General features: G+C 38.4%; 3 protein-coding genes and 1 pseudogene across 4 annotated transcripts; 2 read left to right on the top strand and 2 right to left on the bottom strand.

Moving 5' to 3' along the window:
• Positions 1–23,700: 23,700 nt before the first annotated feature.
• On the bottom strand, positions 23,701–31,928 carry LOC122053454 (atherin-like). The gene is made up of 2 exons (XM_042615506.1): positions 31,861–31,928; positions 23,701–24,394 (listed from the first exon to the last, which is right to left on the bottom strand). The coding sequence occupies exons 1-2, from the start codon at positions 31,926–31,928 to the stop codon at positions 23,701–23,703; spliced, it is 762 nt and encodes a 253-aa protein (XP_042471440.1).
• A 21,458-nt stretch (positions 31,929–53,386) lies between these two features.
• On the top strand, positions 53,387–53,545 carry LOC122054287 (annotated as a pseudogene).
• Positions 53,546–56,879: 3,334 nt separating this feature from the next.
• On the top strand, positions 56,880–64,002 carry LOC122050999 (ubiquitin-like modifier-activating enzyme 5). The gene is made up of 14 exons (XM_042611893.1): positions 56,880–57,052; positions 57,217–57,285; positions 57,394–57,507; positions 58,232–58,360; positions 58,571–58,639; positions 59,215–59,367; positions 59,498–59,534; positions 60,620–60,702; positions 61,764–61,838; positions 62,545–62,619; positions 62,978–63,064; positions 63,168–63,280; positions 63,559–63,608; positions 63,697–64,002. Exons 1-14 carry the CDS (start codon positions 56,957–56,959, stop codon positions 63,822–63,824), a joined length of 1,278 nt encoding a protein of 425 aa, XP_042467827.1. The 5' UTR covers positions 56,880–56,956; the 3' UTR covers positions 63,825–64,002.
• A 2,007-nt stretch (positions 64,003–66,009) lies between these two features.
• Positions 66,010–71,127, bottom strand: LOC122050997 (membrane-anchored ubiquitin-fold protein 4-like). 2 transcript variants are annotated; one of them, XR_006131295.1, is made up of 4 exons: positions 70,740–71,127; positions 70,194–70,364; positions 69,679–69,795; positions 66,010–68,355 (listed from the first exon to the last, which is right to left on the bottom strand). XR_006131295.1 is itself a non-coding variant. In XM_042611891.1 (3 exons), exons 1-3 carry the CDS (start codon positions 70,870–70,872, stop codon positions 69,740–69,742), a joined length of 360 nt encoding a protein of 119 aa, XP_042467825.1. In that variant the 5' UTR covers positions 70,873–71,126; the 3' UTR covers positions 68,392–69,739. The 2 variants fall into 2 exon arrangements, 1 of the variants encoding a protein (XP_042467825.1); XM_042611891.1 differs by lacking the exon at positions 66,010–68,355 and having other exon boundaries at positions 68,392–69,795; positions 70,740–71,126.
• Between the last annotated feature and the right edge of the window lie 962 nt (positions 71,128–72,089).

Genomic DNA, 72,089 nt, shown 5'->3' with positions numbered 1-72,089 from the left:
ATAGCACTGGTCGGGGCGCCCCGAAGGGGTTCCGGGCGCCCTGGGGGGATAAATTTTATCCCCCAACGGTCGGATCGAGTCAAATCTTGATCCTGGTCAAAAAGTCATCTCCGGGCGCCCGGAAGGGTTCTAGGCGCCCCGGGCTGCTCAGGGCGCCCTGGACTGCTCAGGGCGCCCTGGACTGCTCAGGGCGCCCTGAGCCCTGAAGTCAACACAGTTGACTTTTTTGCTCCGGCTCAGCTCGTCTCGGTCCGGGTCTTGTTCGCTCCGACTCCTCTAGCTTAGGTGATCTCCGCCATCCGGAATAGGGCTCACCCGAACCCAAGTTCCGGCCTTCTCCTCGAGCAGCCTTCCTTCCCGGTTTCTCGTCCCTCGAACGCCGCGCACATTCTTCTCGTCCACCGGTGTACTCTTCCGCGGTCACCTCGTCCCTCGGACGCACCGAGCCCGTCGGCTCTCTCCCGTGCCGTCCTTCTCACTAGCCGCGTCTTCCGCTTGACTTCCTGTGTTCCTAAGCTCTTGCACACTTAGACACAAGGGTTAGACAACGCAGGACCTAACTTAGCTTGTTTGATCACATCAAAACACCTTGGGGTTCCAACAATCTCCTCCTTTTTGATGTGAGCAACCCAAGTTAAGTTAGGGAAAACATATGCAATAAAAATAATTTATTTGCAAATAAGTCTAAAGATTTTTCAATTAAAGAATATATTACCTCCCCCTAGACTTAACATACTTCTCCCCCTTTGATCACATAAAAATTGGGGTTATAAACAAGTCTAAGGTCAATTCAAACAAGAACTTTTAAGTGTAAAATATTTAATAATGTCTAAGTAAAGACACTCTTCAGAATTTTTCGTTCGAAAAAAATATTTTTCAGATAAGAATAGTCATAAGTGTTAAAAAAAATTTAAGTTTTAAAACTTATCTCAGCATTCCCAAAAAAAAATTTTCTAAAAAAAAAAAAAATCTAAGTGAATATTCATAAGAAACAATTCTAAGTCAATTTTTAAAAAATGATAAGGCAATAAAAAAAACTCTAAGTTAACTTTTATAAAAAAATCTAAGTCAATTTTCATAAAAATTTCTAAGATAATAAAAAAATTCTAAGTTAAGTTAAAAAAATTTTTTTAATATTTTCTAACACAAAATGAATAACTATTTTAAAGCATTAAGTAATTTAAATGCTTTTTCAGTTAGTCAATTAAACTTTTCATTTCGATACTTGGCTTCCAGGTCGTGGCGAGACACTAGGTCTTCTTGGTTATTGGAGCAACAACCACTTCCTTAGACAAAGCCTCATAATGAAATTAGTTGTTTAATTTCCTTGCTGAAAATGCTAAGTCTAATTTTAATTTTAAGTTAAACAGGTTTTTGAAACCCAGTAGAGGCTCCTACCTACAGGATTAACCAAGTATTTCCTAGGTACATAGATTTTTGATATATTTCTAATTTGACTTTGATGAAATCTATAATACCAATTAAACATTTATAATTTCTAAAAGTAGAAATATTTGAACCATTAGATTTTTTCAATCTTTCTATTTCTTCTTTTAGTTTTTTATTTTCAATTTTTCAAAATCCTCTATAAGACATGATTTTGCCAAAATTCTCTTTGTTTCTAAAATTTCATTTTCTAATTTGGCATTTTTATTTTCTAATTTATACATGGATTTAGTCATAGCTTTGATACCAAAGTAAAGTTCATCAGGGGGTAAGAGGCATACCTCACTTACCATATCAGACTTGAAGCCTCAATCTCCCCTTGCTTTGCTACTTCCATCTGAGGTCGCTCCCCCTTCATCGATGCTGGGTTCTGATGTACTTTGTCCTTCGTGGCTTGCCATCAGTGCACTCCCCACATATTCTTGAGCTTCTGATTCAGATGAAGAAGTGTCATCCCAAGTTGCTTTTAGGTTGTGTTTCTTGGGTGTCTTCATTTTGACCTTCTTGAGTTTTGGGCAGTCTTCCCTTAGGTGTCCCTCCTTCTGACACTGGTAGCACCGTACCTTTCTTCTACCTTTTTGATTCTTTTTATTCTGCATTTTAAATTTATTAGATCTAAAAAACTTTTTAAAGTTTCTTACCATGTACGCTTCTTGATCGTCTTCGGAGTCTGACTCGGGTTCATCCTTGTTGGTTGCGTTTAGCGCCATAGTCTGGGTTGTGTCCTTTGATATCTCTGCATATCTAGTTTCGTGTAATTCAAGGGTAAAAAACAACTCTTCTAAAGTACTTACCTCCAGGTCTTTTGAGATGTAGTAAGCATCGACGATTGATGTCCACTCCGAAGTTTTTGGAAACGCGTTGAGCGCGTAGCGTATAGTGTCCCGGTTTGTTACCGTTTCACCAAGGTTTTCGAGACCAGTAACTAGTTCTTTTACCTTTGCATGTAGACCGGCTACTTTCTCACCTTTCTCCAGACGAATATTCATCAGTTTGTTGCAGAGGATGTCCCTTCTAGCGAGCTTTGCTTCGGACGTGCCTTCGTGGAGTTCCAAGAACTTCTCCCAAAGTTCTTTAGCTTTCCGATGCGGTTGACCTCTTGAGGCGGTAACACGCTCAGCAGGTGATGTTCCGCACGGCTGTTTGCTACCGACTCATTCTGCTCCTTCTTTGTCCAATCGCTCTCTTCTTTTTCTTTTCCATCTTTATCTATTGAAGCTACAAAACCATATTTCATAATAAACTGAATTTCAAAATCTATTTTTAGGAATACCTCCATACGACGCTTCCAGTCTGCGAAGTTCCCCTCGAATTTTGGTGGGACGATACTTGGTCCGGTCATCTTGTTGCTTCGATCGGCGGTTAGTCCTCCTGAAGCGCCTTGCTCTGATACCACTTGTTGGTCCCTTTGGAGGCCGGCAAGAGGAGAGGGGTGAATTGCCCTACAAAATAAAACTCGAACTTTTCTCGGATTTCAACTATATAATGAACACTTGTAATAAATAAAAGAGACTAAGTAAAGAAAAGCATACACCAGAGTTTTACTTGGTTTGCAATCAGGGGATTGCTAATCCAAGGAAAGTAAGCGCACTATCTGATTCTCCTCTGGGCGGAGTAGCCTCTTTACAACGTTGACAGCACAAATGAAAAGAACAGAATTGAAAACACAGAGAAAACTGATTACAAGTGAGTTGAATAAGCTGTGCAGATCAGTGTTATATTTATAGCATTGGTCGGGGCGCCCTGGGGGATAAATTTTATCCCCCAACGGTCAGATCGAGTCAAATCTCGATCCTGGTCAAAAAGTCATCTCCGGGCGCCCGGAAGGGTTCCGGGCGCCCCGGGCTGCTCAGGCCGCCCTGGACTGCTCCGGGCGCCCTGAGCCCTGAAGTCAACACAGTTGACTTTTTTGCTCCAGCTCAGCTTGTCTCGGTCCGGGTCTTGTTCGCTCCGACTCTGCTAGCTTAGGTGATCTCCGCCATCCGGAATAAGGCTCACCCGAACCCAAGTTCCGGCCTTCTCCTCGAGCAGCCTTCCTTCTCGGTTTCTCGTCCCTCGAATGCCGCGCACGTTCTTCTCGTCCACCGGTGTACTCTTCCGCGGTCACCTCGTCCCTCGGACGCACCGAGCCTGTCGGCTCTCTCCCGTGCCGTCCTTCTCGCTAGCCGCGTCTTCCGCTCGACTTCCTGTGTTCCTAAGCTCCTACACACTTAGACATAAAGGTTAGACAACGCAGGACCTAACTTATCTTGTTTGATCACATCAAAACACCTTGGGGTTCCAACATCAAGGTCCCATCACTTTCAATACCAACACTGAGGAAGCTTCACCCATAACTCCTACTAGTAGCTCAACTAAATCTGGTACTTTGGTTCCCGAGATATCTGCTCTACATGTTTCTCATTCTGCCACTACCTAATCATCTCCTGATATTGCGGATGATCCTTCTCTCCACAGTCGTCAATTCACTCGTGTTCCTAAGTCTACTAAACTATAAGATTTTACTTACTCTTGTTATTTTCATTCTTTTGCTTCATTTATTGCATCTGTTCATAGTCTTTATGAGTCTATATCCTATAGAAAAACTATTTGTAACTAACTTTGGCAGAGTGTTTTGGCTGAGGAACTAACTGCTTTGCATCAGACTCATACATAAGATTTGGTATAGTTACAACCGGGAAAACACACTATTGGTTCTCATTGGGTATATAAGATTAAAACTCAATTTGATGGATCTATCAAAAAATAAAAAGCTCATCTTTTTGCTAAAGGTTATTCTGAGTATGACATGGATTATGAGGAAACATTTGCTTCCGTTGCAAAAATGATGACTGTTTGTACTCTGATTGTTGTTGCTTCTATTTGCCGATAGAGAATATCTCCGATGGATGTCAAGAATGCATTTCTAAATGGTAATCTTCATGAAGAAATGTATATGACACTTCCTCCTGGTATTTTACACCAACCTGGAAATGTTTACAACTTCATAAAACACTTTATGATCTCAAACAAGCACCTCGTGCTTGGTTTCAGATGTTTTCTATAGCGATTATTTTGCTTGATTTTCATTCTAGTAATCATGATTTAGCAATGTTTGTTAGATGTACGAGTGCATGTCATATTCTTTTATCATTATATATTAATGACATGATTACTACTGCTGATAATTCTGATAGAATTGTTTCCTTGAAGTCTGAGTTGGTTTGTTATTTTGCTATGAAAGACTTGGATATACTATGCTACTTTCTGAGCATTGAGGTTGCTTATTCCCCAAAAGGTTATCTTTTATCTCAATCAAAATATATATCTGAACTAATTGAGAGTGCTCGTCTTACTGATAATATTATCGTTGACACTCCTATTGAGACTAATGCTCGATATTCTCCATCTAATAGCTCACCTTTAGTGGATCCTAGTTTATACAGAACTATTGTTGGAAGCTTGGTTTATCACACCATGACTCGTCCAGATATTGCATATGTTGTTCATGTGGTTAGTCAATTTATCGTTGCTCCAGCTACAATTCATTGGGTTGTTGTTATTCTTATTCTTAGATATCTTTAGGGCACTCAATTTCAAAGTCTTTTATTTTCTTCTACTTTATCTCTAGAGTTGCGTGCATACTTTTATGCTGATTAGGCTCGTGATCCAATGGATCACAAATCTACCACTGATTTCTATATTTTTCTTGGTGATTCCCTCATTTCTTGGAAGAGGAAGAAACAAGATGATATTTTTGTTGGAGGCAATCTTGAGGTCCAGTGTGACTATGAGTTTTGATGTTTGGGCAAAGAGTTTATATTAGGTTTACCCTTGTATTTTATATGTGTATTTGAGTTGCGCAATTTTGCAGGATACACATATGACTCAGCATTAGGTTTTGGGTTCGGTAAATAATAGAGCATCCGAGGGGTCATAGACAAGGCAGTAAGGATAAGAGCCGAAGGAAGCACACTTCGAGACATGCAAGAAAGATGACATTGGAACAAGTCATGGGCTTGAATGCATCCGAGGGATAAGAGCCAAAGGAAGTAGGCTTGAAAGTGAGAGGTAAAGGCTGTAAGGAAGAGTTAAGTGAGTCGTGAGGGTCCGAGTGCTGAGAGATTATACTCGGGATAAATACCTAGGTTTATGGTTTACTAGTTGACTAGTGACTTTGCCAATCGACTGGTGCAGTCTGTTGGACCCCGTGGTAGTTTTGATGTGATCAACCAAGTTGGTTAGGTCCTGCTGTGTTTGATCCCTGTGTCTGAGTGTGCAGGAGCTTAGGAACATAGGAAGTCGAGCGGAAGACGCAGCTAGCGAGAAGGACGGCACGGGAAGGGAGCCGACGGGCTCGGTGCGTCCGAAGGACGAGAGAGCTGCGGAAGAGTACTCCGGTGGGCGTGAAGAGCGTGCGCGGCGTTCGAGGGACGTTAAGCCTGGACGGAAGGCTGCTTGAGGAGAAGGCCGGGAATTGGGTTCGGGTGAGCCCTATTCCGGTTGGTCGCAATCACCCAAAAGAACGGAGCTTCGGAAGCTAAAGAGGAGAAGAAAAGAAGACAAAAGAGGCTGAAATTACTGTAGTTTGACCAGACTCAAGGCGCCTTAAACACATGAAGGCGCCTTAAACATTGAAGGCGCCTTGAATGATTGTTTAAGGCACCTTGAGCAGTCCAGTTTTATGCTGCGGATAAAGTTTTATCCGCAGATCGAGTTGAGGCGCCTTAAACCTTGTTGGAGGCCCTTGGACCCTCGAGATAGACTTTCCAGGAGCTATAGAAAGGCCCTCGAGCTAGGAATTCAACAACAACTCAAGCAATCATTGTGTAGCCATTCCTAGCAATAGTTCTAAGCTTCCAAAGTATAAAAGGCTTCTCCGCCTTCAGTAAAGGAGATTTTTTCATGAGCTTTTCATTGCCTGGATTAACAACCTCCTTGGTTGTAACCAGGTTAAATCCTGTTTTCTACTTAATTTCTATTTCCTTGCTTGGTTTAATTTTATTTCCGCCTTTACTTTATTTACTATTGCATTAATTGAGTTGAAATCCGAGGAGGGTATTTTTATTTTGTGTTTTCAACAATCTTGCCGGCCTCCATTGCACCAACAAGTGGTATCGAGCCGATCGCCTCGGAAGGACTAACCGCCAACCAAGCAAAAGATGGCGGACGATAGCATCCATCCCCCGAAGTTCGACGGAGACTTCGCCACATGGAAGCGTAAAATGGAGGTATTTTTAAAACAGACTTTGATATTTTAATTACTATGAAATATGGTTTTGCGCTCCTAAAGACAAAGAAGAAAACACGTGGAGCAAAAAGGAGCAAGCGGATTTCGTCGCCAACGGAAAGGCTGCCGCCGCAGGAGGTAAACCGGATCGGAAGCTACGACTCAGCGAAAGATCTCTGGGAAAAATTCCTGGAACTTCACGAAGGTACCTCCGAAGCGAAGCGCGACATCCTCCGGAACCAGTTGACGAACCTCCGGATGAACCAAGGCGAGAAGGTAGCGCAACTCCAAGCGAGAATCAAGGAGCTGATAATGCAACTAACGAACCTTGGAGAAGAGGTAACCAATCAGGACTCTATCCGGTATGCGCTCAATGCCTTCCCGAGAACTCCAGAGTGGGCCTCCTTAGTAGATGCATACTACATCTCTAAGGACCTCGAGGTAAGTACGTTAGAACAGTTATTTTCGACTTTTGAACTTCACGAATCTCGAGTTTCAGAGCCAAATGGAGTAGAGAAGACCGGTCAGAACATAGCTCTAAAGGCAAAAGTAATCGGTTCTGACTCCGAAGCCTCGGGCGATGAATCCGAAGCAGCACTACTGGTAAAACGGTTCAATAAGTTTTTTAATTCTAATAAATTTAGACCGCAGAAAAAGAGGCATCAACAAAGAAAAAGGACGGTTCGCTGCTACAACTGCAACGAAGAAGGGCACATCAAGGATGACTGCCCGAAATTAAAGAGAAAGGAGAAAGAAAGGGAAAAATCAAAAACAAGAAACCATAATCCTCCAAGCACAAGAACCTGAAGGCTACTTGGTCGATTCATCATCCTCCGAGTCGGACATCAAAGAATTCTCGGGACTAGCACCGATGGCCAACCATCAGCTAGAAGAAACGTCTAGCTCGAAATGAGTATAGATGAAGGGGGAGGAACATCGAAGGAGAAAGCAATGATGAAGGGGGAGCATCTCAAGATGAGGTAAGTAAGGTACGTGCCCTAAACTCTAAACAGTCTTTTGAGTTTATTAAAGCTTTGTCTAAAGAATTAGATCAATTAGAAAAAGAAAATAAAAATTTGAAATCTGAAAATAAAAATCTAAAATTAGAAATTGAGAAATTAAGAAATAGTACATGTTTAAATAGATTTCCAAATTCAAAAATTAAAGTTTATGGAAAATTGAATGGTATATTAGAAACCATCAGGGCCGACTTAGAAGGATACCCAAAAATTATGTACCCCTAAGTATCTGAATAACCCTGTAGGTAGGAACCTCTATTGGGTTCCAAAATCTGTGCTTAATTAATTTTTCAAAATTAAAAGCTTAAAGTGAGAAAATTAAATATTGAAATTCTTTATGAAAGCTTTGTCTAAGGAAGTGGTTGTTGCTCCAATAACCAAGAAGGTCTAGTGCCTCGCCACGACCTGGAAGCTAAAATATTGAAAAAAAATGTTTAATTAACTTTCTGAAAAAGCATTAAACTAGAATTAAATAATGCTTTAAAAGTTCTTAAATCTTTTTAAAATTCTAAAAAGTCAGATTGTGAAAATTCAAAAATTTAAATTTGACTTAGAAATTTTTATTGAACTTAGAAAATTTTTTCTGAAAATTCAATTTGACTTAGAAATTTTTTTTGAAAAATTCATATTGACTTAGAAAATTTTTTTTTCTGAAAATTCAAAAATTTGACTTAGAATTTTTGTTTAGAAAAATTCGTTTTCACTTAATTTTGAATTAGAATTTTTTAAATTCTATACATTTCACTTTAACTTAGGTTTTTTTTAACCCATTTTTACTTAGTACAAGTTTAGGGGAGTTAGAAAATTTTGAAATTTCTGTTATTATAAAAAGTGTTGTAATTTTACTAATTGCAAAAATTATACTTAACTTGTTAGTTTAGTAATTTTTCTTCAAAATTACTTTTTATGTCTATTTTAACCCTAACTTGAACTTGGGTTGATGCACATCAAAAAGGGAGAGATTGTTGGACCCCGTGGTAGTTTTGATGTGATCAACCAAGTTGGTTAGGTCCTGCTGTGTTTGATCCCTGTGTCTGAGTGTGCAGGAGCTTAGGAACATAGGAAGTCGAGCGGAAGACGCAGCTAGCGAGAAGGACGGCACGGGAAGGGAGCCGACGGGCTCGGTGCGTCCGAAGGACGAGAGAGCTACGGAAGAGTACTCCGGTGGGCGTGAAGAGCGTGCGCGGCGTTCGAGGGACGTTAAGCCGGGACGGAAGGCTGCTCGAGGAGAAGGCCGGGAATTGGGTTCGGGTGAGCCCTATTCCGGTTGGTCGCAATCACCCAAAAGAACGGAGGCTGAAATTACTGTAGCAGAAATTACTGTAGCAGTAACCTTGAAGGCGCCTTGAACACATTGAAGGCGCCTTAAACACATTGAAGGCGCCTTGAATGATTGTTTAAGGTGCCTTGAGCAGTCCAGTTTGACCGTTTGCACTGCAGATAAAGTTTTATCCGCAGATCGAGTTGGAGGCGCCTTAAACCTTGTTGGAGGCGCCTTGGACCCTCGAGATAGACTTTCCAGGAGCTATAAAAAGGCCCCTGGAGCTAGGAATTCAACAACAACTCAAGCAATCATTGTGTAGCCATTCCTAGCAATAGTTCTAAGCTTCCAAAGTGTAAAAGGCTTCTCCGCCTTCAGCAAAGGAGATTTTTCTACTGAGCTTTTTCTTACTGCCCTGGATTAACAACCTCCTTGGTTGTAACCAGGTTAAATCCTATTTTCTACTTAATTTCTATTTCCTTGCTTGGTTTAATTTTATTTCTGCCTTTACTTTATTTACTATTGCATTAATTGAGTTGAAATCCGAGGAGGGTATTTTTATTTTGTGTTTTCAGCAATTCACCCCCCTCTTGCCGGCCTCCGCTGCACCAACACAGTCGACTTTATAGTCGGTTGGAAGTGAACAGAATGTTTCTGTTCACTCAGCCAATGTGGAGCTGTCGAGTGGTAAAGTCACCAGTCAACTGGTATCGAGCCGTTGGATTATAACGATTAAATTTTCATAGAGAGAAGTCGACTGGTTTACTTACCAGTCGACTAGTAGGCGGAGTTTTCCAATCCATGGCCTATATATATAACCAATACTTTGGAGCTTGGTTACGTTAGGATTGACAAAATAGAGGTGGTTAACTCCTATTAGTAGTATTCTAAGTGTCCTAGCATCTCAAGTGTTCTTGTGACAATTGTGGTGAGGTTTCTCCACCCACAAGAAGCTACATGAGCTAGTCGAAGGTTTTCCAGTGAGTCATGCACCGACAGATCGAGATCATTCACCTTACAAATAACCGTGGAGTAGGAACTTTATATCCGAACCACGTAAATGAACATGTAATGGTTTGCCTTCTTGTTCTTGTCTTTATATTAACTTTCTATTGTCTTATTTCTATTTCTGCTACACACTAACATTGTAGGAATTTAATGATTTAGGGTGCACGACTATTCAACCCCTTTCTAGCCGGCCCAAGATCCCCAATAAATGATATCAGAGCGAGGTCGCATGCACTTCACCGAACTAACCACCGAGAAGAGCAACTTTCAAGGATGTCCGGCTTGATTGAACCTCCAGAGTATGAAGGAGGAAATCTATGGGACATCACATTTTGGATGATGAAGATGAAGAACTTCTTTGAGACGGATTAGGATACCATGGTAGTTGTCGAGAAGCCATTCGAACTTATTTGCCGCACTTGCGACTCGAACCATTACCTATTAATGTAAGTCTTCCACTTAAGTTCTGACTCAGGTAAGACCCCGAGGACTATGAAATTTTGTATCTTTTGGAATAAAAGGTAAAATTATCACCTTAGTGACTCATCTAGGGCGGTCTTACACTCTATAGAAGGGAATAAATCATGGGGGCATTTACCCTAATACAACAATCCTTTGCATGGGGAAGTCAAGCACCAAATGAGACATTTCGCACCCATTAGGAAATGAAAATTGATTCCAAGATTTATTTGAGCAGCCATTGATACATGTATCAACTACGCCAACCCGTGGGAGCATGAAATTTTGTATCTTTTGTAGCAAAAAAAAGTGATTATGCTCACTTCAGGTGCCCCTCACAACCCGTTCTCAGGTTACGTTAAGGGAGTTAAATCACGGGATTATATAAAATTTTATATCATTTGTAGCAAAAGGCGATTATACGTACCTCAGCCATCCCTCATAACCCGTCCTCAGATTATGTGAAAAAAAATCAGTAAATCACGGAGTCAACTATTAGCCTACCACCAAATAACTAGAGGGTTTGAGTAGTTATTTTCATGAAAATTTGCATCCTGTGTGGCAAAAAGACGATTCGCTCGTCCCAGCACCCCCGCTAATTGGTCCCTATATTAACACGGAGAAAGTAAATCACGGGTGGCTACTAACCATTAATGTAGATGGCTAAGATTACCTCATATGGTAATACTCATGTCTCAACCACCGCATAGTCCCAAGGAGACGATCATCAAAGAAGACCAATCACAATAACAAGGATGATGATCATCGAATAAGACCCAGCTTTATTAAAATGCTCAGTTATTTTAAAACATATTGAACATCATCGAAGCACACAAATTAGTTCAAGTTCAGGGACACTTGGGCCCTCCTTCCTTGGTCTTCCAGTTGTTGTAGCAAGGGCACTCCTCCTTGTGGCCATAAGTACCAGAAGGAACACACAAGCACTTAGCACAACACATGTTGCAGTACATCAAGCAAGCACTTTTGTGAGAGGTCGCAGAGCACCTGTAGTCGCACGCTGGACCACACTCTGCATGCCAACAATATAATCGATCCACATTTTAGTCGTAAAAAAAACACATAAAGAATAATTAATCTTGCGAAATTGAATTAGCTAAAGGAGTTGCGTACGATCTGGGCGTAGGGAGCCTTCTCCTCCCGTCTGAATTATCATGAACATCACAGTCAATATTTCATCAGAAAAGATGGCGAAAGAAAAATAATATCAATCTAAAATTTCCTTACCACTTGATAACGGGAAGCATTTCCAACAACTACCACGACCTGAAATTTAAAAATATCTTCTTTTTAAAAAAGAAAGTTTAGGAAATTACTGAAATTAGTTAATCAAATGCAATTTAAAATTACCAAGAAACAGACTGCAAAGAGGAGAAAAAGAGGAGAACGAGCCATCTTTGTTTTCAAGAGAAGGAGAAGAAGAAGAAACACTAGCCTGTGAAGTGAAAGAAAGTTGACAGAATTGTGTACTTATTTATACATTGAGAGTTATGAGCAAATTATGTTAAGTGATAAAAACATAATTCTGCCATTTGAGTTCTTGACTAATAAATCGATTTTTATTAGGGAGGATCTGAATTCATGCGTTTTTTATTGCGTCGATTTCTATCAAATAATATATATATATATATTTTGAAGTTTACTTTGGAGAATAATTAGTGAGTTAACATCTTTCTCTTTTTCTGTTTTCCTTTTTGTTCGTGAGGCTTCCAAATAAGGTCCCAAAACCGCTTCACCGTAAATATAATTTTCGATGTTTCTATGGGCGGACAGTTGTTTTTAAATCATTACAAATGCGTTATTAAACCTTGGTTTAAAGATTTGAGATAACACAAATGCGTTATTAAACCTTGTTTTAAAGATTTGAGATTTGTTATATTATCTAAGTTGAATTAAATAATATTTGATTATATTTTATTCTTTATAATTTTAATTATATGATTATTTATATATGATAACTTGAATCAAACGCACTCTAAAGATTTGAGATTTATTTAATTAATATATTAGAGCTTCCATAATCCACTCCTATTATAACATCCACCACATCATCAAAAAGTATGAGGTTCACTGTCATACACTTTTTATAACAACACATCTTTTTTACCTACATTTTTTTAAACAGTAACATTCATTATTTATAAGTTGCATTATATCATATTAAATAAATATATTTTTAAATATTAAAATTATTTTTTTTAATTTGAATTAAATAAAAAAAAATTGTAAATAAATAAAATAATATAAAATACAAGCCCAAACTGTTGAAAAAAAAATAAATATAAAAATCAAATTATTACTGTTTAAAAAAATAAATAATATTATTATTAAAAAATACACTCATGTTTTATGATACGGGTTATGATGAGTGGATTCGAAAAATGACGTAATAGTATGAGTCAAGATGATGGGATGGCCAAAGTTAAGATAATATGACAGTCCTACTCGGAAAAGAGTAATATCCCCTCATCTAACCTGGATTAGTCGTCCAGTGTTAATGTTCCTCAAGCTGAGCGAGTCAAGAAATTTGGTGTCTCAGGGCCAGCTAGGTTTTAAGGTGACCATGAGCGAGGTTGGTCGACCTTAAGGGCTAACCAGAATGATTGACTCATTACACAACAGACCAACTACTAGGGACAGTAGGTAGGTAAACTCGTCCGGACATAAAGTTAGATAGACTTGTATGTCCCAATCGTATAAAAACTCGGGCAGGACAAATATAGCCCAACCTAATATATTGATCAAGTCTCTCAGAACGAAGCGGGTCTTCTCTAGGTAACTTATCATATACTCGGTTATGTAAAGGGACGACTGGACATACGATGCTTATACTTATATTATTATCGCCTGAACGGACTTCTAGCACAACATATATTATTATCAAAAGGATTTCTCGAGAGCATGATGCACTCTACCATTCTCTAGTGAGTATCTTAATGCTGCATAGAGTGTGGTTGAGAAGCTTAATATGATGCATAGCAGTGGAATATACAGAATGCAACTGAACAACTCAATAAAAGTGACCGGCTTAAGGACTGGTCGGATTATATTCAACCAATAATATCATCTTAATAAGGCAACCGGCTTAAGGACCGACCGGATTATATTCAGCCAACAATATCATCTTAACAAAGCGACCGACTTAAACAGTGACCAAATTATATTCAACCAGTAATATCATCTTAACAAAGCAACCAACTTAAGGACCATTCGGATTGTATTCAGTTGACAACATCATCTCAATAGGGTTGCAGACTTAAGGAGCGACCAAATTATGCTCAGTAGACAATATCCTGACAATTTGTTATAATAACAACTTTATGTCAAATAAAATTCTTCTAAAAACCTCTTCAGGGACCATCACGTCTCACATCAGCAGACCAATAATAATAGTATATTCTTTCGGTAACCTCGGCAATGACAGAAGCGATAAATGACAAAAGGGATATAAATGTTGGTAAAATAAAGATTCCTCAGACGATTATGGTGAACTGCTTAAGAAACTCTGACACATTTTGCCACCTCATAATTGTGGAGGTTACTTAAGGTGGCATATAAAAGGGGAGTTCTCTCCGGGATGAAGGTACACTCATTGGCATCTGCAACTCTACTTTCACACATACGTTCTAATGGTTCTTCATGTTGGATCGTAGAGTTCGCTAGAGGAGGGTGAATAGTGATTGAAAAATTTGTAACAAAGTCAAGTCGAGTACACAACGGAAATACGAAAAACATAATGCTAACACAAACCAATTTTACTTTGTTCAGAGCCTTCGTTGACTCCTACTCCAAGGCCCGCACTCGTCGAGTGCTTTCGTTGGGCAATTCACTAGGAGTTCGCAAAAAGAATTACAAAGATAAGTACAAGAACTCTTAAAAGAAATACCGACAGCAATTGAAAAGAACTTGAGCTGCAAGTTGTTGGAAAAGATTTGCAGCGTCATAGGAGCAAGGCGCAATAGAGCAATCGTGGAAAGAAGTTGTTGTGAGTAACTTTGGATGAAGGCTCCTTTTATAGGAGTGCTCCAGGCACCCGGATCCCTTCCGGGCGCCCAGAACGTGACGTCGGCCTATCCAATCATTGCACTCCATGTTTGCGATGAGATAGACTTTTGCCTTCCAGGCGTCTGGATCAGTTCCAGGTGCCCATACCACCATTTTCTAGAAACTCATTTTCCTGCAAAAAAATGTTAGTCCAAGGTAAAATAAAAGTTATACTACCCTGCAAAATAAAGTGTTAGTACAATTATATTCAAATAGAGTAGTAATTAGATTTTGTCTCACTGAGACCATAATCTTGTCACGATCTCAACTTAGATTCACAAAATGGTTCTAAGTTGGATCGACGCCTACTGTTCCCTCGAACGGGGAATGCATCCTCATCAAGTCACTCCCCTTCTAGTGACTTACCTTAACTTACCTGTCAGACATCCAGTCAGTTCGTCGACCTATCTGGACTTCGTGCCAACTATCTAGTCAGTCTGTCGACCTAGCTGAACTTCCCTGCAACACTGAGTTAGAACAATAGATAAAATAGTAAGGTAAAATAGTGTTAACAGAATTCAAGTATAACATAGGGTTATCTCCCCCTAGGGTTGTCTAGCTTCACTCACTAGGACTTCCATTATCTGGCTTCACTCACCAGGACTTCCTCCTCCTAGCTTCACTCGTTAGGGCCCGACTTCACTTACCAGGACTTCCTCCACCTAGCTTCACTCACTAGAGTATGACTTCACCCACCATGACTTCCACTACCTAGCTTCACTCACTAGGGCTTGGCTTCACTTACCAGGACTTCCACTACCTAGCTTCACTCATTAGGGTTTGGCTTCACTCACCAGGACTTCACGGGTGGCTACTAAATCACGGGTGGCTACTAACCACGGGTGGCTACTAACCATTAATGTAGATGGCTAAGATTACCTCATATGGTAATACTCATGTCTCAACCACCGCATAGTCCCAAGGAGATGATCATCAAAGAAGACCAAACCAATCACAATAACAAGGATGATGATCATCGAATAAGACCAAGCTTTATTAAAATGCTCAGTTATTTTAAAACATATTGAACATCATCGAAGCACACAAATTAGTTCAAGTTCAGGGACACTTGGGCCCCCCTTCCTTGGTCTTCCAGTTGTTGTAGCAAGGGCACTCCTCCTTGTGGCCATAAGTACCAGAAGGAACACACAAGCACTTAGCACAACACATGTTGCAGTACATCAAGCAAGCACTTTTGTGAGAGGTCGCAGAGCACCTGTAGTCGCACGCTGGACCACATTCTGCATGCCAACAATATAATCGATCCACATTTTAGTCGTAAAAAAAACACACATAAATGATAATCTTGCGAAATTGAATGAGCTAAAGGAGTTGCGTACGATCTGGGCGTAGGGAGCCTTCTCCACCCGTCTGAATTATCATGAACATCACAGTCAATATTTCATCAGAAAAGATGGTCAAAGAAAAATAATATCAATCTAAAATTTCCTTACCACTTGATAACGGGAAGCATTTCCAACAACTACCACGGCCTGAAATTTAAAAATATCTTCTTTTTTTAAAAATAAAGTTTAGGAAATTACTGAAATTAATTAATCAAATGCAATTTAAAATTACCAAGAAACAGACTGCAAAGAGGAGAAAAAGAGGAGAACGAGCCATCTTTGTTTTCAAGAGAAAGAAGAAGAAGCAGAACAAGAAGAAGAAGCCTGTGAAGTGAAAAAAAGTTACTAGAATTGTGTGCTTATTTATACATTGAGAGTTATGAGCAAATTATGTTAAGTGATAAAAACATAATTCTGCCATTTGAGTTCTTGACTAATAAATCAATTTTTATTAGGGAGGATCTGAATTCATGCGTTTTTTTATTGCGTCGATTTCTATCAAATAATATAATGCTTTTTTTTTACATATACGATTGATGTTTACTTTGGAGAATAATTAGTGAGTTAACATCTTTTCTCATTTTCTCTTTTCCTTTTTATTCGTGAGGCTTCCAAATAAGGTCCCAAAATCGCTTCACCTTAAATATAATTTTCGATGTTTCTATGGGCGGACAGTTGTTTTAAAATCATTACAAATGCGTAATTAAAGCTTAACTTAAACCTTGGTTTAAAGATTTGAGATTTGTTAGATTATCTAGTTCTACTAAATAATATTTGATTATATTTTATTCCTCATAATTTTGATTATGTGATTATCTATATATTATAACTTGAATCAAACACACTCTAAAGATTTAAGATATATTTAATTAATATATTAGAGCATCCATAATCCACTCCTATTAAAACATGAGCGAGGATTATATTATTCACTCATGATAGAATAGGATTATATTTTCAAAAAGTTTTTAATCAAGCGTTTGGTAAGATTGATTAAAGGTAGAATTACGGATGATTAAAGATAGGATTCATAATATTTTAGTCTCAGGAATTATTTATCCTACCTTTAGTCCTATTTTAATCAATTCAATCCTATTCTATTATACATATCAAACGGAAAGTGTATTATAACATCCCAGTAATAAGAGCATTTGGATGCCCTTATGGAATCCATAATTTATTTAACAAAGTGTAATACTATTAATAATTTAATCAACAACACTTATTAAACCCTATATATATATATATATATATATATATATTTTACCTCTGAACAAAACTAATCTATGTATTATGCCTAAATGTTATAATAAAAATTTTAAAATAAAAGAAAATATTATTTACAATTATGCACTCGAATGCCAAATTTAGTTATTTAAAGACTCCTAATTAACAATAAATTCAGGCGATAGCGGAATGACAATTTAAAAAAAAAAATAGTTTTGTTCTATGATACGGGTTATGATGAGTGGATTCAAAAAATGACGTAATAGTATGAGTCAAGATGATGGGACGGTCAAAGTTAAGATGATGTGGCAGTCCTACTCGGAAAAGAGTAATATCCCCTCATCTAACCTGGATTAGTTGTCCAGTGTTAAGATTCCTCAAGCTGAGCGAGTCAAGAAATTTGGTATCTTAGGGCCAGCTAGATTTTAAGGTGACCATGAGCGAGGTTGGCCGACCTTAAGGGTTGGCCAGAATGATTGACTCACTACACAACAGACCAACTACTAGGGACAGTAGGTCGGTAAACTCGTCCGGACATAAAGTCAGACAGACTTGTATGTTCCAATCGTATAAAAACTCGGGCAGGACAAATATAGCCCAACCTGATATATTGATCAAGTCTCTCAGAACGAAGCGGGTCTTCTCTAGGTAACTTATCATACACTCGGTTAGGTAAAGGGGTGATTGGACATACGATGCTTATACTTATATTATTATCGCCTGAACGGACTTCTAGCACAACATATATTATTATCAAAAGGATTTCTCGAGAGCATGATGTACTCTACCATTCTCTAGTGAGTATCTTAATGCTGCATAGAGCATGGTTGAGAAGCTTAATACGATGCATAGCAGTGGAATATACAGAATGCAACTGAACAGCTCAATAAAAGTGACCGGCTTAAGGACCGACCGGATTATATTCAACCAATAATATCATCTTAACAAGGCAACTGGCTTAAAGTCCGGTCGGATTATATTCAGCCAACAATATTATCTTAACAAAGCAACCGACTTAAACACTGACCAAATTATATTCAACCAGTAATATCATCTTAACAAAGCAACCGACTTAAGGACCATCCGGATTGTATTCAGTTGACAACATCATCTCAACAGGGCTGCAAACTTAAGGAGCGACCAAATTATGCTCAGCAGACAATATCCTGACAACTTGTCATAATAACAATTTTATGTCAGATAATATTCTTCTAAAAACTTCTTCAAGGACCATCACGTCTCACATCAGCAGACCAATAATAACAGTATATTCTTTCAGTAACCTCGGCAATGACAGAAGCGATAAACGACAAAAGGGGTATACATGTTGGTAAAATAAAGATTCCTCAGACGATTATGGTGAACTGCTTAACAAAATCTGACACATTTTGCTACCTCATAATTGTGGAGATTACTTAAGGTGGCATATAAAAGGGGAGTTCTCTCTGGGATGAAGGTACGCTCATTGACATCTGCAACTCTACTTTAACGCATATGTTCTGACGGTTCTTCATTTGTTTGTTTGGACTGAGACTAACTTGATCGTCAGAGAGCCTTCGGCAGGGACTCCTCCTGATTTTTAGGTGCTGATGTTTTGTTGGATTGTCTCTTGGTGCGCAGGATCGAAGGAGAATCTTCTTGTAGAGAGAAAGGTCTTCTAATGATCAATCATTCGTCCACCGTGCCCAGCGTGTCATCTTCATAGATCTCAGATAGGATCAAATTTAGCGTCGTCTATGGGAATCTTCGCCTGAATCTGAGAATCAGAGATGAAGAAGGCTGGAAAACTCACCACCAACACTTTGACACAAGAGGTCCTAGATCTACTCATCAACGCAAAAGCTCAAAAATTAATGCAACAACAACAACAACGGCAAGGAGCTCCCGGCGGTGTTTTGCTACCATCAATCTTGTCACTTCAACGACGGCTCACCAGAGGGAGCGAGGAGTACAGGAAGAGGGTCCGGCTCATTTGCCTAGGGCATCTCATTCACCAGCTCCACGCCACTGAGCTCTTTTTCTCATGCCACCTGAGCATGTTGACCAAGAAGAGCCCCACCGGGAGTTTTCCGGAGAAGATCCTATTTGTGAAAGGTGAAGGGGAAAAGCTCTGGCATGCAATAGTTCGCTTGAAGAATTAGCACGTTGTTTACTCAGAAGGTGTTAGAGGATAAGCTGCTGAAGCATTATCAGAATCTGGCAATAGGAGAATACTCAGGGTCAACTGACCCTGAGGTCATCTCGTCAAATTTGAGCATGCCGCCCTCCTTCACGAATTTACTGATGGGGTGAAGTGCCAAGTGTTCCTCACCACCTTCAGTGGTTCTGCTTAAAGGCGGTTTAGGCGACTACCTGCGGGATCTATTTGCTATTTCAAATATTTCTGCAAGGTTTTCCTTCGCCACTTTCCAAGAAATCGACGATACCAAAAGACTCCCCTGAATCTTTTGTCACTAAAGCAAGGGCCTAAGAAATCACTGAGGTACTATATTAAAAATTTAACCAAGTAGTTATGAACGTTCCTTCAGCCACCATTGAGATCCTGATGAGCGCCTTCTCCTAAGGACTGGTCAATAATGATTTCTTCAACTCCTTGGTCAGGAGACCCCTAAGGAATTTTGATCATCTGTTGGACCGAGCGACTGAATTCATCAATGTTAAAGAGGTGCAGGTCACCCGAAGGAAAGACGCCTCTGCACCAACACTGGCTCTGGCGCCTGAGCGTCGAGCATTGCCCGCTCCTCCACGTAGAGGACCCTGAGTAGCTCCTCAGCCTCATCATCAAGAATCATGACCTCAGGCCATACAACATGTGAGGATCGAGTCAGAAAGATATCTAGAACCTCCTCAAGAAGCTCCAAGACAATGGTGCACTTTTCACCAGTCGACCACCCATGACACGTAGGATTATTACACACTAGCTAATCGCTAGGGTGGCATTCGGAGATTTCGTCGACACACTCCGTCGTCCAACCGCTGACCCTATCGAAGAACGAATGGGCCATGGCTAGCCCAGAAGAAATCAGTGCGAGGCCGAGTGACGGCATAGGACACCACCACCATTTGTGGACCAGACGCCAACTCTCACTTGGAACCAACCTGAGCTCTCAACCCGGCGGGAGGAGAACCGCAATAACGCTACGCGAGGCAACATCAACATGATAGCAGAAGGTCTGACTGATGGAGATTCCAACCGATCAAGAAAGTCACATGCTCGACGATTAAAAATTCACGTAATCGGTTGTAGCACAAAATGGGCAGCCGGACCTGAAATTAGTTTCGGGCCCACAGATCTAAAGGGAGTGGAGATACCCCATGATGATACATTAATAATCAAGAAAGTTATTGTTGAAACCCCAAGGTTGTTTTGGTGTGAACAACAAGTTAAGTTAGGTCCTGTGTGTTTCTAACCTTGTGTCTAAGTGTGCAGAAACTTAGGAACACAGGTAGTCGAGCGGAAGACGCAGCTAGCGAGAAGGATGGCAGGCCGAGGGATGAGGTGCTGCAGAAGAGTACACCGGCGGACGAGAAGGAAGCACGCGGTGGTTCCGAGGGACGAGAAGCCGGAGCGGAAGACTGTTCGAGGAGCAAGAGACGCAGCTAGCGAGAAGGTCGGCACCCGGACCAGCCCGGGGCGCTCGGAGATTGAATTTTGACCAGATCGAGTCAAATCTCGATCTGAACATTGGGGAATAAAATTTATCCCCCCAGGGTACCCAGAACCCTTCCAGGCATCCCGACCAAGGCTATAAATAGAGCCTTGGTCTAGAAGTTTCAAATTCATTCAGAACAACTCACTGTAATAATACTTGTACGCTCTCCCTAATTTAGCTTCTCTAGTTGTGCACTTCACTGCTGTAAAAAGGCTTCTCCGCCAGAAGGAGATAATAGTACGACATCTTCCTTGGATTAACAACCTCCCCGGTTGTAACCAAGTCAACTCTCTGTGAGCCTTTTACTTTCTATTTTATGTTTACTTTATTTGATGCAAGTGTTCTGTTGAAAGTTCGAGAATGGTGTTTTTGTTTTTATTTTACAGGGATATTCAACCCCCCTTCTAGCCGACCGCAACGGTCCTATAGTTATAGCCAATTATAATATTTCTCATACTTTTATTGCCATAGATAGTTTTGTCAACATCATTTTCAAGCAAGCATTCGAGCAATTGTAGATAGACTCGAGCGAGCTCCAACCCATGGTGACTCCTTTATATGGATTCATGGGTAACAAGGTCCAACTGCTTGACCAAATAAAATTGACTATATCCTGAGGGAATGAGCCCCTAATAAGGACACATCGATCGAATTTCATTGTGGTTGACGCACCCTTAACTTATAATGTCATTTTGGGTCGTCCGACCCTAAATGAGTTTTGAGCGATAGTTTCCACCTTCTACCAAAAAATAAAATTCTTCGTGGATGACCAAGTTGGAAAAGTTCGAGAAGATCAACTAATGGCGCGTAAGTGCTACATTGATATAATAAAGACTAAGGCTCACTCCACACGAAAGATACATCGGATGAAGTCAATTCTATCCAGGAGGTTCCACCTACCCTGGTCTATGAAGAAAAGGAAGAAATCCATATTTGGCCAAGCTGACTAGAGGCTATCACTCAAGTGGCGGCCGACCTACCCAAAGAACTTAAAAAGGAGTTGGTTGCGTGTCTTACATGCAACAACGATGTCTTTGCATGGTCACCTGTAGAAGTAACCAGGGTGTCACCAACAGTCATGAAGCATGTGCTTCATGTCTATCCAGAAGCATGGCTAGTTAAGCAAAGAAAGCTGGATTTTAGAGCCGAGCAGAACAAGATCATCAAAGATGAGGTGGGAAAATTACTGGAGGCGGGCTACATTCACGAAGTATTGTTCTATGATACAGGTTATGATGAGTGGACTCAAAAGGTGACGTGGTAGTAGGAGTCAAGATGACGGGGCGATCAAAGTCAAGATGATATGGCAGTCCTACTCGAAAAAGAGTAATATCGCCTCATCTGGCCTAGATTAGTCGCTCAATTTTAAGATTCTTAGGTTTAACCAGACCAGGTTTTAATCAGGCCAGGTGGGAGATGTTTAGTCCTCAAGCCGAGCGAATCAAGGAATTTGGTGTCTCAGTGCCAACTAGATTTTAAGGTGACCATGAGCGAGGCCGGCCAACCTTAAGCATCGATCGGAACGATTGAATCACTCCACAACAGACCAATTACTCGGGGACAGTACATAGGTAAACTCGTCCGGTCATAAAGTCAGACAGACTTATATGTCTCGACCGTATAAAAACTCAGGTAGGACAAATATAGCCCAACCTGATATATTGATCAAATCTCTCATAATGAAGTGGGTCTTCTCTAGGTAACTTATCATACGCTCGGTCAAGTAAAGGGACGACCGGGCATACGGCGCTTATACTTATATTATTATCGCCTAAACAAAATTCTAGCACCACATATATTATTATCAAAGGAATTTACCGGGAGCATGATGCACTCTACCATTCTCTAACGAGTATCTTAACGTTGTGCAAAGCGTGGTTGAGCAGCTTAATATAATTCATAGCAGTGGAGTATATAGAATGCAACTGAACAACTCAATAAAAGTGACCAGCTTAAAGATTGGTTGGATTATATTCAGCCAATAATATCATCTTAACAAAGTGACTGACTTAAAGACCGGCCAGATTATATTCAACCAACAATATCATCTTAACAAATGGACCAGCTTAAGGACTGACCGGATTGTATTCAGTTGACAACATCATCTCAATAAGGCGGCAGGCTTAAGGACCGGTTGGATTATGCTCAGCAGATAATATCCCAACAACTTATCATAATAACGGCTTTGTGTCAGAGGTTACGGTGAATTGCTTAACAAACTCTGACACATTTTGTCACCTCATGATTGCTGAGGTCACATAAGGTGGTATATAAAAGGGGAGTTTTCTCAGGGATGAAGGTACACTCATTGGCATTTGCAACTCTACTTTCACGCATATGTTCAGATGGTTCTTCATTCATTCGTTTGGACTACGATTGACTTGAATATCAGAGGGCTTTCGACAGGGACTCCCCCTAATTTTTAGGCGCTAATGTTTTGTTGGATCATCTCTTAAAGCGCAAGATCGAAAGAGAAGCTTCTTTTGGAGAGAAAGATCTTCTGACGATCAATCATTCGTCTACCGTACCCAATGTATCATCTCCACATATATTAGACAGGATCATTCTAGTAATGGAAGAGTAGCCAATAACTTAACTTGGTTCAACCCACAAGTGCCATCGAGTTGGTAGTGACATTAATTAAACACGAATGAATATGGAATTTTAAAAAATTAAAATAATAATAATATATATTTTGAGTCGGTATTTGTAGTGTCCAAATACCCATCCATGGCTAACTAGAGTAGGTTAAAAATGTAGAATTTTATTAGGTTGTTATCATTTGGTTATTTGGTAGTTAAGGTTAATTATACTGGGTATAAGATTGGAATGTGTGAGTAATTTAAATAATTAACGCTATGGGTAATGAATAGATTTGTTATGCTACGGACTCTATCCTACAAATTACTGCGGACTTTGCCATGTCATTTTAATTTTAATTTTAATTTTTTAAATGCAATATTTTCTCTTTCTTAATTGTTTTCTTCTTCTTCTCGCTGTAACGAAACGCTCACCGCGCCGACTGGACACGATCGTGCCGGATTTCGGATTGGACGCTGCCGACTGGACGCTCGCGACTGGACACTGCCGACTGGACGCTGCCGACTGGACGCGATCGTGCTGACTGGATGCGATCGTGCCGACTGGACGCTGCCGACTGGACGAGATCGCGGCCAGATTCCAGCGCGATCGTGGCCGGATTCCGGACGCGATCACGACTGGACGTGATCGCGCCAGATTCCGTCCGCGATCGCGCCGGAATCCGGCCGCGATCACGCCGGAATCTGGCGCGATCACGTCCAGTCGCGAGAGTCCAGTACGTCGCGATAGAGGTCGGATTCCGGACGCTATCCCCGACGGGTTCACCTTCTGGTCTATAGTATGGGTGTCTCCAGGCGGCCGGAGGCCGCCGGCGGTGGGCAGATGGCCGGTGGTAGGGCGTGTGGCGGGCGCGCGAGGAGGCGCGGTGGAACGCGACCGTGCCGGCGGTGGGCGGGTGGGCGGCGGTGGGCGATGGGCGGGTGGCCAGCGGCGAGGCTGGCACGATGGCCGCCTGGCATCTGGATTGATCCTGGCTGGAATCCGACGTGATCGCGGCTGGAATCCGATCACGGTCAGACCCCGCCCGGCGGTGGGCGGGTGGGTGGGTGGGCGGCGGTGGGCGATGGGCGGGTGGCCGGGGGCGAGGCTGGCACGATGGCCGCCTGGCACGATGGTCGTCTGGCTTGGCACACGAACGGTGTTCGTGGTTTCGGCAACGAGAGAAAAAAAAGGAAAAGTTGCATTTAAAAAATTAAAATTAAAATTAAAATGACATGGCAAAGTCCGTAGCAATCCGTAGGATAGAGTCCGTAGCGTAACAAAACTCGGGTAATAAATATATCATATCAACTATGGAAATTACACTTCGAACCAATAATTTTGAATAATAATTGAAATTATTAAGTTAATCACTTGAGAAATATTCCGTAGATAATAGTATTGTTGAAGGTATCATATTCAATTAATATAATTAATAATGAAATCAACCATATTAATTGCTTTGTTAGTATTATAAATAATAATACCTTTCAAATATCAAATATTATTAGCTTTACCATTATTATGAAAAACATGTACGTATCCCGTGATAGTTTTGATGTGGTCAATCAAGTTAAGTTAGGTCTTGTGTATTTGATCCTTGTGTCTAAGTTGTTGGTACCCCAAGGTAGTTTTAATATGATCAAACAAGTTAAGTTAGGTCATGTTGTGCTTAACTGTGTATTTAAGTATATAGGAACGTAGGAGCACAAGACGTCGAGACGCAGCTAGCGAGAAGGACGACACAGGAGAGAGCCGACGGGCTTGGTGTGTCTGAGGGACGAGGTGCCGAGGAAGAGTACACCGCCGAACGAGAAGGGAGCGCGCGGTGTTTCCGAGGGACGAGAAGCTAGAGCGGAAGATTGCTCAAGGAGCAAAAGACGTAGCTGTCCGAGGGACGAAAAGCTGTGGAAGAGTACACTGGCGGACGAAAATGAAGCAAGCAACGATTTCGAGGGATGAGAAGCTAGAGCAGAAGTTTGCTCGAGAAGGCCAGAAGTTAGGTTCGGGTGAGTCCTATTCCGAATGGCTGAAATCACCCAAACGAGCGGAGCTGGAGCGGAAGACCCAGACCGAAGTGAGCGGACCTGAAAGAGGCCCAGACCAAAAGTCAGCAAAAGACTGACTTCTGATGCCCAGGGTGCCCGGATCAGTCCGGGGCGCCCGGAGTAGGTCGGGGCGCCTGGACTAGTCTGGGCCGCCCGGAACCCATCTTTTATCCAGATTGACGTGGCTTTTAATCATTGCATTGGGGATAGATTTCTATCCCATTCTAGGCGCCTGGAACCCTTCCAAGTGCCCCGAGCAGGGTTATATAAATGGCTCTGCTCCCAAAAGTTAAGAAGAATAAGAAACTGTGAAACAACACTTGTAAGCTTTTAGTTTTCTGTTTAGCTCTTTGATTCTTTGATGTCATTGTTATAAAGAGACTTCTCCGCCTGAAGGAGAAATTAATGCGCTTTACTTCCTTGGATTAACAACCTCCCCGGTTATAACCAAAAAAATTCTTGGTGCCTCTGTCTTTTAGCTCCTTTATTATACTTATACAAGTGTTAGATTTATAAAACTGTAAATCCGAGAAAGGTATTTTTGTTTTGTTTTTATGTAGGGGCTATCACCCCCAATCTAGCCGGCCGCCAAGGGTCTTAACAAGTGGTATCAGAGCCAAAATGCTTTAGGAGGACTAACCGTCGAACGAAGCACACGAGATGGCCGGACCAAGTATCTACCCACCAGTATTTTTTGAGGGGGAGTTCGCTTTTTGGAAATGTCAGATGGAGGTATATTTTAAAACCGATTTTAATATTTCACTAACAATTAAGTATGGTTTTGATATGCCCAAAATCAAAGAAGGAAAAGAAATTGAGAAGCATCGATGGATTGAAAAGCAACGCAACGACTTCATGGCTAACGGTAAGGCTGAGTTCCACCTTCTGAGCATTCTTCCTGCCCAGGATGTGGATAGAATCGGCAATTATGAGAATGTAAAAGAACTTTAGGAAAAGTTCTTAAAGCTCTATAAAGAACAAAAAGTAGTCAGATCCAACTTCTCGATGAACTCCGAGTCATTATCGGAAGCAGAAAATGAGGAAATTGTCGAAACTGCTCTCATAGTCGAGTACCTACCTGAAGATAAAGAAAGTTCTTCAGAAATGAGCATTGAGAGCATCAATGAAAGGGGAGCAACGTCGGAGGAATGCAGCTCTATAGGGGGAGCATCAAAAGTCAACAATGTAAGTTAGGTACGGTCTCTACCTCCTGACCAATTGTTTTAATTTGATAAAAATATTGTCGAAAGATTCTTATAAATCAGAAAAAGAAAATAAAAAATTATTAATAGAGAATAATGAGTTAAAAGGAACTCTAGCAACAGGTTATCGATTAGAGGATTTTGACAAACTAAAAACAGAAAATGAAATGTTAAAGGAACATACACAAACTTTAAAAATTTCTACGCGTTTAAAATTCTCTGCTTCGAATTTTAGAAATTATTATAGACTAAAATAGAAATTTAAATATCATAATAGGCCAATTATAAAATTGTCAAAAATCTAAAAAAAATTCTTATTAATCCGGTAGAAAGGAATCTATTTTGGATTCCAAGATCATGCTTGTATTTTTTACAATTATTTTTTTTTTAAACTACAAAATTCCTTTTGAGTTTAATTATTATTTGAAATTAATTTGATCCCAAATTTTTTAAGAAAGATGAATTCAATATTTATCTATAGAAAAATCTTAATATTTGAATTTTATTATTCAAAATTTTCAAGAGTTATCCCTGCTAACTAGGAAAACTTTTCTGAAAATTTTTGGGTTATTTATCTAAATAAAATTTTTTTAAAGAATTTTTAAATTATAAATCTTGAAAATGTATTTTCTTTTGTCAAAATGTCTGCTCTATATATTTTTAAGCAAATATTTCAAGATTTCCAAAATTGTTTTAAGGCTTTCAATTTCAATTTTTTTTCTCTTACACTTGTGTTTTAGATTCACCAAATTTTTTAAGTCATTTTAACCTTAATAATTCAGAATTTTGTTTGTTAAAATTCTTGACAAGTTAGCCTTGAACTTTTGAAGTACCCCACTTTTTTATGTGATTAAAGGGGGAGAAGGGAAGATTAAGTCTAGTGGGAGGTAGTTTAAACTTTTTCAATTTTTACACTTTATTACAAAATTTATTGCTTTTACTTTATATTGGTTTACCCTAACTTAACTTGGGTTGCTCACATCAAAAGGGGGGAGATTGTTGGTACCCCAAGATAGTTTTGATGTGATCAAACAAGTTAAGTTATGTCCTGTTGTATTTAATCTTGTGTCTTAGTGTACAGGAACTTAGGAGCACAGGGCGTCGAGTGAAAGACGTAGCTAGCGAGAAGGACGGCACGGGAGAGAGCCGAAGGGCTTGGTGCGTCTAAGGGACGAGGTGCTACGGAAGAGTACATCGGCAGATGAGAAGGGAGCGAGCGATGTCTCCGAGGGACGAGAAGTCAGAATGGAATATTGGTCGAGGAGCAAAAGACGCAGCTATCCGAGGGACGAAAAGCTGTGGAAGAGTATGCTGGCGGACGAGAAGGAAGCAAGCAGCGATTTCGAGGGACAAGAAGTCGGAGTGAAAGTTTGCTTGAGAAGGTCGGAAGTTGGGTTCGGGTGAGCCCTATTTCGGATGGCCGAAATCACCCAAGCAAGCGGAGCCAGAGCGGAAGACCCGGACTGAGGCGAGCGGAACCGAAGAAGGAGGCCTGGACCAAAAGTCAACAAAAGGCTGACTTCTGATGCCCGGGGTGCCCAGACCAATCCGGGGCGCTCGGACCAGGTTGGGGCGTCTAGATTAGTCCGTGGCTACCGGAGGAGGTCGGGGCGCCCGGACCAGTCTGAGGCACCCGGTACCATTCTGGACACCCGGAACTCAACTTTTATTCAGATCGATGTGGCTTTTGACCGTTGCATCGGGGATAAATTTCTATCCCATTCTAGGTGTCTGGAATGCTTCCAGGTGCCTAGAATGCTTCCAGGCACTTGGAACGCTTCCAAGCGTTCCGAGCAGGGTTATATAAGCAGCTCTGCTCCCAAAAGCTAAAAAGAATAAGAAACTATGAAACAACACTTGTACGCTTTTAGTTTTCTGTTTAGCTCTCTGATATTGTGCTGTCATTGTTGTAAAGAGGCTTCTTCGCCTGAAGAAAAAATTAGTGCACTTTATTTTTTTTGGATTAACAACCTCCCCGGTTGTAACCAAGTAAATTCTTGATGCCTCTGTCTTTTAGTTTCTTTATTATACTTATGAAAGTGTTAGATTTATAAACATATAAATCTGAGAAAGGTCTTTTTGTTTTGTTTTTGTGCATGTGCTATTCACCCCCCTCCAACCGGCCGCCAAGGGTCTTAACATAAGTGTGCAGGAGTTTAGGAACACAAGAAGTCAAGCGGAAGATATAGTTAGAGAGAATGATGGCATGGAAGATTACACCGGTAGACGAGAAGGACGTGCGCAACGATCGAGGGATGAGAAGCCTGGGAGGAAGTCTGCTTGAAGAGAAGGCCGAAAGATGGGTCTAGGTGAACCCAATTCCGAATGGACAAAATCACCTAGGCCATCGGAGCAGCTGAAGAGCAAACGGGGAGTTGCAGAACTGTTGGAGGCGCCTCCATTGATGTTGGAGGCACCCCCATGCCTTTCTGTGGGAGGCGCCTCCAATAGTATTAGAGGCGCCCTCGCACCTTTTTGGTGGAAGACGCCTTCAACCCCTTGGAGGGGCCTTAGACTGGGCGAATAGCAATCGTTAGCGAAGATAGAGTTTTATCTTCGCACGGATAAAACTTATCTGATGGAAGGCGCCTTGGACCATCTTGGAGACGCCTACCAGTTTCGGATAGAATTTTCCAAAGGCTATAAAAAGACCCATGGACCTAGGAAATATTCAACTTCTATGTTAACTTTCCTAGTCATTTCTGAGCTGTCGACGTGTGTAAAAGTCTTCTCTTCCTTTAACGAAGCAGATCTTTTAGTGCTTTTTGACGCCTTGGATTAACAATCACCTAGGTTGTAACTAAGTAAATCGTTGGCATTTTACCTACGCTTTTTAAGTTATTGTTTCTCTTATTATTGTTATTTTAATTGTCGTACTAATCAAATCAAAAGAACGAGAAGGGGTTATTTGTTTTGTAGGCCATTCACTCCCCCCCCCCTCTTGTCGGACCCGTTATACCAATAATTTGTGTCAGAGCCAGAACGTCTCAAAAGGACTAACCGCCAACTGAAGCACTGAGACAATAGTCGGATTGATCATCTACCTGCTAAAGTTCGAGGGGGATTTCGCGGCATGGAAAAAACACATGGAGATATTTTTCAAAATAGATTTTGAATTACTCTTAATTATTAAATATGATTTTGTAGCTTCCAAGGACTAACAAAGAGTCGAAAAAGAAGAGTATCGGTGGACCAAAAAGGATCAAGCTGACTTCGTAGCGAACGGACCAGCTAAGTTCCACCTGCTATGCATTCTTCCACACCAGGAAGTCAATCCGATCAGAGATTACGAATTAGCAAAGGAACTTTAGGAGAAGTTTTTGGAGCTACACGAAGGAATGTCATAAGCAAAGATCGCAAGACGGGACCTGCTCCAGAACCAACTGACAAACCTCTGAATGGAAGAAGGCAAAACAGTTGTACATATACACCCAAGAATCAAAGAACTCATTGTTGGGACCGTTGGCCAGCTAGAATGGGGGTTAAATAGTCTTACGAAAATAAAACACAACCCTTCTCGAACTTTCAACAGAACACTTGCATAAATAAATTAACTAAATAGAAAGTAAAAGAAGAGGCAAAGGGTTTTTACTTGGTTACAACCGGGGAGGTTATTAATCCAAGGAAAGTATCGCACTAGTATCTCCTTCAGGCGGAGAAGCCTCTTATAGCAGTGAAAGCGCAAAAAACAGAAGTTAAACTAACAAGGAAGCGCACAAGTGTTGGAATATAAAATTTTTGAGATGATGAAAGCTTCCAGACCAAGACTGTATTTATAGCCTTGGTCGGGGCGCCTGGAGGCACCTGGGAGGGGATAAACTTTTATCCCCTTCACAACAGATCGCGTTTGACGTGATCTTGGTCAAAAGTCAATCCTGGACACCCGGAATGGTTCCGGGCGCCCAGACCAAAAAAGTCAACAAAGTTGACTTTTGGTTCGGGCCTCTCTGCTCCGGTGTTGCTCGCCTCGGTCCGGGTCTTCCTCTCCGGCTCCGCTCACTTGAGTGATTTTAACCAATCAAAATAAGCCTCACCCGAACCCAATTTCGGCCTTCTCAAGCAATCTTCCGCTCCGGCTTCTCGTCCCTCGGAAACACCGCGCGTCACCTTCTCGTCCGCCCACGTACTCTTCCGCAACGCCTCGTACAGACGCACTGAACCCGTCGGCTCCCTCCTGTGTCGTCCTTCTCGCTAACTGCGTCTTTTGCTCGACTCCCTGTGCTCCTAAGCTCCTGCACACTTAGACACAAGGTTAAAACACCACAGGACCTAACTAAACTTGTTGATCACACCAAAACAACCTTGGGGTTCCAACAATCTCTCCCTTTTTAATGTGAGCAACTCAAGTTAAGTTAGGGTAAATAGACATAAAAATAAAATAACTAATATTGCAATAAAGTACAAAAGGATAGAAAAATTGTAAAAATAAATTGGTCTACCTCCCCCTAGACTTATATTTTTTTCTTCTCCCCCTTTGATCACATAAAAAAATGAGGTTCCAAGAAAAATCTAAGGGTTAAAACTTAGAAAATTTTGAAAATTATTTCAATGATTTTTAGAAAATATTTCTAAGTGAAAGAAGATCTCAAAAAAATTTTCTAAGTTAGAAGATCTCAAAAAAAATTCTAAGTTAAAAAAAAATCTAAGTTAAAAAGTCTTGCATGAAAATATATTTTGAAAATTTTCTAAGTTTTTGCAAGAAAAATTATTTTTAAAAATTTTTCTAAGCAAAATAATTTTTTTTTAATTTCCAAAAGATATTTTAAAGACTTTCTAAAGTATTATTTAATTTTAACTTTAAAGCTTTATCAGAAAGTTAATTGAACATTTCATTTCAATATTTTGACTTCCAGACAATGGCGAGCCACTAGACCTTCTTGGTTATTGGAGCAATAACCACTTTCTTAGACAAAGCCTCATAAAGAAATTAACTGTTTAATTTTCTCACTGAAAGCGCTAAATTTAATTAATAGTTCAAGTTAAACAAGACTTTGGAACTCAATATAAGTTTCAACCTACTGAATTAACTAAAAATTTCTTAGGGGCATACCTTTTTAAAATATTTCTAATTTGTCCCTCGTGATATCTAAAATACCAATTTAAACTGTTGTATTTTCTAAAATTTGTATTATGGAAACATGCATGAATTTTTAAAGAATCTATTTGTCTTTTAAAATTTTCATTTTCTAACTTTAATTTGTCTAATTCTTCTAATGGGTAAGACTTATCTAGAATTACTTTTAAATTTTTAATTTCCTTTTCTAACTTACAGCAGTCTTTAGTTAACAATTTAACAAACTTAAAGAGTTTATCGGGAGGAAGAGATCGTACCTGACTTACCTTGTCAATCTCGTTATCCGTGCCTCCTCCTGAGCTATTGCTTTCTTCCAAAGTATCTCCCCTTTCATCGATGCTCTCGATGCTCATTTCAGAAGAGCTTGAATCACAGTCGTCGTCTTGATGACTTGCCATTAATGCAAGTCCGGACAAAACCTCGACTTCCGATTCGGACGACGTATCGTCCCACATCGCCTTTAAGACCTTGCACTTTTGGACAGGCTTCTTACCTTTGTCTTTATCCTTGTTCCTTAGCTTGGGGCAGTTGTCCTTGACATGGCTTTCTTTGTTGCAATGGTAGCAGCGGATCGTCCTTTTCTTTCTACCCTGCGGATGGTTAGTATTTCTAGACTTACATAGTTTCTTAAAACGTCTTACCATCATAACCATTTCCTCGTCGTCAAGAGAAGACTCTGACTCAGGTTCGTCTCTCGATGCTTTGAGGGCAACGTTGTGCTTGGACTCCTTCGTACCTGCACATCTTGATTCATGCACTTCAAATGTTGAGAATAATTATTTCAAAGTAATTTTTTCTAAGTCTTTAGAAATATAAAAGGCATCTACTAGTGATGCCCATTTTGTATTTCTAGGAAAAGAATTTAGTACGTACCTTAGCGAATCTCGGTTACTTACCTTTTCTCCGAGATTTGAAAGTTCGGTGATAAGCTCTTTAACTTTTGAGTGCAGATGCGCAGTTGGTTTGTCTTCTCCAAGTCACAGGTTAGTGAGCTGGTTGCGAAGTAGATCCCATCTTGCGAGCTTGGCTTCAGACGTCCCTTCATGTAGCTCAAGGAACTTCTTCCAAAGTTCCTTCGCGGAGTCGTAGTTGCCGATTCGGTTGACTTCTTGTGGCAGACGAACGCTCAACAGATGGTACTTTGCTTTACCATTTGTCACGTAGTCGGCCTGCTCTTTTTTTATCCATTGATATTTCTCTTTACCTTCTGGTGCTGTAAAATCGAATTTCATAATTAACAATAACTCAAAATCCGTTTTAAAGAATACTTGCATTCGCTTTTTCCAAATAGCGAATTCCCCTTCGAACTTCGACGGGTATATGCTTAGTCCGGCCATCGTCTTTGCTTCGATCGACGGTTAGTCCTCCTGAAGCGTCCTCGCTCTGATACCACTTATTGGGACCGCTGGCCGACTAGAAGGGGGGGTCGAATAGCTCTACGAAAATTAAACACAACCCTTCTCGAACTTTCAACAGAACATTTGCATAAATAAATTAACTAAACAGAAAGTAAAAGAAGAGGCAAAGGGTTTTTACTTGGTTACAACCAGGGAGGTTGTTAATCCAAGGAAAGTGTCGCACTAGTATCTCCTTCAGGCAGAGAAGCCTCTTACAACAGTGAAAGCGTAAAAAACAGAAGCTAAACTAACAAGGAAGCGCACAAGTGTTGGAATACAGAATTCTTGAGAAGATGAAAAGCTTTTAGACCAAGGCTGTATTTATAGTCTTAGTCGGGGTGACTGGAAGGGTTCCAGGCACCTGGGAGGGGATAAACTTTTATCCCCTTCGCAACGGATCACGTTTGACGCGATCCCGGTCAAAAGTCAATCCCGAGCGCCCGTAAAGGTTCCGGACGCCCAGACTAGTAAAGTCAACAAAGTTGACTTTTGGTCCGGGCCCCTCAACACCGGTGCTGCTCGCCTCGGTCCGGGTCTTCCGCTCTAGTTTCGCTCGCTTGGGTGATTTCAGCCAACCGAAATAAGGCTCACCCGAACCCAATTTCGGCCTTCTTGAGCAACCTTCCGCTTCGGCTTCTCGTCCTTCGAAAACGTTGCGCGCCTCCTTCTCGTCCGCCAGCGTACTCTTCCGCAGCGCCTCGTACCTCAGACGCACCGAACCCGTCAGCTCCCTCCCGTGTCGTCCTTCTCTCTAGCTGCGTCTTTTGCTCGACTCCCTGTACTCCTAAGCTCCTGCACACTTAGACACAAGGTTAAAACACGACAGGACTTAACTTAACTTGTTGATCACACTAAAACAACCTTGGGATTCTAACACTCATCACTAGACTCACGAATCTAGGAGAAAAGGTAACTAATCCAGATTTATTAAAGTACACTTTCAATGCATTTCCTTGGACACCCGAGTGGACATCTATAATTGACTCATTTTATATATCTAAAGACCTCGAAGTTTGTTCATTAGAAAATCGGTTTTCCACTTTTGAACTTCACAAATCAAAATGTGTAGGCCTACGAACCAAAGAAGAAAAGACAACCCACACCATAACACTAAATGCTAACATAAAAGGCGAACTAGATCCAGACTCTGAAGAATCAATCGACGAAGATAAAGCAAATTATTGGTAAGAAAATTTAATAAGTTTATTAAATCTAATAAAGTTAATAAGTCGTAGGCTAAAAAACACTTTTGGAATAAAAGGAAGGTTCGATGTTATAACTGTCAAGAAGAAGGGCACATCAAGGATGACTTCCCTAAACTAAAGAAGAAGGAGAAAGACAAGAGCAACAGATCAACAAAAACAAAGCACAAGAACTTGAAAGTTATGTGGGATAAATTTTCATCCTCCGAGTCCGAGAACAAAGTTTACGCTGAACTAGCCCTAATGGCCGACCACTAGAGAGACGTCGAAAGTTCCTAGAGATGAGCATCGACGAAGGGGGAGGATCTTTAGAGGAAAGCTACGATAAAGGGGGAGTTTCAAAACACGAGGTAAGTGAGGTACGTGCACTTTCTCCTAAACAATATTTTCAATTTATTAAAATGCTTTCAAAAAATATAATACAACTACAAAAAGATAATGCTAGGTCAAAATTGAACTTAGCAAATTTATGCCTATCAGATATATTTGATAACTTAAAATTAGTAAATGAAAAATTGAAAGTGCAAATAGAAAAATTAAAAAATGACCATGCATGTTCAAACAATTTATAAAAATCAATATTTAGAAATGTTAATCCCGGGTAGCTTCTTGAGTATGCAAACTGATCGTCGAGGCTAGTGTTCGACACTATCTCCGTAAACGATATTGCTCCACTACGGTGCTTAACAGATTGTTGCAATTCGTTCCCAAGATACAACGACGACGAACGTCTCGGAATCGTAGCACTCCGACTTCCGAGACCAGCGAACCTTCTAGTAGACTTCTTGGACTCTTGAATGCACAAGATGAGATGAATGCTTGAGGAAGAGAAGAGAGGATTGAGTGGAAATTCCATCATCTGGAGGGTTCTATTTATACTGAAAGAAGAGGTTGAGTGTCCTTTGGGTGAGTGGATGTGTTCCTTGGGCTGGATCGATCTAGATCATCCATTCTGAAGGGTTGTAACCCTTCACCAAGCCCACTTCAATCTCATCCATCAGATCTGAGGAGTTGTGACCCTCAGATCCCGCCTATTGTCATCGGCCATCAGATCTGGATCCATTGATTCGATGCTTCAGATCAAGTCTCATCCCAAGCCGTCAGATCGTTACTCTTTGCGATCCAACGCTCTAGATCGCATCACAAGCGATCCATTATACCTATTTGATCAACGTTGATCAACGGTAGCCATCCATTCCCTAAGTCAACTGTCCAGTCATCTCCCTTTGCCCACGAGGATGCCGCATAGGTACTGCCACGTCAGGTACGAGCCTGGCACGTCACCCGAGTGCCACGTAGGCACTGCAATGTCACTTGGAGCATAAATTTAAGCTCCTCAATGCGTACGTGCGAAGTGCAAAGTGCGCATACAAAGCGCCCATTGCGCACGTGCGCACGTGGCGGGTGGCGGGCTTACAGGTGCGAGCACCTGCTCGCCCTGGGCTAAGGGAGCACCTGTCCTTTTATTTTTGTGTTAACTCCATTAACACATCTTCATTAATAAGTAGAGAACACACATCGAGAATTTCCGATGTGGGACTATTCTCCCATGCACTTTATTAATGAATAATAAATGTTATTTTGGGCCGATTTTAAACATTAATTTCTCATTCACCCTTAATCGGTTTTGAGCAAATTAATAGTCTAAATCTATCTACGCGAATCGTAGATTTCAATTTTGAAGTCAATTACGACTTTCAACAATTGATGGCTTCCTTCCTCAAAATCGTTTTGGTCCATTTAAGGCCCCAATATCCAACAATCCCCCACATGAATGGAAATTAATGCAATGCGTGTATGCATGCTGACACTTTACAAGAGTCCAATCACTGCATCGGGAGAGGTAGCTTGTGGCTTTGAACCTTCCGTAGTGAAATGCTATCGAGTATACTAGGTTGCGCAGTGAACGTGATGTCTTGAACTGCTCAGCTGTTGGTGTATACTTAGACAATAACACCCACACAGAGATCTATCTCACCTACTTTAGGTTCTCATGGTTGGTTCCGTTTCGGCCATGGATACCATCTTGGATTCATGAGTGTTTCATTGAAGCGGCCTGTCTTCACACTCACATAGGTGACACTTCTATCAAGAGTATCCTACCATACTCCACCTTATCAGGTATAGAAGTCACTAAAAGCATAAGCTTAACCTCACTACATGAGGTAGGACAGCACAAATTCATCCTAGGATTGGGATAGAGATAAACTATCTAATGTGCTGGACCACAACTTCTGTAACTTCGTTGTCCCATTGAACCAAGATCTTGGGAACTCCAGTCAACAAGGTTGGGTTACCGCTACAATCGTTTTCAGTTGTAGATTTTTAATCTCATTCCTCTTGATGAGCAATATACTTGATCTCGACTCAACCCCTTCGTTAGAGGATCTGTCAAATTATCTTTGGACTTAACATAGTCGATTGCAATCACTCCATTCGGGATCAACTACCTAATGGTATTATGTCTACGACGTATATGTCGTGACTTCCCATTATACATATTACTCTGTGCCCTTCCAATCGCCGATTGACTATCACAGTGGATTAGTACGGTAGACACAGGTTTCATCCAGCTCAGAATATCTTCCAAGAAATTCTACAGTCATTCAGCTTCCTCAGCTGCTTTGTCTAGTGCTATAAACTCAGATTCCATAGTTGACCGAGCAATTCAAGTCTGCTTAGTGGATTTCCAAGATACTGCTCCCCCACTGATCGTGAATACATATCCACTAGTGGATTTGGAGTCTTTTGTATCTGATATCCAATTAGCATCACAATATCCTTCCAACACAGCGGGATATTTTCCATAATGTAATCCATAGTTCATAGTATATTTCAAAGATCTGAGAACTCGCATCAATGTTTTCCAATGGGTGTCGTTTGGATTACTCGTAAAACGACTCAGTTTGTTGACCGTACAGGCAATATCTGAACGTGTGCAGTTTGTGAGATACATCAAACTGCCTATTATCCGAGAATATTCCAACTGCGATATGGTCTCACCATGGTTTTTCGCTAGGTGTTGACTTAGATCCATAGGTGTTTTCACTGTAGAGAGATCGTACGCATTGAATTTTTTCAATACAGATTCTACATAATGGGATTGTGTTAAAACTATCCCTTCTGATGTCCTGAGAATTTTAATTCCCAATATAACATCTGCTTGACCCATATCTTTCATATCAAAATTTCTGGTCAACATTTTCTTTGTAGTCATGATTACATCATGATTACTGTCCATTATTAGCATGTCGTCTACGTATAGACAGACAATTACATAGCCTTCAGGTGTGTTTTTGACATAAATGCATTTGTCACATTCATTTATTCTGAATTCGTTTGACAACATTACTTTGTCAATTTTTTCGTGCCATTGTTTAGGCGCTTGCTTAAATCCGTACAACGACTTAACAAGTCGACACACCTTTTTCTCATTTCCAGGAGCCATGAACCCTTCGGGTTGCTCCATATAAATTTCTTCTTCCAACTCACCATTTAAGAACGCAGTCTTAACATCCATTTGATGTATTTCAAGGTCATACAGTGCTGCAATGGCTATTAGCACTCGTATGGACGTAATCCTTGTCACCGGTGAGTATGTATCGAAGTAATTAAGGCCTTCCTCTTGCTTGTACCCTTGGCTACAAGTCTGGCCTTATACTTGTCAATTGATCCATCAGCTTTATACTTACGTTTTAGTATTCACTTATAACCTAATGGTTTATTATCAGAAGGAAGGTCTACTAATTCCCAAGTATGATTATTCATGATACACTCAATTTCACTATTGACAGCTTCTTTCCACATTGGAGCATCGGGTCTAGAGAGAGCTTCACTTAATGTTCTTGGTTCCATTTCTGACATGAAAGTCATGAAATCTGGCCCGAACGATTTCTCAACTCTAGCCCGTTTGCTACTACGTGGCTCTTCACTTTGATCGTCAATAGTCCTTTTATAACAGCTAAGTTCGGTAACGTCATTTTTGTTTGAACTTCCGTTGTTATCACTTTCAACGTTTCCCTTTTATTTGGGAATACGGTTTCAAAGAATATCGCATTCCGAGATTCTATGGTTGTTCCCACATGTATATCAGGAATGTCTGATTTGTGAACTAGGAAACGATATGCACTACTATTATGGGCATATCCGACAAATACCGCATCGAACGTTTTAGGTCCGATCTTTACTTGCTTTGGTTTAGGTACTTCGACCTTTGCCAAGCACCCCCACACTTTCAAGTATTTGTACGATGGCTCGCGGCCTTTCCATAGTTCATATAGAGTTTTATCATTTTTCTTATGAGGGATTCTATTGAGAATGTGATTTGCCGATAATATTGCTTCCCCCCCACAAGTTTTGAGGTAAGCCTGAATTTATCAACAAGGCATTCATCATTTCTTTTAGTGTCCGATTTTTACGTTCGGCAACACCGTTTGATTGAGGTGAGTAAGGCGCCGTTGTTTGATGGATAATGCCAGATTCTGTACAAAATTCATCAAACGGTGCACTATATTCTCCACCTCTATCGCTTCGAATTATTTTAATTCGTTTGTCAAGTTGGTTTTCAACTTCTATTTTATAGGTTCTGAACGCCTCTAGGGCTTCATCTTTACTTCTTAAAAGAAAGACATAACAGAACTTTGTGTAGTCATCGATAAAAGTAATAAAATATTTTTTACCTCCTCTAGTTTGCATAAATTTCAAGTCACATAGATCACTATGTATTAACTCTAGAGGAGTTGTTGTCCTTTCCACCGAATGAAAAGGTAGTTCGTCATTTTCGCTTCCACGCACACTTCACATTTGTGTGTTCCGTCAACATTGACGTTTGGTAATAAATTTAATTTGACGAGACGTTTGAGAGTATTATTATGCACATGTCCGAGTCGATCATGTCATAAATTAAAACACTCAACAACATAGCTGGAAGCATTTATTTTATTACCATCAAAATTTCGGAGTACAGGCATTACAACCATTTTGAATAGACCCTTTTCTAGGTACCCCTTTCCTACGAAGACACCATTCTTCGTAAGTACAAAGTTGTCTGACTGGAACACTAGCCTAAATCCGTCCTTGACCAATGCCGCTCCAGAAACTAGGTTCTTACTGATGTCGGGAATATGGAGTACATCAATGAGTGTTAGCTCCTTTTCGGACGTCATCTTCAGAACAACCTTTCCGAGTCCAACAATTGGCGACGTCGTGGAATTACCCATATAGAGCTTCCTGCCATTTATCGGAGTATACTTGGAGAACATCGCCTTATCGGAACAGATATGACGAGTTGCTCCAGTATCAATGAACCACTGCTTCGGGTTGGTATCCACCAAGTTGGCTTCAAATACAACCGCAGTGAGATCCAAGTCCTCAAGAGAGGTTGCGACATGATTCGCAGCATCCTTTGGCCCCTTGGTTGGCTTCTTTGGGCGTCTGCAGTCCTTGGACAGGTGTCCTGCCTTTCCACAGTTGTAGCAGGAGCTTTTGAACTTCTTTGCTTGAGCCTTCTTTTTGAACTGCTTCGGCTTTTTAGCATTCGGCTCGACCAGGTTGGACATTTCGTCTATAGTCCGCTTGGTTCCTCTGGAGTCGGATAACTTTCGATTATCCTCCTCTATTCATAGCCTCAGGATCAGGTCTTGCAGCCCTATCTTCTTTTGCTTGTGCTTTAGGTAATTCTTGAAATCCTTCCATGATGGAGGGAGCTTCTCAATTACCGCAGCAACTGCGAATGTCTCGTTCAGCTTCATGCCTTCGGCATCCAGATCATGCAGTATTAATTGCATATCTTGGACTTGAGATGAGACGCTTTTTGAGTCCACCATCTTGAAATCCAGAAACCGACCGACGATGAATTTCTTCAATCCAGCATTTTCGGTCTTGTATTTCTTCTCAAGGGATTCCCACAAAGATTTCGCCGTCTCCAGAGAACAATATACGTTATAAAACGTGTTGTCCAAGGCGTTGAGTATATAATTGCGGCACAGAAAATTTCCGTGAGACCACGCATCGCTAGCAGCCTTACTACCTTCCGTAGCGGCTGGCGTGTCTTCGTGCAAAAACCGTACAAGGTTTAGCGTTGTTAGATAAAACAGCATCTTCTGCTGCCATCTTTTGAAGTCGATTCCGGTGAATTTCTCCGGCTTTTCTCCGTGAGACCACGGCGTTGAGTATATAATTGCGGCACAGAAAATCTCCGTGAGACCACGCATCGCTAGCAGCCTTACTACCTTCCGTAGCGGCTAGCGTGTCTTCGTGCAAAAACCGTACAAGGTTTAGCGTTGTTAGATAAAACAGCATCTTCTGCTGCCATCTTTTGAAGTCGGTTCCGGTGAATTTCTCCGGCTTTTCTCCGTGCGGAATGGCGGTCGGAACGACGGTCGGTACGGCCGTCGGAATGTCGTTGGTAGCCATATCAGTTTGCACGAAATATCATTTACGACTGTTAATCCCGGGTAGCTTCTGGAGTATGCAAACTGATCGTCGAAGCTAGTGTTCGACACTATCTCCGTAAACGATATTGCTCCGCTACGGTGCTTAACAGATTGTTGTAATTTGTTCCCAAGATACTGTAGGACCGTGATCGTTCGATAGAGGGGGGGTGAATATCGATTCGAAAAATACCGAGTAAAAACGCAGTGGAAAAGTAAATGAACACAGTAAATTTTACTTCGTTCGGAGCCTGTGACGACTCCTACTCGAAGGCCCGTGGTCCTTGACCACTTTCGTTGGGCAAACACTAGCAATTCGAATATGATTACAGAAAAAGTACAAGAAATGCTAATGAAATAAAGTAATACCGACAAGGAAATTAACCAAAGAAGAAAGAGCACTTTGTCGGAGCTTTGTTAGCGTCGCAGGAGCGTAGAGTAGCAGGGCAAGCAGTCGAAGAGTTCTCAGTTGTCTTTGAAGCTCCATCCCTGGGGCTTCTTTTATATGCTGCTCCGGGCGCCTGGATCCCTTCCGGGCGCCCTGGTGCGACGTGGCAGGTCTAATCAGTGAACTCCACGTGGCGACGACTCGGCCTGGATAAAATTCACCTCCGGGCGCCCGGACCTCCTATTTCCAGAAACTTCCTTTCCTGTAAAATAGTGTTAGTCCGAGGTAAATATATATTCTGCAAAATAGATTGTTAGCACAACTAAAGTAATATGATTTAACAAGAAAAGAGTATGACTTAGATTCCGTCTTTCCGAGACCGGAATCTAGTCACGATCTCGACTTAGACATCCGAAATGGATTTAAGCCTGATCGACGCCTAATGTTCCCTTCCTGGGAACGCGTCCTCGCAGTCACTCCCCTCCAGTGACTTACCTTACTTACCTGCCAGACGTCCGGTCAGCCCTTCGACCCGTCTGGACCTTTCGCCAGCTATCCGGTCAGCCCGTCGACCTACCTGGACTTCTTGCCAAGCGTCCGGTCAGCCCGTCGACCCGCTTGGACTTCTCGCCAGCTATCCGGTCAGCCCGTCGACCTAGCTGGACTTCGTGCCAGACATCCGGTCAGCCCGTCGACCTGTCTGGACTTCTCCTGCACACTCGATCAAAGTGTCAGACAACAACAAAACTAACTTGACCTATTTGTCATTCATCAAAACCTAGGTTAGACCGTTAGTGCTACCCGCACCAACAGATACAACGACGACGAACATCTCGGAATCGTAGCACTCCGACTTCCGAGACCAGGGAACCTTCTAGTAGACTTCTTGGACTCTTGAATGCACAAAAAAAAAATGTGGAACCGCCACATCAGCGGCCCCCCAGAGCCGGTCCCACGGATATGGAGGGAAGTAAATGCAAGTACACAGGTGGAAAGTGCATGGCGGAGACGTTAACCCCAGGCAGTGACACCCCGGGGATCGACCCCTGGACCTTTCAGTCACAGAACCATGCACTCCCCATCTGTGCTACGCCCTGGGGACTCTCTCTTGAATGCACAAGATGAGATGAATGCTTGAGGAAGAGAAGAGAGGATTAAGTGAAAATTCCATCATCTGGAGGGTTCTATTTATACTGAAAGAAGAGGTTGAGTGTCCTTTGGGTGAGTGGATGTGTTCCTTGGGCTGGATCGATCTAGATCATCCATTCTGAAGGGTTGTAACCCTTCACCAAGCCCACTTCAATCTCATACATCAGATCTGAGGAATTGTGACTCTCAGATCCCACCTATTGTCATCGGCCATCGGATCTGGATCCATTGATTCGATGCCTCAGATCAAGTCTCATCCCAAGCCGTCAGATCGTTACTCTTTGCGATCCAACGCTCTAGATCGCATCACAAGCGATCCATCATACCTATTTGATCAACGGTAGCCATCCATTCCCTAAGTCAACTGTCCAGTCATCTCCCTTTGCCGGATGCCGCATAGGTACTGCCACGTCAGGTACGAGCCTGACACGTCACCCGAGTGCCACGTAGGCACTGCAATGTCACCTGGAGCATAAATTTAAACTCTTTAATGCTCCTCGCGAAGTGCAAAGTGCAAAGTGCGCCTACAAAGCGCCCATTGCGCACGTGGCGGGCTTACAGGTGCGAGCACCTGCTCGCCCTGGGCTAAGGGAGCACCTGTCCTTTTATTTTTGTGTTAACTCTATTAACACATCTTCATTAATAAGTAGAGAACACACATCGACAATTTCCGATGTGGGACTATTCTCCCATGCACTTTATTAATGAATAATAAATGTTATTTTGGGCCGATTTTAAACATTAATTTCTCATTCACCCTTAATCGGTTTTGAGCAAATTAATAGTCTAAATCTACCTACGCGAATCGTAGATTTCAATTTTGAAGTCAATTACGACTTTCAACAATTGATGGCTTTCTTCCTCAAAATTATTTTGGTTCATTTAAGGCCCCAATATCCAACAAGAAATTGTGGTAGAGTCAATTGGTATATAAGAAATCATCATCGATAAATTAAAAAAATCCTTAAACATTATGTTTCATCAAATTTTTTTATTAACCTAGTAGAAAATAATTTATATTAGATTCTCAAATCATGCCTATTATAATTTTAATCTTATGTATGCTTTAAATTTTAATTTATTTTCTCTTCCACATTGTTTAACCAAATTATTTAAATGCCTACTGTTAGTATTTTGGAAATTTTTTCTATATTATATTTAATCTAAAAGATAAAATTTTTGAAATATTCTTTTTTATTAAAATATTTTCTATGATTTTTTACGAGAATGGTATTTTAAAAATTAAAAATACTCTATAAACATAGTTTTGAAACTTTTATTTTTCTGTAATAAAATATAATATTTTTTATTATAATAAAAAAATTTTGACATTTTTTTAATTTTATCTGAATTATTAAGAATTATTTTCTAAAATGTTAATTTTTAATATTAAAAATTTAGGAAAATAAATATTCAAGAGATTTAATTTTTCTAGTATTAAACAATATATTTTCCACATCCAGGAAAATTAATAAAATTTTTAGAATTGAAAAAAAAATTAAAGATTTATTTTTGAAAATTAGTTTTTTACTGAAATAATTTATTTCTTTTTAAATATAAAATATTTCTTTGTGTAAATTTTTACACTATTCTAACATTATCTGATTGTGGTTGACAAAATTATTGAGTATTTTTCAAAACCTATAAGTTAACATTATTTTTATAAGTTAACATTATTTTTATCAAAATAGAAGATTAATTAATAAAATAGAATAGTTTTACAAATTATTTCTAACAAATATTAGCTTACTGATAATTATTGTTATGTGCCCCTAGAAAAATAGAAATGTTATTTTTTTTCTAAATTTTTTTTTTGAAGTGATCAAATGGGGAGAAATATGTACAAGTTAAGGGGTAAGGACATTTTTTTAATGTCCTAAAAAAAAATCAATGTATTGCAACTTCTTTACATATTCATGTTATTATTTTTTATTTTACCCTAACTTTAACTTGGGTTGTTTCACATCAAAAAGGGAAAGATTGTAAGTATTCCATGGTAATTTTAATATGATCAACCAAGTTAAGTTAGGTCTCATGTATTTGATTCTTGTATCTAAGTGTGAAGGAGCTTAGGAACACAAGAAGTCTAGTGGAAGACGTAACTAGCAAGAAGAATGGCACGGAAAAGAAGTCGACGAGCTCGGTACATCCAAGGGATGAGATGCTGTGGAAGAGTACACCGGTGAATGAGAATGATGTGCTTGGTGTTCGAGGGATGAGAAGCCTAGGAGGAAGCAGGAGAAGACCGGAAGATAGGTCCAGGTGAACCCAAGTTCGAATGGACGAAATCACCTAGGTAATCGGAGAAGCGAAAGAGCAAACGAGGAGTTGCAGAGCTGTTGGAGGTGCCTCCAATGATGTTGGAGGCGCCCTTGCATCTTTTTAGTGAAAGGCTCCTTCAACCCCTTGGAGGCATCTTAGACTGGGCGAACAGTAACCGTTAGCGAAGATAGAGTTTTATTTTCGCACAGATAAAACTTATATGATGGAAGGCGCCTTGGACCATCTTGGAGGTGTCTTCCAGCCTCGGATAGAATTTTCTAGGAGTTATAAAAAGACCCCTGGACCTAGAAAATATTCAATAACTTCTGTATTAACTTTTCTAATCATTTCTAAGTTGTCAACGTGTGTAAAAGTCTTCTCCACTTTCAACTAAGGAGATCTTCTAATGCTTTTTAATGCCTTGGATTAACAACCATTTAGGTTATAACTAAGTAAACCGCTGGCCTTTTACCTACTTTTTTTAAATTATTTTTTAATTATGATTTTAATTTTACTGCTAATCAAATCAAAAGAAGAAGAAGAGGTTATTTTTTTAGGTAATTCACTTCCCTCTTGCCAACCCCATTATACTAATAAAACATAATTATTTGTTTACTGAATATTATTAGCAATAATGATTCTAATATATTTTATGATTATAAAAGAAAATATAATTGGCATCCAAATGTCATATTTATCTTGTACAAGGAAAGGATAAGTACAAGATAAGGATAAGGCATATAAAGAAAACATATATTGTGTAGCAAATTTATTTAAGGTATAAATTAAGAAGTCTTATTTGTATTTTAGTAAGATTTTTATTTGTGATTTTTATAGAGAAATTCGAATCCTGATAATCTTTTATAAATTAATTGTGAAAAGATTGGTATGAAATTAATTATACGATAGACTTGGCTCAACCAAGATTTATATAACCTTTTAGAAAAAATTCGGAGAGGGAATTTTGGAGAACCCTCTCTTTGTCCCTCACCCCACTACCGACCCTATCTAACCATCCCACCCGTCCTAACAGGAGAGGAGGGAAGAGTTGCCGGTCTTAGGCCTTGAATGGGAAGAGAGGGAGAGGGTTTCAGCAGAGTTAAGTTAAGGCATGTTCTATAATTTCTTGTTGCATTAGTTCCTTCTATAATATGTAGAACTTAGGGATAGTAATTTTCTCTGTGGATTTGGGTCCCGCGAGAAAAATTTAAAATGGAGATAAAGATTCTCAATTTTTCGAGGATGGGACGGGTTCAGGGTGGGTATGGGAATACTATCCTCATCCTCGAACCTGTCCCAAATATTATTATTATTATTATTAATAAATAATAATATGATTTTTAAAAAAAATATTAATAATAGTGTTAATATTAATATTAAATTTTTTGAAAATATTATTATTAATAATATTATTAATATTAATATTAATATTATCATTAATAATTATTATTAAATAATAATAATAATATAAATTAAATTTGAGAATGAGGTGGGGATGGGGGCGGGGATGGGGATGGGGATTTGATCCCCGTGGGTTTGAGTTCGGAGAATCCCCGAATTCAAAAAAATGAGAACGGGGTGAGGATGAAAATGACAAATCCGTCCCCGTCCCGCCTCCGCCCCCGTCTCGTCCTATTGTCATCCCTAGTAAAACTAATGGATAGATAAAGAGAACATCTTAGGTGATTTAATTTGAATTTAAGTCATTTCACTACTGTTGATAACGTTTAAGATTCTTCATATATTATAAAATCAGATCACTGTTGTGGTTTTAATGTTTAAGATAGTTCCTTCATCTTATTGATCCATACATTAGTTCCTATGATTATAGTTCTCAAAATTAATGTATAGAGAGCACTTTAAGATGTTTTATTAGAATTTAATGTCCTTTAAACAATATGGAAATATTTAGGAATCTTCATATTTTATGTAGTAAGATTATTGATTGTAACTTTTTAAAATGCTAACGAGCTAGCCATGTTTAGATAACCTAAAATAATTTAGTTTCGGTTTGTGTTAACTATTAGGAAATCAGTAACCTTAAACAACTCATCAACGTGATGTGGGTTTTGGATTATTAGGATTTTAACAAGTTAAGTATATATCATGTTCTGGATGACCTTACATGGAAAAGGTTGTTGCTATGATTTCTTTATTGATATCACAAGTTATAACTTAGCCTCGGTTTGCATCATGTTATGAGGATAAGAAATCAGTAACCTTATTAACTCATTAAGGTTATAATAGTTTTGGAATTTAGGATGTAACGTGTTAAGTTATAGCCCATGTTATTGATAATTTTATATTGTATGACGTTTTGATAGGGTTAGTTGTTTTTAAATTTTTGTGTTAATAACAATGTTTTGATAACCATATAGATATGTTACTTGGATACATGAATGAGTTTTTCTTTCAAATGGAGTACATAACTAAAGGATGCTAGCGCTTCTCGATTTATCCCGGTAGCCGATGGAAAATTTCCGTGGCACCGGGCTGGTCATCCCAGGCTCGACATTACCCAACCTGGTTAATCATCATTTTATTTTTTGGATACATGAATAAGACAGTGGTATGATCCTAGAAACCTACACCCGATGACCGCCAGATCATGTATACTTGAAACCACGTATTCATGAATGGGACGGTGGTATGATCCGGGAACCTATGCCCGATGAACAAACCAGATCATGTATGCTTGAAAACACATATTCATGAATGGAATGGTGGCATGATCCGGGAACCTACGCCCGGTGAACACGTCAGATCATGTATACTTAAAACCACGTATTCATGAATGGGATGATGGCATGATCCCAGAACCTATGCCCAATGAAAACGGCAAATCATGTATGCTTGAACTACATATTCATGAATGAGACGGTGGTATGATCCGAGAACCTACACCCGGTGAACATGCCAGATCATGTGTGCTAGAAACCACGCATTCATGAATGGGATGGTGGTATGATTCGGGAACATACGCTTGGTGAACGCGCCATACTACAATTCAGATGTTTTTCTAAAGCTGCTAGTCGAAGGCCTTTATATAGGTTCATTATAGGCGCTTGGACAATTGTTGACGTGATGATCTCTTGTCAAAACGTAATCTGTCAAGCTTATTCACTTCCGAGAGCTCAGATCCCCTTCGAATGCTTGGATCGTTGGCGTGGGTTCAGCAAGTCGTCGTGCTCCAACTCAGCTTTGAGGATGAAATTTCAAGTTCGGCCAGGGGCCACCTAGACGAGCTCCGGGTGCCTGGCCAGGTTGCCCGGGTGAGGCTGGTCCGGGCGCCCAGACCAGCTTTGGGTGCCCAGACTCTCTTTTTCAAGTAACTTCTTTTCTTGTAAAAAAGAGTTAGTCCAGGCACGGAAGAAGATCACACAAACCTAAATAATTTCTTACAATCATCCATAAAGGAAGTTTGATCTAGTGATCCGCAAACAAACTCATCCAATGTGGAGGAAGACACTCAGAGCCAACGCGCAAGTTTGAATGCATCACTTACAAACCAGTAATGGAGACCGTGGAATTTAATTAAATAAACCCTCTCCCACTTAGTTATTTAAAATCGAGGAATTTTAATCATACACGTACATCACAGCATACATCACAACACATAGCACATGAAATAGCATATAAAGGCAATAAATATGAAAATAAAATTTCCAACTATTATGGTCTCATCCAACGTTATCCTCCAATATGCTACCAATGGATCAAGCCGTCGCGTATGCTGCCAATGGATCAAGTCGTCGCGTCTATCTCACTTTCTTCTCCGTCGCACCTCTGGTCCTCAAAATAGCACCACGCATAGCAAGGATACAAGCCGCAACAAAAATAAAAGTTTACATTTATCGATCGTATATTCCACAAGGGAATGTACATGTAATCTAGATCAAATAGAATGTAAAACAACAATTATAATAATATGGCAACCGGCCATATTTAATTATTACAATCATACACGCATAACAACCTCGACATGCCCGAGGGTTCAAATCATACACAAGCACACAAAAGCAATAATAGTTGGATCTAGGATGCCTGCAACCACAGAGTTAATCTATCTAGCATATCCTACTATTATCCGGCCTAAACTTATGTATGAGTAGTGCATAATTTAACCAAAAATCAAACACACAGAGGCAGAAACTTGGCTCTGATACCACTTGTTGGGTGCTACTTGGAATACCGTTCTATTTCTCCTGTACAAAAAAATTTATATAAGCACAGAACTTTTTCTATCAACCCATGTGCTCTTCAGAAGTTAAATTTGGATTGGAAACGAAACTTAACATTTTTACTCCAAGTTCATTCTTCAAAGTTAAACCTGGATTGGAAACAAAACTTGACATTTTTTACTCCAAGTTCAACCCTTGTGTTCTTCTGAAGTTAAACCATATTACAGAAGTTGATTAAATATTTATTTCAAGGAACGGCTTCCAAGTCCTAGGCGAGGCACTAGGCCTTCTTGGTTATGAGATCATCCACTACTTCCTAGACAAAGTCTTTCAAAGAAATTAAATATTTAAACTTCTCACAGTAACATTAGGTTTAACTACAGAGACCTCAATCAAAACACAAGATCGAAATACAAATCGAAGCACAAAAATGAAAACACGAAATCACTAGCCTCTTGTGTTGGTATTTCAAGATCCATATAAAGAAAACAAAACTAGTTGTACTGTGGAATAAATAACTAGTTGTACCTTTCTTCATAGACAAAGACCTCTTGATCTTCTGTCATATTCCTCTCCTCTTCTTGGACGTCGTGTTGGCGACGATTTACCAAGACAAAAACACCCGAACCATTTTTGTTTCCAAGCCGCCTACCACTAAAAGACGTAAAGAAAAGAACGCCTCCTTCTTCTTCTTCTCCTCCAAACCGTCGGCCACCAAGGTGGTTCGTCTCTTCGTTTCTTTTCCTCCAAGTTTCGACCACCAAGAGAAGATGGGGCGCCGACCCAAGAGGGAAGAAAAGAAGTGGGGTGTCGACCCTAGAGGAAAGAAAAGAAAGAATGGGGTGCTGACCTTAAGGGAAATGAGAGGGTTTTTAGTTGTGGAGAGAAATTTATCAATTCTTAATTGAATTGTTGATTGTTGTGGCACAATCTCCTCTCCTTTTATAACCCTTTGCACCAGATAAAAAAAAGGAGAAAAGGTAATAGATTTTTATTTAGAAAAAATCTCTAAAAAAGAATTAACATAATTCTTTTTAGAAAAAATTCTTAAGAAAGAATTAGTATAATTCTTTTTAGAAAATTTCTAAGAAAGAATCAACATAATTCTTTTTAGAAAAATCTCTAAGAAAGAATTAACATAATTCTTTTTAGAAAAATTTCTTAAGAAAGAATTAATATAATTCTTTTTAGAAAAAATTTAAGAAACAATCAACGTAATTCTTTTTAGAAAAATTTCTAATTCTGTTGAGAAAAAATCTCCCTTTTTTTTCTTTTCTTTTCCTTTTGGTTTGGTCGCACCCTTGCTTAGGCACTAAGCAAGGCTTGGCCGACCTCTTTCTTGGGTAGGAAGCAAGGCTTGGTTGGCCCCTTGCTTGACCACCAAGCAAGGATGTGGCCGGCCTTTTTCTTGGATAGGAAGCAAAACCAAAACGGGTGAATACAAGGCTTTATAAATGCTACAACAGGGACCGAGAGGAGGAATTGGTTTTGGCCTCCTGATGGACTTGAGCTTCCTGTGTTCGACCTAAACACGCAACTCAAGTTCATCAATAATAACTCATATCACTAAAGAGTTATTATTGAACTACCGCACCAATCTCATATTACAATATATGCTCCTTCTTATCATGAGTGTGTTAGTCTCCCTGTGTTTAAGATATTGTATGTCCATTAATTAAATGAGTTACTGACAGCTCACTTAATTAACATCTAGCTCCAAGAGTAGTACCACTTAACCTTATTATCATGTCGGATTAAGTCTACCTGTAAGGTTTACATGATAATCCTTATGAGCTCCTCAAGGGGACATCATCAACCTAGATTACTAGGACATAGTTTCTTTTTATAATCAACAACATACCATATAAATAATATTATTTCCCAACTTATCGGACTTATTGATTTAACTGAATAAACCTCACCCTTTGATAAATTAAAGAAATAAATACTAAGTATATGTGTTTGTTATTATATCGAGATTAAGAGTATGCACATCCATAATAACAAAGGTTTTGTTCCTTTATGTCGTCAGTATAAAAAGAAACAACCTCAAATGGTCTTACTCAATACACACATAGTGTACTAATGTAATTTTATAGTCAAGATAAACTAATACCAAATCACACTACAACCATTCCAATGGTTTGTTCCAATCCATATTGGTTGTGAGCTACTATTTATAATTTATAAGGAACTGATAACATTATCTTCTGTGTGACACCACACACCATGTTATCTACAATATAAATTAAATGGACAACTGCATTTAACTAAATGCAGAAATTTGAGCAATGTGATTCTCATTTCAAAATAATCATACAAAAAGCTAGATTTTTAGTATACATCCTAACAAGCAAGAGGGGAGTGAATTGTCCTGAAAAGAAAATCTCATACCTTTCTTAAATTATTGGGCTTAAACAATTACACACTTAACAAAAAGATAATAGAAATAAGAAGAGTACGAGACAAACACATTTACTTGGTTTGTAATCAGAAGATTGTTACTCCAAGGAAAGTAGAATCACTATAAAGATCTCCTTCTCGAACAAAACATCGAAGACAGAAAAGTCTCATACATGAAAATAAAGCTCGGAAATGAGAAGCATAATGAAATTTGAAGTGCAGATGTGTGTTGTCTCAAACTGCTGAGACTAGAGCTCTATTTATAGCCTGCTGGTCGAATCTAACAATTTGCCAACATGGAACGATTCGTGTGCCCAGACCTTCTCTAGGTACCCCCGGCATGGCAAAACTCTATCTCCATGCAACAACTACGCAACGACCAAGTGATAAAGTTTTATCCACTTTCGGGTGCCTAGACTCGCTCCAGGCAGTCGAACCCTTGCTGACGTGGACCCAAAGTTGATCCACTGTGTTGAGGTGCCCTTTCGGTACTAAAGTAGTCCGAGCGCTTGAACCATCTTGTCCGGGTGGTCGGATCGGTCAACCTTGTGCTGACCGTTCGGTGCCTTCTCCGATTGCTTGGGTGATCTCGGTGATCCAAAATTGGGCTCACTCGAACCCATCTTCTGGTCTTCTCCTCGAGCAATCTTCCACTCCTGATTCTCGTCTCTCAAAAAATATCGCGCACTTTCTTCTCATCCTTCAGTGTATTCTTCCGCACCTCCTCATCCCTCGGTGCACCGAGCCTATCGACTCTTTCCAGTGTCATCCTTCTCACATCTGCATCTTTCGCTCGACTTCTTGTGCTCCTAAGTTCTTGCACATTTAGACATAAGGATCAAAAACAACAGAATCTAACTTGACTTGGTTGATCAAATCAAAACTACTACGGGTACTTACACCTACGTCTGGTGAACACGTCATATCATGTGTACTAGAAACCCTGCATTCATAAATGGGACGGTGGCATAATCTGGGGACCCATGCCCGGTGAACACGCTAGATCATGTATGCTAGAAGTCATGTATTTATGAATGGGGCAGTGGTATGATTCGGGAACACATGCCGGTGAATACGTCAGATCATATTATGCTAAAATTATGTCTATGCTAGATTGTTATTCTATGTACATGTTCAGGTTTGATAGGTTTATGTTTAGGATCACAATATGATATGTTATGCCCACATTAGGGCATCTGCGGTGGGAGATTTATAACATGCAATTTATGTTATAAATCTCTCAATATAAACCCCTCCCCCACTACATAGGTGGGGTTTATAGTTTTTTTTATAAACCTGTATCAAAATCTTGGGACCAGGTTTATAAAAAAAATAGTGAAAAGAAGATAGAGAGAGAATTTTAAAAGAAGTGGAGTTTTTAAAAGAGAGATGTTTTATGATAATAGAGAGTGGTTTTTAAAAGAAGTAAGGTTTTTAACTTTTGATGTGATAATGATGTGGCAGAACATAAACCTCTTTAAGAGGTTTATGACTGCAGAAGCCCTTAGTATATGTTTATGTTATCTTCATGATATGCTATATTCATGTTCATGTTATGCTATGTTTATATTAGGCTCATGATATATGTATGAGTATGAGCATGACATGCTATGGATATATTCATGCTAGTTTTGTAAATTAGTGAGTTTATGTTTGTGTTTGTGTCATGGTCTGAGTATGTTTATGTACATGCTAGATATACTCATGTTATGCAAACTAATAAGTTTAGGTACATACTACTTTTTACATGACATCATGCTAGTCTTAGTCGGCATGTTATTCAATAAGCTTATGTTATGAATAGATCATGATAAGTAGACATGCTTATAGGATAATTGAGCCTAAAGGAAGAAGAAGTATTCAACTCATGTTTTCCTCTGAGTACACGTCTTACTATTTTATTAAGAATCTGTTTCTTTTACTAACTAATTTTTAGTGAAGTACAAAATGAAATTATGTTAATGTCTTTTTTTTCTATTCATACCGAAAATAATTTTAAGGATTATTAGTAATTTCCAAAAATGCATCAATCAGTGATTTAGAGTTCGAGACTCAGTTGCGGCGTATTATTGAAAATTTTTCTTATTAATCAATTAGGGATCTAGAGTTCGAGAATCAGCTATGACATATTATTGATATTTTTTTCTCATTAATCAATTAAAAATCTAGAATTCTCTTTACTCCCACATCTTAGAATTGGCAATACTGCGAGCAAAGAAGCTTCGATAAATATCCTGAGTTGGCGATGTTAGAAAGTATATTTTTTTCAGCTTTTTGGCCAAGATCAAATATGATATTAAATTAATTTTTTATAAGGGGTGTTTGTTACCATAAACTGCATTTGGGATTCTCAAATGTCACCCTAGCACACACCCTTACCCAATTTATGAGCGGCATTTTGGCTAAGATTAAGTGTAGTATTTCTTCTTACTAGTTTAATATCTGATATAAAAATTAAATTAATTTTTTATGAATGAGAGTCGTTACCTGCACACATTCATGTATTATATTACACATGTAACCAGAGGCGGAGCCATGGCTTTGGTGGGGTAGTTGTCCTAATATTAGAGTTCTGCCCCACTACAAAAAATAAAAGTAGGAGCAATCCTCAAAAATTAAAACTATTTTTTATAGGTCAATTCTTCTTCCCTCATATCTTGGCCTGCAATGCCCCGCTTGATATAAGAGGCCTAGCTCACGCAACGCATGTGCACGATCGCTAGACTTACAGTTTCAAAATTGTTACAGGAGATGAGGTCTAGATTTCGAGAGGCCTTGACCCCTTGAGTAGACTCGGACTGCAGCGGCATAACCTGAAGACCTCCTAATTGCATGTTTTCCGCATTAGCTAGTAGTTTATTTGTTAGCAAATAAAAACTCGGGAGTTTGATGACAACTAATAATAACAATTAATGGCATGATATTTATTCCCTTCATTAGCATCAAATATTTCATTCTTTAAATATCCGAATTCCCATAATCAAATATTTCATCACCCAAATATTTATGGGTCCACTTATTAAATATCCCACTATCAAATATTCCAAATTCTACCATTAAATATATGTTTTTAATTATTTTTAAAAAAATAAAGATAGAGAAATGCCTTGATTTTAAATCTCCTCCACAATATCCCCTTCCAATGGAGGATATTTGGGATTGAAGATATTTAGAGAAATATCCCTTTCAAATATCTCCTATTGTGGATGTTTTTTTTAAATGATAAACCTAGCTAGCTCTGGGGTGATTAGTCTGGCCCTACGAAATTTTCTCACACACCATAAGGGTAAATCGGAAAACACTTGCGACGGATAGTCCAGAAGTCCAACATCCTTTGGTTGTATGTTCCATTTGGAGGAAATTTTTTTGTAAATTTGTCATAGCTGGGATTGAACTGCGGATGCTAGTTGACAACTTGAATGTCATACTGCTACATCATAGTCCCGGGTGCTAGTGTGGATGCTCTTATGTGGCAAAAAAAAAAATGACACTTTTATTGTGGATTCTCTTACAAAAAATTGATAAAATTAGTTAGCCTCATTGACTAGCCCTAGGGGTGTGTTTGGTTCAAGTTATCATGTATAACCTTGGGTATGTGATTACTAGGTAATCACATAACCAAGGTTATGGGGAATAAAATATAACCAAATGTTGTTTGGTTCAATCTAGGTAATGTAACAAAAACATGTTTGTTTAAAGATTTTAATGAATAACCTAGTTTAGTATTTTACTATATTACCCTTATTAATGAATAACCTAGTTTAATTATAAAACCAACTATACATAATAATAATAATAATAATATTTAAACTCTATTATATTTTACTATATTTTCATGTTTTTTTATTTTTACTAGTGTGATCATGCACACGCGTTGCGTGTATAATATAATAATATATAAATTATTTGGGGCTTTAAAAATTCAAATTATTTGGATTTTCAAGTGTCATCCTTACGTTCATGGGTGACGTTAGAGAATCCGGATTTTCTAGTGTCATCCTTACGTTCATGGGTGAACAATAAACTACTGTAACAGGCTTCCCTATGCAAAAAATTATTTTAATTTAATATTATACTTATCTTAGTAAAAAAAACTAAGAAAAGTATATTTTTTAACATCGTCAGCCTAAAATATTTATAGAAGCTTCTTTGATCATAGTGTTGTCAATTCTAAGATGTGGGACTAAAGAGAACTATATTTTTTTTATATAAAATAACCAGAGAAAATTAATGATGAGAAAATTCATACTAATACATCGTAGCTGAGTCTCGAACTCTAGATCACTAATTGTTTCGCTTGTGAAATTATTAATAAACCTTGGAATTAGTTTTAGTGTGAATAGAAAAAAAGGATAGTAACGTAAATTCATTTTAGGCTTCACCAAAGTTAGTTAGTAAAGGGGGAAGATTTTTAATAAAATAGTAAGATATATTTTTTTATTTTGTTTTTTTTTATGTTTTTAAATTTTTAAGTTTTTTTAAGTTTTTTTTATTTTTTTATTTTTTAGGGTTTTTACATTTTTCTTTTTTTTAAATTTTTTTAATGTTTTTAACATTTTTTATTATTTTTTACTTTTTTTTTAATTTTTTTACGTTTTTTTGTATTTTTGTATTTTTTTGTATTTTTTATAAATTTTTTAATGTTTTTTCTATTTTTTTTTACCATTTTTTATTTTATTATTATTTTTTAATGATTTTTTATTTTTTTTTAAAAAAATACGTTTTTTAAAAAAAATTATTTTATTTTTTATATTTTCTATTTTTTTTCTTTACATTTTATTTTTTTCACATTTTTCTTTTATCCAAAGGTATTTTGGCTAAAAAAAAATTCGATAACCCCGGAATCAAGAAAAACCTCAATTTTCTGAGGTTTTCCGATTTCTGGTTGCATGCCCCTTTTGCTGACGTGTCGGACATGGAACATTACTCAGGAATCATCGATTTCCTAAACCAAACAGGGTTTTTGTTGATAACCTTGGATGGATAACCAAGGTTATCAATGATAACACCCAACCAAACACACCCTAGGGGTGATCGGTCCGGCCCCACAGAATTTTTCCACTGCCTACCAAGGTAAATCGGAAAATACGCACAGCAAACAACCCAGAAGTTCAGTATCCTTTAGTTGCACGCTCCAATTGGAGAAAATTTTACTACAAATATATCATAGCTGAAGATCGAAATACGGATGTCTGGCTGACAACTTGGATATTTTACCGCGATACCATAGCCACGGGACTATTGTGGATGCTCTTAATGATAAACCCAATTAAATTTTTTGACTAGCCCTGGGGGTGACCGACCCAACTCATGGAATTTTTCCAAGAAGCTGAGCATCCTTTGGTTGCGTGTCTTATTTTGAGAAAAAATTCATACAAATTCGTTATAGTTAGAGATTGAACTACGAGTACCTGGATAATAATCTAAATACCTTGCTGTTGAACCATAGCCCCGGGGGCCTATTGTAGATGTTTTTTTTTTAAAAAAAAAGATAAATCTAATTAGCCTCATTAACTAATCCTGGAGATGACTGATCCGGTTCTACAAAATTTTTTCATCGGCTACTAAGTAACTCGAGAAGTACATATAATAAATAATTTAGAAATCTAAAATCTTTTGATTATACGTCCTATGACTCCTATCTATGAATGTTCTTATATACTTGAGAAAGAGGATATTTTCATAATAATAAAAATAATAATAATAATATATTTGAACGATACAAAATGATGTCCGTAATTTATTTAACGTCGTTTCTTAACAATTCGTGTTTTTTTTTTTTTTGCTAAACGTTATTTTGCATTCTTTCGGTGGGCCCAAATCAAACCAGCTCGCTCTGAAAATGCAACGTTTTGGCGAATTAAATGACCATATCCGGTTCGTTTTGGAAACAGCAGCTCGTGTTAAGGCCGGACTGGGGGCGAGGGATCGGAGAAAGCAGTCGCCCTAATGCAGATGGAGGAAGATCTGCAAACCCTTCTCCAAGATCTGGAAGCCCTCAAAGCATGCATCTCCAATCCCAGTCGCGTCGATTCCGTCGATCAGGTATTCCATCTGATTTGGAGAAGTTGCGGGAACTTGATCTCGTTGTAGTCGTTGCGAGATTTTTTATTTTTTATTTTTTATTTCTTTCTCTTGCTATTTCAATGTATTATCTTTGAGTTTTCTAGTTGTTTTTTTTTCTGATTTCTTCGATGTTTTGTTTTTAGATTAAAGAACGAGTTGTTCAGGTTATGAACTCGAAAAAAGCTGGCATGGCTAAGCGATCCAAAGTGAAGGTCTGCAACTTTGGGAAATCGTATTGTCTTCAAGAAAAGATGCAACTTTGAGATTGTTAATCTTAATTGATTTGGTTGACTAGGTGGTGTTTGGGATGTATGATGCAGGACATGAGCGCTGAGGTTATCGATAACAACCCATACAGTAGGCTGATGGCGCTTCAACGTATGGGTATTGTAGTGAACTACGAAAGAATACGAGAATTCTCTGTTGCAATAGTAGTGCGTGCTCGTTTATGTTTTACCTTATACTGTTTTTTATCCTAAAAGTTTCCTTGAAGAGATAGTTGTTCCTTTTTGCACCAATTTGAGGAAATCATTTTTTTCCTGCAAGCTAAAATGGGTATGCTGTTTGTCAAAGTTTTTGCATAATATTTTTCACAGAACAACTCATAAGAATAAAATTGAAGAATATAGTATCAAGATTTTATTTTTTGCTACCAAAGAATTATTTCCTCAAACAATAATTTAAATTCTCAATCATTGACTGCATCAAGAAATAATTTTTTTTTCTGTTATAGTGTTTTTACAAACAAGAGATATCTAAGCTTTATATTATCACATAAATGGTCAATAATAAATTTCATTAGTTATAGTCTGAATGAATTATCAAGGTACTCTCAAATGATAAGATTATTATTGCCGATGTATACATCTGGATTCGAGTAAAGAAACATGCTTGTGTAGAAGCTAGAAATAGAAAGAACTGTGTTTTCATGGAGAGTTCTATGGGTTGGTAACAATAAAAATAATGGCATTGCATGAACAGTTGCGAGCTTATTTTATTTGCCCAGTCAACTTACTGTTCAACTTATAAATTATTGTTCCTAATCTTGTTTTGATAATTGCACTATTTTTATGTTTTAGTTAGGCTTTCTAAACTTGTATTTTCAAAAATTTATGACAGCTTTTGACTTTACCTGTGGCGTTTCTCCTATGGATATAGGGCATAGGTGGTGTAGGCAGTGTTGCTGCAGAGATGCTCACTAGATGTGGGATTGGTCGCCTATTATTATATGACTATGACACTGTTGAGTTGGCTAACATGAACAGGCTATTCTTTCGTCCTGATCAGGCATGATATTTTGCTACTAATATGCTTTCATTATTTTTTTAAAGTTGTCTATGTTTCACATTACGATAACTGTCGTCCTTTGTGATGTTCATATACAACAACCCGTTCAGTGATCATCTAGTAGTTGCAGAGATGCAATCTACAGCTCTATATTGAAACACCAGAAGATAGACTATCATCCTTGGTGACCAAGTTTTATATATTTGTCAGGTAGGCATGACCAAGACTGATGCTGCTGTTCAAACCCTTGAAGAAATCAATCCTGATGTTGTGTTGGAGGTAAGAAAAGGCATGAATAGGAGCTATGTGAGCATTATTTCTTTACTCTTCTCATTTCAGTAGTGATGGAGTATTTCTTAGTTTGCGGTCATGTTACATTGTACCATTGATGTATTTACACCTACTGTATTATTTAATTTTGTAATTGTTAAAAGAATAATAGCTGTGATATGATCAATATGTTCATAGAGCAATACATAACATTCCCATCTGAAGTTCAAAAGACATTAATGAACTTGGATATTAGTATCTGATGCCATATATTTTTGGGGTTGGTTCTGCATTATTTCTGTAGTTAATGCATCTCTTGTAAATTCTAGTTAATCATCTAATGCTACTCTGCCTAAAATAACTCTTACAAGTTTTTTCATTCCTTTATTTTAACTTTCTAACCTCCTTTTAGCTATTCATTGCACTCATTTTTGAGTGATCAACTGCTAGTCAAAGTGGATGTTACAAAGAATTTGTACAATCCACTTTGCCAATTAGTTTATTTATTTTTCTTGTTTTACTATACAGTTTCTAGTATAGCTATGAGTTAAAATGATAATAACTTGAACTTTCTTTTTTACTAGAGCTATTCATTGAACATCACAACAGTGGAAGGGTTTGGAGTTTTTATGGAGAGCCTTAAAAGAGAAGTTTCACTGAGAAGTAAACAGAAGAGTGGGGTTGATCTTGTTTTGAGCTGTGTTGACAACTACGAGGCTCGTATGGTTGTGAATCAGGTGGGATGCCTCTTCTTTGGACATTGCTTTCCATATAGTTTTAAGAAACTATGTCAAAATCAAATGCTTTTCATTTTTATTTAAATTTTCCACAGTAATACTAATCAGAGAATGTATTTTTATTGTTCAGGCATGCAATGAATTGCGACAGACATGGATGGAATCTGGTAAATTATCTTCTCCTTTCTTTAGGTTCAAAATTCTAACTTCATCCTTTTTCATCTGCTAAGTGCATTGTGGTTATGCTCATTGTAGCAACACAAATAGAATCTTATTAAACATAAAGGTAGAGGGAGCTATAGCTAAGGGTTTATTGTAATATTCCTAGTTATCAATAATATTTATATAAAGGTAGAGGGAGCTACCTAGGATTCCTTGAGAAGGAGTAAGTACAATTCTCCCCTCCAAATTATCACTAACAACTTAGAGACTAAATCACATACTTAACATGTCAATTATGTATCAACATACCATATGGTGCACAACTATTAATTTACAATTGCTACCTCTGATATACAATGAATCAACAAGTTGGTTTCATATGTGTGCTTTTCACAGTGACTGAGACTAAAAGAAAAAGATAAAAATGAAAAATATAATCTGTATAATAATCAATTATTAACTTTAAAGTGAAATATATGTTAATTAAGTTATTCAAAGATATTAACATATTTAAATATATTGCATTTCTAACAAATTAATTGAGAACCACATTTAATTATGTTGACATTTAATTTCATACTAAAAAAAAAACATTTTTGTTTTCATGAGTATATAAGGAAATAAGATCTGCCCTCCACTACAAGAAAATAAGCAAAAAATGATAACATAAAAAAGTCAAGGAAAAAATAGTGAGTTCATTTATGAGTTACTTAATGGCTACAATTATTATAGTGATAATGGATAGTTTTACATATAATACTGTAAAAATGTGAAGAAAATCTCAGTTATTAATAATTAAGCTACTTCATGATTAGGAAAATGCAAGGAAAAAAAACTTCAGTGATATCACTGATCTATCCTTGTTTTTTTTTTAAAAAAAAATATTTCATTAAATATGCTCTTTTTTTTGGAAATAATTACCAGTATAATATACTTTTATGAAAATAGAATCTCGCCATCTTTTAATCATGATAAAGGAAAAAAATGGTAATAACATGAGTGTGTGTGTGTGTGTGTGTGTGTGTGTGAGAGAGAGAGAGAGAGAGAGAGAGAGATGTTATCATCCATGTAACCCTTGTTCCCATTTCAGGTGTATCTGAAGATGCTGTTTCAGGTCATATACAATTGCTGGTTCCTGGAGAAACTGCTTGTTTTGCTTGTGCTCCTCCTTTGGTATATTCAAATTCACTTGACTAGTTTCTAATTCGAGTAGTTTCTTTATTTTAATATTTTTGTTGGAATTGCACGAAACAATTTCCAAATTAACTTGTTAACATCAGTAATGATATTGAATTAGACCATTGCATGGAATATGCCATTTTTTGGAGTGATTTGTGACAGTAATTAAAATTTGAAAATTCATTTGTTGTCAATAAATTCCAGCTTAGAAATTATTTATGTTAGTTATAGGACTGTATATATGTGTTGGATGTAGCCACTCATTTTGTTGAGGAAGAAGTTGTATTGGTAAGTAATGTTGTGTACGCATATTTCTGACAATGGATGTGTTACTGGTTTAAAGAAAATTACCCAGTGTATAGTTAGTAGAAGGGAAAAAAAAAAATCTTCAGTTTTGGCTTGTTTTGCATGAGACATGACAAGAGGCAAGAATCTATTCCAAATTTTGTTCACATGACTCATCCATCTCATGGAAACCTCTGGAATTTGAACCTTAAATGTGCTTGAAGTTCCAGCTTGTGTAAAAATGTCCATGGTTTATGGCATTCCTCCTAATCTATATTTTTCTGGTTGTCATGATTGGTTGGTACCACCTAATAATATATGCTAGCAATTAAAAGAAGTTCCTTCTTGAAGCAAATATTTTGGTTGTCCTGGTAAGTTGCTTATCACTCACTTTGTATTGACTTGCTGTATTGGATACTAGAAGTCTCCAAATTAGTAATTGTTCATAACAACAAGAATATTGCTTCTCAAGTACATTGTGTCCTAATTACAGCATTTACTTAAACTAACAATATACACTTCTAATTGAACATTGAAGATCACAAGAAACGCTATAGGAATATTCTTTTTTAGAATGAAAGATTTATACAATTGTAATTTGCTGTTTTGCTATCATTCAGTGTGATCCTTATATTTGTATAATTTTTATGCTGTGTTAATCATGCAAATAATCTCATTTAAATTGCTTGGTAACTGAAATGCGCTCATTAATAGCTAAAATATTTTCTCATGCACTCATTAATATAAAGATGTTTTTCCTCCTTTCTTAGGTTGTAGCATCTGGAGTGGATGAGCGAACACTTAAGCGTGAAGGCGTATGTGCTGCATCCTTACCAACAACTATGGTAAGCAACTTTTAGTTCTTGTGGTAGTGTTTTTACTCATCTTATTTTCTTTTTGATATGCTGAGTGATATCACATTTATTTGTCATGTTCCCATCATAGCAGTACTTAGGGCATATAGTTACTCCAATGCACAAGGAAATAATGCATTGATTGGTGCATATTAAGATATAAAGATAGGAAATAATCTAAAATCGTGTACGGATTTAGAATTTCATCCGAGGAATTCTGGCTTTCTTAATCATCCATTTGTTTACTTACTAGTGAAGATATGGTTTTATAGACTTGGTAGAGGACATATAATCTGCATGTCTACATGTCATTTATGGCCTGTTTATTGGTTAACATCAATGAGGGTAGGGGAAGATTAACAATAAAAAAACATGTATGAGTATTTGATTCCTTTTTCTTCCTCTCGCTTGTTTTCTCTATTCATCCACCCAAGCAAACAATCAATTAGACAGACCCATGCTGTGGTGCAACTCTATTTTTTTTTTTTTTTTTTTGAGCATTGAATTCCTGTAAACTGAACATATTCTAGTATCTTATCATATTTTCGATTGTGGTGCATACCATTATATCTTAATTTAATAGAAAATACATTTATTTGCATTCTACGTTTCTTCTACAATGTTAATGCAGTATCTTGCTCCTGCTATAATGTTTGTTTACCTTTGCATGAAGTAATAACTGATTGGCAATTTTCAGGGGGTTGTGGCTGGTCTCCTTGTTCAGAATGCACTGAAATACCTGTTGAAATTTGGGAATGTTTCACCTTATTTGGTAACTCTTTATACTAAAATATGTTAATTTTCAAATATGTTTGAAGTTTCTTGTAAAATTGCTGTTGTGCTTTATGTTGATCCCGCCCCACGGTATTTGTGCATATGGTCACATTATTTGGGAGTTTCAGATTTCCCATAAAGGGTTATATGATGACCAAAAGATAACATATAATATACTGAGGTTATATTGATATTATATTTCTTTTCTAAAAGAAAATTTGAGCAAACTGTAAATGAAGCAAACTGATTTTTTTCTCCATTTTATTAACAATCATTTTATAAAATATTCTCCTCTTTTCCTTTGTCCAAATATTTATATAATTTCTATTTTTCTTTGTACATCATTGTTAATTCAGGGATATAATTCACTTAAAGATTTTTTTCCTACCATGGAAATGAGACCGAATCCACAATGTTCCAATGGAGCCTGCATTGAGCGACAGGTTAATTTCATGTTGTAGAAGTTTTGAAACGAAAATAGATTATTTCAATTAATTAATTAATTACCTGCCTTGATTGGAAGCTAAAGCAATATATATTGCACAGGAGGAGTATCTTCAAGCAAAACCAGCTAGAGAAGCCGCTGCAAAAGCAAAGCTAGAAGTTGAATCTTCTGAAAATGATGGCCCGCTCCATGTTGATAATGAGTGGAATATAAGGTGCCTGATCTTATATAAATTAAAACATCTGTCGTAATTGTTTGTCCCAGAGTGAATATTCTTAGTATTACCAAGGCAAATATCATAATGAATGTTCTGTCTTGCAAGTTTTTGTTTTTGACACTAGAGTTGCAGTTCTCAAATGTCGGTCCGTTTTCTTCGATTAGACTTTTTACTCACTCCGCTTTATACTTCTAGAGTCTTCAATATAAGGTTTTGAATCGGCTTGCCAGTCAATTTTTGGGCTTTTAGATTAACTTCTATATATCATTGTACAGTGTGGTTGATGATAAGGAGATTGAAACCATAAATGCATCTTCTTCATCAGGTTAGTATCTCCTGCCAAGAACTAGTTCTTTCCTATTTCAAAATTTTAAGTTTCTTCCTCAATTCTGGCCCTCTTAAATGTTAACCAGCTGCTCTACCGGAGGGCCTCATTCATGAACTCCCTGTTGCTGAAATAGATCCTGGTGCAGAAACAAAAGAAATCGAGGATGATCTTATGGAACTACAACGGCAGCTCGATGCTCTCAATGCATCTTGATGTTTTCCGTGACGTTCATCTTAGTGTTTTTTCCCTTCTATAAACTAAGCTTTAACTTACTGGAACTTGTTCCCCATGCCATCTGGAGTTCACAGGGAGACAAGGTTGTCTATTTGAGGAAGGTTTGTTAAGACTGTGTCGAACCTGTTTGATTTAAGATTTTCTTGTTGGTAGAACAGGTCTGTGTGTCGTTCAAAGCCTCCTTTGTAGAAGATGAAATAGAAAAAGATAACTTGAGAAGGAAAATGATAAGAGTGAGTTTCTAGCATTGTTTTCCAGGAAAGGAACATACTCAAATCATTGTGGAAGAAGACAACCTATCTGTGTGTCTGATTAATATGGTGCAAGTTTAGCAATGGTTATCAGTGTGTGCGGATCAGGTCCGCTGCACTGCATCCATTGCAGCTGGTGCTGCACCATGTGCGGACTGTGTCTCAAACTGCCGGCGCCCCATTGTGCGAAGACTAGGCCCATTATTGCGCATTGCATCCAATGCAGCTGGTGCTGCACCATGTGCGGACTGTCTGAAACTGCTGGCGCCCCGTTGTGCGTGCACTAGGTCCATTATTGCTGGTGCTAGGACGCACAGTTTGAGCCCAGCGTTGCTGGAGCCATAGTGCTCACAGACCATGTCTGGCGCTGCTGGTGCTACAGCAGATGCAGACCCTGCTCAGATCTGCTGGAGCTACAGCGCGCACAGACAGTGTCAGGCGCTGCTAGTGCATGGAGTTTGCCAGTACTGGTGTCACCAGATTGCGGATCGAATCCAGTGCTACTTGTGTGTGTTGGATGATGCGTGGATTGAGTTTGGCGATAATGGAACCTCTGGATGCCTTGCACTGCAAGTTGTGAAATATGGGAAAATTTACAAACAATCTTTGGCAAATAAAATTTTACATGTCCATCTGAATTGGATAAAAAGTATATTAATTTTTTTTAAATAGTATTTAATTTGATAGAAAATATATTAGATCTTATTTAAATAGTATTGAATTTAGGAGGAATTATATTAAACAGGAAAAAATATATATTAGATCTTATTTAAATAGTATTGAATTTAGGAGGAATTATATTAAGTAGGAAAAAAATCGTATTCAATTTAATAGAAAATATATTTGATTCTAATTTAAAGTATTAAATTTAATAAGAATTATATTTATTTTTAGACTATTTATACCTAAAAATTATGTGGAGATAATTTTGATAGAAAATATACTTGATTTTAATATAAAGTGTTGACTTTAAAAGGAATTATATTTATTTTAGTATATTTTTTATCAAATTGAGTATAATTTTTTTCCCATATGATGAAAAATATACTAAATTTTATTTAAATGATACTCAATTGAATTAGATGAAAAATATACTAGATTTTATTTAAATGATGCTAAATTTAGGAGGAATTATATTAAACAAGAAAAAAATCATGCTCAATTTAATAGAAAATATACTTGATTCTAATGTAAAATGCTTATTTTAAAAAGGAATTATACTCATTTTTAGATATTTTGTACCTAAAAAATTTGAAGGTAATTAAGTAATAATATTTGCATGAGTAAATTAGAAACAAATAAAACTCTACATATAGTGAAAATAAAGTTTTATTAAAGTTGTGATGAGAGTTTTTTTTTCTAATTTACCGTTGAAATATGCACACTTGTTAAATTAGGATAAAATTGTGTATAATACATCTCTTCTTGGGAAGCCTGCTGCAGAAGGAGTTTCATGGACCTAATTATCATTTTTCTATAATTTAAGAAGTCAAATTTAAAAAATAATTAATCAAGAGGATTAAATTTCATTTGAGTTTAAAAATAATTTTACAATAGTAGTGGTTTTAAAATTAATTTTAAAAGGTTTTGAAAACCTTTTATATTTCCAAAATGTACTTACTAATATTAATTACAAATAAGGATGAGATCCCTAAGCATCCTATACATAAGAAAACCCTAGTTTTTATTCATGTTATTTATAAAAACAACCCAAGTTTGAATCTGAAATTCCATATGCGACTGTGCGAGGCCATGCATGCAACAATCAAGCAGTACTTTGGATTCAACTTCACCAACTAAAATTCATCAACTATACTTCCTTTATGTAGCTTCTATTTATTATTATTATTATGTTTTTGAGATTAGCTACTTCTCTTTGATTCACAGATTGGTACATAGATGTGCTAGAGTTATACTCAAATCTCTCACAATCTTATTATTATATTTGCCTGCATGTCCAAGCATGTTACAGGCAGCATTAGTACATAGTTATACATCTCCAAAGAAGTGAGAGCAAGCTACAATTTTAAAGCATAAACTTGCAAACATGCATATACATACACCAACAAACCATAACGTGTGGCTTCAGTCGATCAACATCTTAGGTGGAGGCGGCGGCAGTGCGGCGGCGATGGTGACGGCGTCGAGATCAAAGTGTGGTGGATATTTATCAGGGCCCGACGGAACCAGGCGCTTGCTAACTTCCCCCTGTAAATGCTTATGTTCTCCGTCTATATCGGCCAAGCCATGCCCCGCAGCTTGATTCATGACCTCTTGTCCGACGAGGAGGTCCGCAGTGCTCGCCTTACCAACTGTTGTTGCATTGATGCCCACTGAGTTGCTCAATGCCAGATGCATTAGCACTGCAATGCAAAGCAGGACTGCTCTTTGCAACATATTCATTTGTTAAATGTCTCCAATCAACAAATGGTACGGATTCCATGGTCCGGGCATGCCTGGCTTTTATAGGCAACCAATGTGGAAGGAAATGATAACATAATCAAGGCCCCTGCTCCAAGTGTGTGACATTTTAGGAAGCTTAGTGATCTCTCTCTCTCTAAACTTTGTTTAATCGATCCTAGCGGACACAGCACATTCTCGTGTACTTTAATTAGGTAAAGATAGACCCAACATAAGAAGTCCTACTAAGATAGACCCAAAATAATGAAACATAAACAATTTCATTACTATGGAAAGACTGATGTTACTTGAAAACGGTTGAGTTTTGTGTATTTAATTCAAACTATTTTTCTTGTTTTGGTAATACATATATGTATGTATTTAGTCTCACATTGCTAAGTCAAGAAAGTTGGAAGAGCTTATATATGGAGTCTTTCCATCCTTGCTTAGCAATGTTAAGGGGACCTACACACATGCGCGGGCCGAGCCCAAATCAGGTGGTTTCCGGGGGTTCAAGCCGGAAATCCATAAACCGGGCGCGACACACGCGATCATCGCGCGCAGGGGGGAGGGTGCAAATCTCCAACTCGTGGGTCTCACGCTTACAGGCGACCTGGTTTGTTTTTGCCAGTCTGTCTTTAGTTTGGTTCTGTCCTGCGTGAACCAACGCGAGGCAAAGCAGTGCTTCGCTTTGGGGTGAATAAATACCTGCGTACTCAAACAGTATTTTTCATTCACTCTCGAGCAATCTACTCTCTCCTCCTTCCCCCTTCCCTCTCTGCGTGCTCTAGTTTTCCGTGTCCTGAGGCTTGGTGTTTAACGATCTGAGGTTGAGTCCGAGTGCGATGTTCGTTTTGGACTGCACCTACGGACGACGCGAGTGGTTGTCGGATCTTGGGAGAATTTTGCCGGAGAGTCTCTGCACTGTGGGCGGCAATAAATTCTCTAAGGACAGTCGGCACACCGACGTTTCAACCGGAAGATACTAATTTCTAAATCTTACTTTTTTATTTACCTGTTTATTACATACTTACTATTTTGATACAATTTACTACCGTGCTAGTACTCTCCTATCAACAACAAAAACTAGCATAAGTCATGTGCTATCTCAAGAACCATTGAGAGAGAAGTCTCGAAGAACCTAAAAGCATGCACTATGGATGATTAGTCGAGCACATATGCTGCTGACAATAAAGCCAGCTAGTTGCTTGCCAACCAGAGCAAAGTCGAAAAAGCTGTTCCTGAGAACGTCACTAGTGCACTACAATTCCCTCGTTACGACAGGCATTATGATTCAAGCTGCCATTATTTTATAGCAGAAGCACCATTCTCGGTGATCAATCATGATGCCCAATATGAGGGAAGAGTCCCCCACCATCCAACATATCCATCCTTTTTCCAAAGGGAAAGGAGAAGACTAACTGATACACCATCCAACTAACAAATTAAGTGGAGAACCCACTTCTTAAAAAACTAGTGTATCATGCCGTAATCCTGCAATTTCCTTGTCTCCCAGAATCCTCTGCTTGGTGCAGTGATTTCAGACATGCCCACCGGCCCAATGCCTTGCTATGCAGCACCGGATCTCTCAGTTAGAGTTGTACTAGGTTCGGTTAATATGCACAGCATGGAAGGCTAACAAGAATAAAGTCGCATGATATCAGAGCACTTGAAACATAAAGAACAACAGAAAAGTTTGTATGGCACCTACAGATGTTGCCAAACAGCATATATATCAATGCCCCCTCGCTTTCAGTAATAGAATGATCTTGTTGCAATTATGAACTTATAATGGACTCTGTTTTGGGAGATATAAATTAGTCTATACTATCTGCATCTGAAAAAGTATAGTGGCAAGCCTGCAAGTGGACACAATATTAGGAAACATAGATTATATATCAACTACAACTAAAGAATTGATATTCAAAGCAACAATTATGAAGCTTGTCAAGTACTTTATGGTTCACATTGAAGAAACAGTTGCTCTAAGGAACACCACAATCAAATAAATTCAAGATTGGATCTCAATTCTCATTTGAATGATTTTCAACCATTCATCTCTGTCGAGTGGCCTCAAGATATTTGCTTAAAAGGGACAATATCCTATTTGATCACTCACTTAATCCTTGCATATAGATTCAAGCAAATAAAACATAATGGAACAAGCTTAGATCTAAAATTCATTCTTCTTCGTCAAAATATATATACTGGTGAGCACGAAATATATATTTTATGTGTTTTTAGAGCTGAGGCTTTAGGATTTAGTCTTTAGAGTATAAAATTTAGAATTTAATTAACCTTTAATTAATTTTTAAGTAGACCACATCACTCTCTTCCTCCCTCTATTATATGGATAATCTTTTATGTTCCCTTATGCGTCAGTTACTATTCTAAAGGTTAGTAGTCATTCATGATTTACCTCCTCAATTTTAGTCCTGAGATAGATTGACAAGGCGCTGGGGGCAAGCGTAGTCGCCTTTTGCCGCCATTTTTATATCATTCGACGGTCCTCTCGGGACGGTATGGTGGTTAAGGCATGGGATGTTGTCACTCACTTCCCCCATGCTTTGTCACTTACTTCCCCATGCTTTAGCCACATGCACTAATGGCTAATAGTCATGGGTGACTACTATGCCACCATAATAATTACCCGTAATTTATCTCCTCCGTGTTAGATTAAGAACAGATTGACAGGGGACGAATAATCTTTTACTACATTTTTACGTCATTCTCATCGAGTTGTATGATTCTCAAAAAAAAAAAAAATACACATTCTTTTTTATTAATATCCAATTTTGGATTCTAAATATCATATATGTATTTATGTAAGTTAATTTTTAAACACCCAGTTTCCAATTCTTAGTTAGCTGGACTAGGCCAACTTGTAATTTGATATGCAATATGTTTAATTGATCCATAGTTCGATAAATGAATTAGTAACTAAGAGCCTTTACGATTAAAATTGCTGTTTTTGAAGGTTCAAACTAATTTATATATAAATCACCTTATTATTTATTTTTTTTAAAGAAAAAATTGTTGTTAAACATTAATTTAAGCCATGCTCCAAGACCTTCAAGAGCCAAGAGCCACTAAATACATGTGCAGCTAATGCGAATACAAATACAGAGGAACAAACTACCATCATTTCAGATAAACACAGGCATAACCATATACCAACAAACCTGGATTATGCACAGAACAAATCAAATAAGTAGTACTGCAGTCACCGCAAAGCTCTTAGTTCTACAGTATGGTGCATGAACAGGTGGTCTTCTTCGATAGCTCGCCTACCTTCTTTCCTGGTGTTGTTTGTGAATGGGTAATCAGCGATCGACAAGTGCATGTTTGAAAAAATGTTCAAAAATTCATAGTATTCAGTGGCAACTATTCACACCAGCCAGCATGATGATCGAACATTTACAAACAAAAAGCCATTCTACTCTTTTCTGAAACTACTGAGATGATTGACAAAGAACTACTGAGATGTTGAACTTAAAATTACCCTTCAATATTTGAGCAGCATTTGATGTTTCCCCTGGTTTCTTGATTAGCAACATTATCACTCAAAATGAAAGCTAAGTAATGCATCTAATAAACTAAATCATGTAAGAATAATCAAAGATACTCACATGCTAGCTAGTTTAGCATTAGGGAAGATGATCAAAAGATCCACATAGACAACAATCAATAAGCTTACCTGTTTTAATTTTATTCGAGGATGGTTGGACAACAACAAGCATGGTGATAAACCCAGCAGGAATTTCTCCAAAAGGTGATCTACACTGAGCAACTGTTTTGCTGTTCTCCAAAATCTTGCCACCACATATTAACTTCACATCAGTGGCCACCCTTGGAATGATCTTCTTATCTAAATCGATCGGTAGAGGAATAAATCACTTATAAGCAGAAAATTAAAACACACCTAAGCTTGCAAATATAACAGCAGATAGATAGACAAGAGGTGTTGTTAAGTCATTAATTGCTTGTGTCTTCGCCATAGAAATGATGGTCATAGATAATGCAAAGTGCCAATGTCAACAAAAGGAGAGATTTTGTTGATCCCTCCATGATTAGCGATTCATTCATGGCTAGCTGCTAACTCCATCAATTCATGGACAACTTGCAGAATCCATGGCAAGAGAGAGTGATTTACACAGAAGTTCAATGAGAGGTGGAACAATATAATGGAAGAGAGGTGAGAAGAGGCAAAAGGCTATTAGTGAAGACAAAGAGGAGCTCAAACCTCGCGGCCACTCGGAGATTACCCTTTCCTTGAGCATCGCGACGGTGGAAGAAGAAGCGCAGCGGATCGGCCCGATGTCCGAACCATCATAAAGACGGAACTTGAGCTCGACCTGATTCTCCTGTTCTGGCATTAGAATCGAGGCGGAGATAAAGGAAATCCGGGAGAGTAGCGGTAAGGACTGCTGCGGCGGCCGCTAGCTGGAGGAAGGAGAGAAAGCAAAGTTGCCAAAATTATAATGATAACACCGTCCAAGTCCAACTAAACACGTCTATGTCTTCGATCGAATTCATGACTTTCAATCAAATCAGATACTTCTCTCTGATTTCAATTCACAAACGACGTAGGCGAGCGAGCGAGCGAGCGAGCTGACCCGGCGTGTGATCGATTAGAGAATTGCGGAATGTGGAGACTCAGCAGACAACGCGTCCGCCTCTCGGCCTCTCTAGGCTCTACCCGCCGGTTCGTGCGCCACGTGGGACGGAAGTTTGAGCGAAATGTTTACTAGATTGTGGAGTGAGAACGTTGGAAGATTCGGCGCTGCCGAATGTTGATTGACCAAGCAGCCGTTTTCGTGGTTGCTTGCTCGAAACTGTTTAGGGGAGATTAATCGATTCTTCCAGCTGGGAAAAAATAAAATTTAACGTAGTCATCATTGACTCAAATATATATATATATATATATATATATATATATATATATATATATATATATATATATATATATATTTCCGTTCTCTAATTAAATATATTTATTTAATTATTCATGATATTTTTAATATAAAAAATCTAAAAATATATATAATTCCTCCTAAATTCAATACATTAAATTAGAATATAATATATTTTCTATCAAACTAAGGGGGCATTTAATTTAAGGGAATAGAAGTGGGGAATGAGAATGGGAATCATTGATTGTCATTGTTAATGTTTGGATTATAGGAATAGGAATACAAATAAGGGAATGAATCCTTAAAATTGAGTAATAACTCATTCTCATGTACCTCCCCTTCAATGAGTCATTATCCTATTTTCATCAATCAAAATATTCTCTTATTCCAAAAATACCCTTAACCTAAAATTAAAATTTTCTCCCTTAATATCAAATATCAAAATTTATTTATTTATTTATTCTTCATATCACTTATCTCTCCTTGTTCTCTCTCGTCATATTTTCTCTCTCATCATTTTATCACACACTTTCTCTCTCTTATCACACGCTCTTCCCTCTTTTTTCTCATTACACTTTCTCTCTCATCATACTTTCTCTCTTCTCAATCTCTTCCATCACACTCTCTTCCTTCTTTTTTTCATCATACTTTCTCTTTCCTCAATCTCTCCCATCACACTC

Source organism: Zingiber officinale, chromosome 3A (genome assembly GCF_018446385.1).
Source record: "Zingiber officinale cultivar Zhangliang chromosome 3A, Zo_v1.1, whole genome shotgun sequence".
Classification (NCBI taxonomy): Eukaryota; Viridiplantae; Streptophyta; class Magnoliopsida; order Zingiberales; family Zingiberaceae; genus Zingiber; species Zingiber officinale.
Note: the sequence above shows the minus strand (reverse complement) of the source record. Positions and strands in the feature narration are given on the sequence as shown.

What these genes read in the sequence shown, in the direction of transcription:
- LOC122053454 (XM_042615506.1), bottom strand. Translation starts at nt 31,928, where the DNA reads ATGAAAGGGGAGATACTTTGGAAGAAAGCAATAGCTCAGGAGGAGGCA. An exon ending in CGGATAACGAGATTGACAAG is followed by an intron (nt 24,395 to 31,860) that starts GTAAGTCAGGTA and finishes CCATCGTGCCAG; the next exon opens with GCGGCCATCGTGCCAGCCTC.
- LOC122050999 (XM_042611893.1), top strand. Translation starts at nt 56,957, where the DNA reads ATGCAGATGGAGGAAGATCTGCAAACCCTTCTCCAAGATCTGGAAGCC. An exon ending in CTCGTATGGTTGTGAATCAG is followed by an intron (nt 59,368 to 59,497) that starts GTGGGATGCCTC and finishes TTTATTGTTCAG; the next exon opens with GCATGCAATGAATTGCGACA. An exon ending in ACAGACATGGATGGAATCTG is followed by an intron (nt 59,535 to 60,619) that starts GTAAATTATCTT and finishes TTCCCATTTCAG; the next exon opens with GTGTATCTGAAGATGCTGTT.
- LOC122050997 (XM_042611891.1), bottom strand. Translation starts at nt 70,872, where the DNA reads ATGCCAGAACAGGAGAATCAGGTCGAGCTCAAGTTCCGTCTTTATGAT. An exon ending in AATCTCCGAGTGGCCGCGAG is followed by an intron (nt 70,365 to 70,739) that starts GTTTGAGCTCCT and finishes CGATCGATTTAG; the next exon opens with ATAAGAAGATCATTCCAAGG. An exon ending in CTCGAATAAAATTAAAACAG is followed by an intron (nt 69,796 to 70,193) that starts GTAAGCTTATTG and finishes AAACAACACCAG; the next exon opens with GAAAGAAGGTAGGCGAGCTA.